Genomic DNA, 72,089 nt, shown 5'->3' with positions numbered 1-72,089 from the left:
GAATGCCAAAGAAGAGTAGCACTTTTTTTTTCTGGGAGTATTTCAGGTTAACCAGAAGTAATGTACAAAACTTGTTGTTGAGCAGTTGGTACCTCCTGAGGCCACACAATGAACACCTACAAGTATTTGAAAAAGTAGAACAGGCAGCAAAAATGTACAGCAATAAAGGCAAGCAAAAGTAGGCTAGAGCTGGTCTACCCATCAAAACAAGCAAACTACTATTTCAGAGACATTTGAATACATTTTGGAAGCAATGTATATATTTTCATTGCCATAATTGTATTAGTAGATTGAGCAGTTAATATTTAGATGTTCTCTCAAGTGATAATGCTCCATCAAATGTTTAAATAGTATTATAGTGAATATTAATTTATATATATATATCACAAATCAAATCAGAATCACAATATCTATCAAAAAATGAAAAGCATTAATAAAAGTCCAAAACAGATTGATTACAAATATGCATTCATTTCTATGAAATATGTATGCGTGAAAATAGTCAGGCAAAATTTGATTCTCAACTTCTCCACAGAATATATACAAAATGCATGTTTTCTGCAATTGTTTCTTTGCTTTGTGTCTTCAGGTATAGAAATCTTGTTTATCAAATCACCAAGGAGGGTAATCCATTTTTAGCCAGATAAAACAGTTTCACACATTTATTATTCATTGCATCATGGAGCAGGAAACAAGGCTGTTCTCTGGTTATGGGGATAAAATGAATAGGATTTTAACTCAGAGGTAGACACGCTGCATCAAATAGACGGCAATTAAACTTCTCCCACTTGGTCTGCTGTGATCTAACAGATTTGAAAATATTGTGTCATTTATATAACAGCTTCTGGAAAAGTGAATGAAAGTATCTTGTAGAACTTGGGAAAAACAAAAGTTTTCTCGTACTGAGTGCATATCAGTGCAGCCTCCAGATATCATTTGAATTCAACCAGCTTCCTTGTTTCTGTGAAGAAAAGACATAGCTTTTATAGAGCACTGTCGAATTTTATCTTCCTGTCTATGGAGTTCAGTTTGCAGCTTTTACACCTATAACCAGCCTACACAAGGACATCAAGGGTGTATCTGAAACACTTTTCCTCTGTGGTCCTACCTCTGCCCGTTGATGATGTCACGACGGTGGACGCAGCCACCTCTGAGATCCACAGCTCTGGAGGTCGCCTGCCCTCCGTCCGCACCATTTGTCACGTGGCGGTGTCAGCAGAAGGAGGAGAGCGGCAGATTAATGTGCGACACAGCTCTGATGGATCTCTCCTACGTCCTTCCCAGATGACTGGGATGACTCCATTTCTGTTCAAATGTGGGACTTTTTTAGATGACATTCTGCAGTGTTCTCTGAGGGTGGATGGAAAGAAATGAGACACTGTCATGTATCCTTGATCTCTAACAAAAAGGAAAGGTGCATGGATTATTCTGACAAGCTTTGAATTGACAATTTGTGAATGTTCTGTTGCTGAGAGAGGGTTATGATTTATTTACAGGTACCCTATCTGATGGATCATAATTCCATGGTTTGATTAAAATTTAAATGAGTATTTTCCATGATACTCTTTCACACTGGAACTCTCCCCTAGGAACAGCTATATATAAATGACGCAATATAACATTTAAATGAGTATTTTCCATGATACTCTTTCACACTGGAACTCTCCCTTAGTAACAGCCCTCTCCATAATTTATCACCACTCCTTATATAAAAAAAAACATATACTTCACACGTGTCATCTAAAGCATAGCACTCATATATACATTTGTCCTCACGTGATAGACTTGCATACATCAGTCTTGCCTACCCATCAGCTTTTGGGGACAGAGTAAGCAATGCGTTTCTGGCTGCATCAAACCCCATTCTGCGAGTGGACCCAAATCCTTAAGCACAAAACACAGGCTTTCCTCTTTGCTCCCGGTAGAGTCTCAGCGCGAACGCTTATGCAACGCCGGGAGTCTGCGAGAGCATTCATCACTGTGACAGCAAACATGACACTGGCAAGCAAAGCACCTCGAGCCCGCAGCATCAGAGGCAGCTGAAGTGAAGCGCCCGACAGCAAAGCCCTGCAATCACAGGGAGCTGGTTCCCATCAGTGCTGCGGTAACAGTATTTTTTTCTTTGAAGGGCACTGTATGGAAAGCACAGTGGAGAGAGAAATTCTACAAGCAGCCTTTTCTAAACAGCCACTGAACAAGACGAGGGAAAAAAAAGTTGTATGAGATAAAAACCCAGCATCATTTAAAACTGACTAATGACTAATGAGGCATGTGTTAATGAGGCATTTGCTAACATAGATAAGGGTGCGGGACAATCAATTACTCCACCAATAACTGTCACTCAACTAGTAAGGACAACAAATGCCTTAGCATGCTGAGACAATAAAAAATTATGTGCATTTGAAAACTGCACACGGTGCCCATATAAAACAGCCTTTCTGTGTCCATGGAAGGAAAAGCCATGCCTAATTGGTTTGCTGTGAAAGGACATTGGTAGGTAGAATGTCGATTTGGGTATGTATGATTAGGAACTAGTGTACCAACTTATTGTAGGTGCATGACCAGAGACCCTGGACTGCAGGGGCCTGCTCCAATGAGACCAATGAAAATATACAGTGACACTTGTGCATAGAGTGAAAAGTATGTTGGAAAACAGTGAAAAGGTCAGATCAACAAACGTTTTAATTGTTTTAACATTACACTGAATACAAAATTAAATTTATCAAACAGAAATCAACACAAGCAAACAATGTGCATTTCTTTTTGAACATTGTACTCCAGGCAAAATGATGACATCTTCAATTCATACTGACTTGCTGTTTTATGCTGGAGTCCTTTGGGTGTTTCGTTGTTGCAACTTCTGTGTGCAATGACAGGGACCTGAGTCAAAGATAAATGAGATGAAAAAAATCCACTCCTGATCCAAAAGGTCAAGGACAAAAGGTGCTCTCATTTCAAAACACTCTTTTTAAACCATTACTGTCAGTCTGATGGGAACACAAAATAAAAAAACATAATGAAGGACACTTAATATCACTGAGTCATGGACTTTCAAAACTATTTTGAAATGGAGAGAAATGGGAAAACTAATTTATTTTTTAATCCCTTAAAAGCATCTACAATATAAGCTCAATGTTTTTGTCTTGGATATCAGTAGTCATTATGGAGTCAGAGAACATTTACTTTTCACCTCAATTAAAGTAGTTCCTCCGCATTTTCATGCACAGTGCAGCTGCATTCACATGTGCTGCCTCGTGACATGTCGGTGTGAAAAATACATCCAGCAGGACGCTACCCATACACACACATGGCCTGATTGGAAACACTGTTTCATAGCAATGACTCATCATATACCGCGCCAATTGAGCAATGTGGCGGCGTAACATTGTTTTTCGCTGGTCCAATAAGTTCTGGCAAATATTTACCTAGATGTTCTGCATGGATCAGTGACAAATCAGCGAGTTGCCTTTTGGCTGCCTTGTCAATTTCTTTGTGTTGCACAGTGCTAGGGATGGCTTTTGTTTCATCCCTGAAATAATGTTTATCCCACAGGACTGATGTCACAGTGGTGTTCAAAAATAGATGTGGGATGTGGCTGTGAGCAGATCAGAAAGACTAATGGGGACTGCCAGACTCACTTCCTGTCGGAATACACACTCTTCCTATCCAGCAGTGCTGCAAGCTAATCTCTCGACAACTGTACCCTCTTGCGAGAACCTCTGGGCCAAAAGAACCTGAACGTTCTGTCTGACAAAATTTCTCAGATTTTACATGTCCCTTAATATATATATTTTCAAAGCTGCTTCAATTACATTGGCACGAAGGCTCATGAGGAATGATATTGCACCCTGCTCTGGAATCTGCTTGACATTATTTATGGCAGATGGATGTTTATATTGCCAGGAGCATAATATCCATTTCATCTTTGCTGGCTTATGCAGAGTGTCTCTAGTACAAACCGAGGGGCATAAAAAGAGTTTTCCATAACAGAATGCTGGCAGACAGACTCTGCCCCTGATAACTCAACGTGACTAATTCTCCAAATCCATCCATTCTCCAGTCTGGCTGTTATTGTGTTATTTCCCACACTCTGTTCTCAGCTGGATCATATTTCCTATATGCGGACCAAATGGATTAGATTGATGGTTTAAACATAACCCTCAACCTTGTCTGGTACTTTCTTGTATTTAGCTCTATAAACATGGCTTCATCATTGAGCCTAGCACTGCAAACGTGTGGGAAACACAGAGTTGTTATTCACTAAAGTGGCTCATTTTACAAACATGTTGTTCTTCAAAACTCATTCCAAAGTCAAGAGGACATCAAGGTACATTCAAACATTACAGAGGCTCTTGCCAAAGATCAGGAGTCTACTGAATGACCAGAGTTTAACACATAAAGTTGTCAAAAGCCTACAAGAATGAACAACTTAATTTAACGCCTCTGTGCAAACTGAAATGACTGGGATACAGTGGATGTACTGTAAGAAATAGATGTCTGAACATATCAACTCAATTCAATTCAACAAAGTTAGATAAATTGGCAAAAATGCTCAAATACAGTAGGGATTAAAGAGACTGTGAACAAAAATGGTGCCTTATTTTTTTATTACTAGCCAAGAGATTAAGGTGCTTAAAACAAATTATTAGTTGTGTTTTACTGAGAAACACTAGCACACTTTAATCTTTCAAAGAATGTGACATGGATCAGGTGTCCTTCCAACTCCAATCACAAACTGTTAAACGCTTGAGTCTGCTTGATTGGGACTGTTGAGCAACAGTGCTTTCTCATATGCTTCAGGCCATCGCTAGGCCTCTACCCACCCACAGTCTGAGGGACAGGCAACTGCTATTCCAACAGTGCCCTGCCTTTGCCCCAAGTCCCCGAGAGGCTGACTAAAGCCCTGGTCTCCTTTAGGGAACCATGCCTGAGGCAAATCAAAGACGTGGGCAGTATGAGAGTCAGTCAGTGGAAGACCTGTCCAGTTAACTATGCATCAGGGCCAGCTGTTTGAGCTATTGGAGCTAAATTTAGAGCATGATGCTTATAATGGCAGGTTAGTGGAGTTTGAGCAAAATCAAAACTTATTGTTTGTTAAAGCACATACATATGTTTATTCAGTAATAAAGATAATATCCTCATGATAATATAAGATTCAGATTTTGTAACAAACATTTCTATAACATTAATCACAACATGTACTCATATTAAAATATATGAGGTGTACAGTATACCACCCAATAAACTGGTTTAGTTAATGATGAGACTTGGATTCACAAATTGAACATTGGAACAGCAGAGCTAACCCTGAGCTAACAAACAGGCTCGGGTACAGGCCAGATCAGAGATGCTTCCTTCCATTCTCTTTGAAAGTACATGTAGGTGTGATTCTGCTCAATAACACCCAAAAGTTTTTTTTTTCTACGCCCCAGGCTAAAAGCATCTTTTAAAAATGCAGTGCATTGCTGGTAGACAAGCCTTCACTCTGCGCTGTCCCATTTGAAGACATCTCACTTTTGTAGGATGCCGATAGCTTAGAGGTCAGAGAAGGCAACATCCAAGAGAATGGAAGAGAGAATGCCAAGGAAACCAAAAAATGAGACTCAACAGAGGCAAGCGGAGAAAAAAGACAGGAGAGGGAATTGATGGTATTTTCCAAAGACATGAGTCAGTGATATTTTACAGGATTGAGGCATTCATGTTCTCCATTATGCATGCTTTAGTGCAGATTCTGAATTATTAACACATTCACTGATTTCATTGCTAATTAATTGAGTTAGGTCTCCACTGATATATTATGCATATTTTTAAAAACTCTTATGATACTCCATGTTCACACCCACTCCCTTTCACTCATACAGACACATGCAAAGACACAGAGAGAGAGAGAGAGAGAGAGAGAGAGAGAGAGAGAGAGAGAGACACACCAATTTAATATGCACCAAATAAGTAAGCAGCACAAGTAAAAGTAAGCACAAGTAAAAGTAAGCAAAAGAAAGGCGTTTCAATAGCCTAGAAATCTAGACGCACCCGGTCTGGCACGCCAGGCTAGCATTTCAAATTAATGCTTCTAAAACTGCCATACATATTAGTACTGAAGAATTTACTCATCAGGCACTTTTAGGCAGAGACAGGGATTTTGGTGAAGACGTTAGCAGGAATCTTTGGAGCATAAACTCCCTCTGCTGGTGAGACAGAGGCCCCCTCTCTGGCTCCTCTCAGTGTCAGTCAAAGCCCGCTGCACAGGACCAAAGACACACCTCAACAATCTACTAAAAAACACATTTCTGACTGACTGAGGCTTCAAGCAAACATTCAATATTTTTATACTTTTTTTTTTGCATTAACTTAATTTTTGAATTAACTTAACATAAAGGTGATATACAGGAGTCCTGACGGTACGGGTGCAGTCTTTGGCCATGTGATGTGACTGTGTGGCTCTCGCACGGGGCTGTCCGCTGTCCCCTGTCCACTGCCCTGGCAGCTCAGCGAAGGGTGCAGTCCCCCCGCCGTCTCATGTGCTGCTTACACTCGGAGTGTGATTTTATTAGCACATGCAGAGCCATCGAAAGGTCATCCTCGTTCAGACACACCCTGGCTCTGATTATGAAATCTATTAAAAGAATGGGGCCCCGCAGTCACCCTGACTTACAGTTTGTCTGCAGTCTCGAGACTATCAATGTCCTAGGGCGGGCAGACGCAGACAGCAGATAGCCACACTTCTGAAGACACACATACATACGCACACACTCACGCACACACACAGTCATACACACACACACACACATGCACACATGCACACATGCAGCCGTAGGTACATGCTTGTGCATTGTATATAGCAGCACACAGACAGACACTAGAGGAAAAAAAAATAAACAAATATTAGGAACTGCAAACTGTCACATGGACAGTGAGACAACGTCCAGAGATCACTGGACAACAGGAAATGATGATGGCGTTGGAGCTGAGGATGCTGATTGGTGTGGACAGGCTTTAGTCTAGCCTATAAAACGGCTCCGGTGAAGCGGACATGAACATAGAGAGGGAAAGAACAACACTCACAATTTCAAACAACTGGAATTCCATCAGCTGAGATTGTCCGGAAGAGAAGGTACGCTGTGTTTGAGGTTTTGGTGCATGTTTCTGTATGTTTCTCTGTGTGTCTATGCTTCTGTGTGTGTGTGTGTGTGTATGTGTGTGTGTGTGTGTATCTGTATCTTTGTGAGATATATGAAATAAATTAGTATTTGAAAAGATCTATTAATATAGGATATATATGTGTTTCTGTTAGATGCAGTATGAATTTTGGATGTATATTTTGCTTTCATTAACTGCACCCAGTGAATTATTACTCTGTGACAGTTTCACTGAGATATCATGTGTGGAGTTTATGTAGGTGAGAAGTCATGTGTGAAAACCAAAAAGTTAATTCAAAGGACATGGTGAGGACTTTTCCAGCATATGATCCATGTGGTCAGAAAGGCCAAATTGTTCATTTAACAAATCTTATGGATCCAACTATGTTATCTTTGAATGCACTTTACATTGTAGAAGCCGAGATGAGAGAAAAACTGAAAAAATAAATAAAACTAAACTACTAAACTAAAAAAAAATATGATGCCCAGTACATATAAACAAACTCTACCTTGTGTCCTCTATCAACAAACCGCCAGGGGTTTCCCACCATGTAGTGGCTGCCCTTTTGCTCTGCTTGTGATGCTACAGATGAGTAGCCCAGAAAGAGATGGAGAGAGTGCACACAGGCAGCCATCAGTGTGACGTGTCCCTTTAAGCCATCTCTGGTGATTGTCAATCAGTGTTTAGTTCATTAACACCGTCTGCTTGGACAGCCGACCAGTGTTTGACATGCCCAGTCCTAATGTACTGATGATTGGGGTGATCTGTGTGCTAAGAGCGTCCCTGCTCACATGAGGACGCTCCTGGGAACTGGAGGGTCACTCTGGTCAAAAATAGCCGCATTATTTCCATCAGTTTGACCTTTTTAATGAAGAAGGGACGTCAGAGCCGGGCGCATGTCACTGCCAAAGGGGTGGGGGCAAGCCAGGGCCAGGGAGATAGTTCAAAGCACATCCTCCACGTCGCTGACACGTAAGAGCAACAGTACAGGTGATGTGTTGACATGCAGATTTAAGCCCCCTATGTATCCAACTTCCTTTGTGTTTGTGTGTGTGTGTGTGTGTGTGTGTGTGTGTGTGTGTGTGTACGATATGTCAGAACGTACACTGTTTTAGAAGTGAGACATATGACATATGCTATAAGCTACATATGACATATGCTACTTTCCTGTATATTTCCTGTAATTGTCCCCAAGTGTACATGTCTCGGTGGCCAGTGCATGTAAATGTGCATATCTTGTAGATGCTGCGCTGGAATTGGCTGTTCCTCTGCTGTCTGCCTGTGGTCGCTCTTCCTCTCCAAGAGGACCAGCCAGACACCCCCCCACAGGTACAGTCACACCCAGACAGCCACATGCAACTCTCAGCTAGGGCAACACGTACTGACCTGACTGGGGATGGCAAGGTCATGTCATTAGTTTACAAAGCTAATGAGCATCAAACAGACCATCTAGCTTGTAGCTTGTATCATGTAAAACAAACAAACAAAAACATAGTTTGTGTGGGTAAAGGTAGCTTTCCAATCAAATGCCTAACTGTTGAAACAGTGCCTAAGGAGTAGGTGTGTTTATTTCTGTAATTTTACTTATCAAACAAATAAATCCACTGTTATAACAGAGGGGGTACAAACACAGATGCACCCCAGCAGATCTTAATGAACTCTCATGATACCTTAGATTCATGAAGATCTGCTGCCCTCTGTGATCTTGTCTTAATGATGGATCATAATAGGCATTGGACTTTCAATGGTGGCTCACGTGTGGAGCTGGGTGGACATTATGGTAATGTAATTACACCAGGATAACTGATGGCTCTGATGGTGTTTTATACCTATTGCATGTTAAAAGGGAGTCTGTTACATGGTTGGTGAATTTGACATACAATTTATCATAATGTATTCTGTCTGCAGAGCCAGTCGGAGTCCCATGCTTGGCCCAGTAAGCCCATTATGCCGGGTGACACTGCACCACAGCAAAGTCATTCAGGGGACGTTGTGGCCCCCCGGAGGACAGAGAGCTTCCCTGGAAGTAACACGCCACTAGACCGCTTATCCATCAGCCCTGTGGACCCCAACAGAAGCCGACAAAGGTAACCAACCCAACTGTTGTTTCATAGGAGACAGGGGCAAATTATAGATATTAATGTCCACTGTTTATGGTGGAGCCTCGGATACTCAAAACAATTCCCTACCCGATAAAACCTCCACACGGAACATCTGTTGGTCCCTATGAATAGAATGGCCATCATGGAATTTTAGCACCGTGTAGAAGGGTTGCGCTGTCCTTCCAGGTCTATGAATAAAACAATGGGCCTGTTTCATGTAATCCAATTAGCCAAAGATGGGGGGTTACAGCTCAGTGTGTTAAGCCTTACAATGGAAACAAAACAACAAACCAGAGACATTCTAGTTGAGTCCACTGACAATCGCAAAGCCATGAGATATAATAGATGAAACCAGATCTCTCTGTGGGTTTTTATTAGCTGAAGCATCTCTCTTACACAGGAGGATAAAAGGAGGCCAGAAGAGAAGGAATGGTCAAGTTGATCAAGCGAAGACCACTGTCACCCAGGTCAGGAGCAGACACACCAGTCAGGCCGACCTGGCCAGGATTACTGAAAGTGACCCTGTTGACCAAACAAAGACTGGGAGCAGCACCTCAACTGACCAGCCCAGTATCAGAGATAGTCTGCCAGGAGACTCTGCTAAGACTGGAGTTAACACCCCCAGGAGCAGAATCCACACTGGATTTGGTAGTCCCATTGACCGAATTGGAATCAGCCGGTTCCCAAGCAAAAAGGGTTAAATATTGATGTCACTAGGGACTAATTTGTCAACTGTACACAAGCGTTTATAGCTTTTCTTCACCTAAAATCTTCTTAACCCATCAACTTCAAATAAATATATAGGCATAACTGGAGAGATTATCGAGTTCTGTTTTTCATGGAATTTCATAGTGAATAGCTTTTAGGGCCTGTTTCATGTATAACAAAAACACCAATTTTCTTTTTTTTAGCATTTAGTGTTTATAAAAACGTTGTATTTGCTGGTTTGCCGTTTTAGAGTGTAAGTAAAAGCACTGGTTTATACTGATTAATGTGACACTTAATACAATTAAAACCAAAACACAATTTTAAGATTTTGAAGTTTTCATTTCATTATATGGCAATACAAACCATTAATATTATTTGCAGCTTGCCCATGACTTCCAGTAGAACACAAATCGACATCCTTTCTTATCGAATTTCCTTTTGCTCTCCTCCTTTGTCATGTCCGAATCTTCCCGCCTCATCAGCGCCCTCTTGCCTTCCTCACTCTTTTGGACTACATTTTCACTCGCCCGCGTTCCGCTGTCTGGCTTGAAGATAATCATGAACATTTCCAGAGTGCTGAATGTAGTGGATACCTAGAGAAAGAAATGCAGTTAGAACTGTTACTGCCTCTGTAAATTCTTTCCATTAGGCTACAATGGAAGGTTGATTGATCCATCAATAAACTCTTCAAACGCCAAAACTTGCAAGATCTGCTATTAACAGGTTATATTATCGTAAGATGTTAACACTTATGTAATAACATGGAAACAACCCGATATGCACGTGCCATATTTAGTAAAATAAGCGAAATATGACTAAAACAAATGCCCATTGATCTGTTTTGCCATTACTATTTAAGAATCCAGATCCTTTCAAAGTTAAACAACTCGCAAAAAAGAATGAACCTGATCAGCACCCTGGAGAGCTCCATATGGGGATTCCAGGAAGTTGGTGATCCCTTCTACAAATAACGTACAAGGCGACACTACTTAATAAAATGTATTTTAAATAGCTTACCTCTTTGTTTCTATGACCAGGAAGGGATTCCCTGCCAAATGATTTTGACAGCATCTGTGAACGACCGAAGGACGTTCCGTCAACAATCAAAGACAGACAGACCATGATAGCAGCGCAAAGAATCTTAGAAGTATGCATCCTTGTGGTATCTAAGGCGAAATGGGGATTGCAGTGGAAAGTTTGGTTCATTTGGTGATGCTACATGTGGCCTTGCAGCTGGCTTTATACAGGTGTCATGACGTCATAGTAAAATTCAAGTTAGTTGTAAAACACAATTACATGGTTCAGTGCCATCCCATGAGAACAAACGCAACCAAACATAAAAAGTAATGCCATCCACGAGGAGCTGTCGGTAAATTGGTATGGTAAACTGTACGATATTTTCCATTATGCTTTCCCTAATTTGACAAGGTTCGCCGACGATGGGAGTGTGGCACTGGCGTTCTGCCTCATGGAGACATCACAACATACCGACGCCCAATGATGCCAGAAGTCTACAAATATTAGTGCTACACTACGTCCCCAGAGACTCCCCTGTGTGCAGTCACCTTGCATAAGCTAATTAGCGTTAATGGCACACGGGTAATTTTTCTGTGACCTCATGGAAGAAATGCCTTGGTCATAAAATCTGTGTGGATGCACATAGCACGGGTAAATGTTTCTTGGAAATATGTCTTAGTCACAGAAATGGCCCTTTCATCATGGCTCAACAATGGAATGTGCTTCCAGTTTGTGATTTTTATTACAATTAAACTGGGACTACATGTTTTCCAGGAAATGCCAACAGTAATGCATGTGTGACCACAAAGAAAAAAATCTGGTAGCACAATGTGTGGCTAAGTAGCAGATATATTTTGAAATATATAAATCTTATATGATTGGTAACATTCATATATTATGGTAATTTGTAACTGATGCCATAAAAAATACTTTTTGCATTCTATTACATGCACTTACATGACATTCTTTCCAGACATAATAGACAAAAGACTGTCACTAGTAACTTCCCCATGGAATATTCAAGTGAAAGCATAATTCAAAACACTTTGAACGTCAACATACAAATGTTAATCTCACTAGGACAAGCAGCTGCAAGTCGGAGCGCATCTATGCTATTCCACTATTAAAAAAAAGTCTTAGCCAGACAAGCGCTTGGCGGACCATAAATACTGAACTTTTGCATGTGCCGAGAGGTTTGCACACCATAGAGGAGATGCTTTTCTGAATCAGGCGCTTGTACTATGACATTCCAATGGGCACACTTCCCATTGCTCCGTGTCAGTGCTGTGGGGAGATTGATAACTGGGAATAAGCAAGTGGCACGAGGTTACTGCGCCTCTGGGGCCAATTGGCCTTGTGATTATCACCATCCAGCCAACGGGAATGGAGACATTATGAGCTTTCTCAGTGACAGGGAGAGTAAAGAGGACATGGCATCCTCTCACCCTTCACCCAAGCCCCTCTATTAAATGGAACCTAACAATGAAATACAATACGTTACACAGCACTTTCACTATAAAATGACACATCAGAGCACTGAATATACTGTACACTATACACAAGATTAAAGAGTGATCAACAGGTGTGAATGGAACTGACTTGAATCATGAATCAACATGTAGTTTGAAGTGGAATTTATTCTTTAAAACCTTTTTTGCACATTTTAGAAGAAATTTTCTGAAGGCGGTATAATACTGTAGATATAAAACAGGATGTGAGAAAGCAGTGTGGTGTCTCGTTAAGCAACATGTCTAGCAACATTCTCGATATCTATAATGAAGACATTGATAATGGTCACATGCCTGAGATGGCCCAATCACAACTTTTTAAGCTTCAAAGTCAAAGACTTTAGTCCCAAACATGACAGCAATTTTATTTACAAGTACAATAATAATAATAATAATAATAAGCTTTATTTGTATAGCACCTTTCATACACAGAATGCAGCTCAAAGTGCTTTACATTTGAAGCATGTAACAAAATAATAGTCAGTCAGTCATTATCAATCACATTTCTTCATTGCTGGGGCCGTTTATGATCCACTCAGCAACATATCAAAAATATAGAAAATGACATGTCATAAGACTGGCAGCCTTAACCCTCTTACCCCCCACAAGCACGCCATATGGCAACTGTGGCAAGGAAAAACTCCCATATTCCAGGAAGAAACCTTGAGCAGAACCTGACTTAATAGGGGGAGCCCATCTGCTTCTGGCTGGCTGCGCCCTCCAATAGCAGCAGATGTAGAATAATCTGAAAAAGTAGTCTACAGGATAAGACGAGTTAACTAAAAGCTTTCCTGTACAGGTATGTTTTCAGATCTTTTTTAAAAATATTTACTGAACTCGCCTGCTTGATGTACAGAGGCAGGGTGTTCCATAGTTTGGGGGCATAATGGATAAAAGCAGCTTCTCCACTTTGTTTGTGGAGCACTTTGGGTACGATTAAAAGATTAGAATTGGATGATCTAAGTTTCCTTTGTGGTTGATAAGATATTAAAAGCTCAGAGATATATGAAGGTGCTGTGCCATTCAGAGCTTTGTAAGTAATTAACATAACCTTAAAATCAATTCTATAGGAAATAGGGAGCCAGTGCAGTTCAGCCAACACAGGGGTGATGTGTTCTCTCTTCTTAGTCTTAGTTAAAAGTCTAGCCGCAGAGTTCTGTATGAGTGCCAATTTCTTTAGATGTTTTTTGGATAGACCAGTGAAAAGTGCATTGCAGTAGTCTAACCTGCTAGTGATAAAGACAATACTGCTTTACACCTAATACAGAATGAAAAGATTCATGTGGACATAACAAAGACAAAGAAATCCTCATAAAATTTAAAGCAAATGTATACATGTTAGTTATAATGACCATACAACTAAGAAAGGCTTACAGTAACAAATCCATGACAGAAATTCACTGAAACTCATTATTGACTATCTGATTTCCAAATCTGACCATGACTTCATAAAAACATTTGTCTTCACAATATGTGTGTGTGTGTGTGTGTGTGTGTGTGTGTGTGTGTGTGTGTGTGTGTTTGTGTGTGTGTGTGTTATGTCTCATTTTAGCTTCATACAGACATTGCAGCGACACTCTTCAGCCATTCACCCTTGTGTGTGTGTGTGTCTGTGTTAAAAACAGTTGTCTTTACAATGTGTGTGTGTGTGTGTGTGTGTGTGTGTCTATGCGAGTGCGTTTGTGTACTTGTTTGTGTGTGTGTGTGTGTATGTGTGTGTGTGTAATGTCTCATTTTAGCTTCATGCAGACATTGCAGCGACTGATGACACTCTTCAGCCATTCACCCTTCACAGTCTTGGCCACTGGTTTACTGTGAAAGCACATAGACAACAAAAACAAACTCATGTTGCATGTTGACAAGGCACCTTAATATTGAACTGGGAGGCAGCTGTGCTAGCTACTGATGCACATGCAGCGTATGCTCACTTGAACATGCGTCGGGGGTCCAGGGTGGCCAGCCAGTAGCTGTAGGCATCCTGGAAGTAGTTACAGGTGCCTTTCTCATGGCACTCGATGAAGGGCACCTGGCGGAAGTGCTCCAGACACGAGCCAGGAGAGATCAGGGCTTGGCCAGAGCCCTCAGCCCTGTCACCCGTTTGCTGTGAGGAGTGTGTGAGAGAGAGAGAGTGAGAGAGAGAGAGAGAGATGGAATGGAGAAGAGGAGGAATGAGGACCAGACAAAAGAGAAGAGCAGGTAAATAGATAGGGAAAAAGATACAGGGGAGGATATGTATTATAAGATAAGAGGAGGACATGTGCTTGTGTGTGTGTGTGTGTGTAAGCGGGGACAAAATAGATGGTGATGGCTGTGTCATCCTGTGTATGAAGTTGAAAAAAATGGCCACGGTGACCTAACAGCTTTCTTACCATGACGAAGGAGTAGCCAATCCATAGCGAACGCCAGCCCAGGGGACAGACAGGCACGTCAGCGGACTGGCTGTGGACGGCGATCACGTTAGATGTAGTCTCACACACAGAGCACCTGAGGGAGTGGACCAAAGAGAGAGCATGAGGGTGTAAAAGTTCTCTTTTGTCATGATCATGCTTTCTTTGCTTAAAAATAAAATAAAATCATGACTTTGTGCATAATCAAATGTATGTAAAGAAGTGTGTGTGTGTGTGTGTGTTCTGTGAGATGCTGTTGGAGACCTGCTGATGTATTCCGACAGAATGCTTCCACTGACAGCGTCCATGCTCATTGGCATGGGTTTGTCTGTGGACAGCCAGTAGGAGCTGTAACTGCGATCAGCATAGTGGCAGGTGGAGTCTGGCTCACAGAAGAGGAAAGGTATGGGAGAGAACCGGGGCAAACAGCTACCCATGGCACCTGACAAGAAGAAAATTACACACAGATAAGTATACTAGAGGTGTGTGTGTGTGTGTGTGTGTGTGTGTGTGTGTGTGTGTGTGTGTGCGTGTGCGTGTGCGTGTGCGTGTGTGTGGACATGCATGTATTGGCCCGCGTCTTACCCAGGTCTTGCCCATGACCTCTCTTTCCTGCGAGGACGAAGAGCAGGGAGTACCCGCTGCGCAGAAGGGTTGTGCCATAGGGGCAGTCAGGGACACGGGCACTCTGGCTATGTCGAGCCAGGAAGAAGACATTAGGGATCGCCGAGCGTCCAGTGCCGGCTGGACCTCGCTGGCCTTTCCGACCAGGGGGGCCTGCATAGCCAATAGGGCCTGAGGGGAGACACACAGGCAGACATGCTGCACATCAATAGGCAGGGCATATGCATATCAACTGCAAGACACTCAACAAATATTACATACACACCTGTCCTGTGTTCACATGATCATAGAAAATCGGCTATAGCATATGACAACATATTTTCTGCATCTAAACATATATTATTACCCTGCATTATAGCCCATGTCAGCGTACGTGTGCTTCATACCTGGGGTGCCAGGAGGTCCTTTGTCTCCTTTTTTCCCTGGGAAACCTTGAGGTCCTGGGCGCACATAGCCAGGCAAGCCCTTTGGCCCTGCAGGACCTGTCAGCCAGAAGGACATTCAGGTTATCTAAATTCATGCCATTCCAATGTCGTGTCAGGAACCACTCAGAACCGCCTTCAATCGGTCAAACTCAACAACATCTAGGAGGATTAGGGCTCAGCTGGGTGCACTTGAGAACACACAAGCTGATTTGCTTTCAGTCAGATGCTGTATTAGCTTAATGAGCTGGAGCCCCTTTGGGATTGCTCTCACTCGCTCACCTTAAGTGTGCGCTGCACTGCAGCATGGCAAACAACTTGCTGCGAGTGGACTGTCAAGGTGCCTCACCTGTCCGTCCTGGACTCCCGGGCGGTCCCTCGTAGCCGGGTGGTCCGGCCGGGCCAGGCCCGCCTGGAGGGCCCATGTCGCCAGGCCTGAGTTTGTACTGTATGATCGACGACGGGGGCCGAAGGCCTGGAGGTCCAGGTGGTCCTTGACTGCCAGGAGGACCTCTAACACCAGGAATCACACCGGACGGTCCAGGAGAACCTATGAAATGGCAACTCAGGATTAAGGATTGAGACCTCATTCAATAATATTGTACACATAAATTACAGTACAGCCTTAATGTACAGCCAGGTGAAATTACAACAGATCTCACTTCTACATTGTTCATTGATGGATGATTAGACGCTCACACCCACAAATCTTAGGTTGGCCTCAGCAGTTCTGTTCTTTAGAATTAAATGAGTGATGACCCTGTGACCTATGGACATTACCTGGAAGTCCTGGGGACCCGGGCCGTCCGGGATCACCCCTAGGCCCAGGGGGACCCTGGAGACCTTCTGACCCCTGTGAAACACACAACGTCATCAGCCAATCAGAGCTCAAACGATGACTCACTCTACCCCAAAAGTAACTATCCATATTACCAGGGACGGATTAAACAGATATTGCCCCCTGTTCACAATATCAAAAAAGGTCCCCCCTCCCCCTGACGGCGACGCACGTGATGTGCGTGTGCAGCCAGCGCGTCTCTCTTTGCTTTTTCTGTGCAGGCTGGTGCACAATTTCGCACAATGAAAATGTAGTACATTATGTCATATATTATAACTCAGGCCCACACAGAAATAAATTCCAGCAGCTGTTTTTATTATTAGGCTGTAATCTCCCAGTGTGCTTTGCTGTCTAAACAGTCTACAGCAGGGGTTCCCAACCTTTTTCATTAAATGGACCGACAGAGCAAGCAGGGCCCTTTTTCTGTCTGACTCAGGTGACGTGAACATTGGCTACCTGCATGATAAGGTTTTCACTTCACTGCTGCTTGACACTACCTTGCATGGAGACATTTTTCACGTTAACAGTGAAGATGTTAGCAAAACTGTAGCGTTTGGTAAATGGAGATGCAGATCATCTCCCTAATTAATTTCTTTGTGCAACAGCCCACATTATACGCTCACTCCAGCAAGACGAGTGAAATAAATGTAGGCCTATTTTAAATTTGTCATCGGCATCACCATAGGCTATTTGCTACGATATAAGCTACTGTTAGGCCTACAACAAGTCGCGATTTATTAGGCTATCCAATCGCTATGCTGTTTTCATGAACATTGCAGGAATCCACTTCATTCACCTACCCACGAGTGGTTCAGTTTGTGCCGCAAATTAACAGACAGAAGCACCGGGCATAATCTAGCCTAAATTCATGGCAATATTTTATTTTTTTTAATCCGAGGGCCCCCATTGGCTCAGGGCCCCTGTTCACGTGAACACTTGGCACAAGCCATGATCCGTCCCTGCATATTACACAGTGAGGAAGACATTATGGATTACATAGAAAGGAATACATGACAATTTGTCATCTGGAAGAACTATGAACATACTGTAAGAAATACACACAAGCCTGAATTGACACCATGCAACAGACGAAAGACATTTGACTTCAATGAAATCAAGTGAAGAAGACTTGTGCTATCATTTTAAACACTATTTCCTACATTCTGTTCATATTAGGGAAACTGACCGGTATTCCGTGTGCACCAAAGCTCCCTGGAGCCCCTTTATGCCCTGGAGGTCCTGGATATCCCACGTCTCCCTTCTGTCCTTGAGTTCCTGGACCTGGAGGCCCAGCAGCCCCTTTAGGGCCAGGATACCCTGCGGTGTGGAGGACATTTAGTCATGAATGGGGGGAAACTAAACACAGAGCAGATCAGCTTGCATAACAATTTGTATTCAAGTACCATCCATTACCTGTTTTAGATATTTTTTTCATGTACCATCCCCTACCTATTTTAGATTTTATTTTCTGTCAAATAATAATAAAAAAAAAAAAAAAAAAAAAAAAAAATCATGATGTTGTCATGTGGGGTTCTGCTCATAGGATTGCTTTGAAAAGGTTGTGTTCACTAAGCTCAAAGCACCATAAGGATTATTTGCTGTGATGATTACGGTGAAGAGATCAAGGTGTTTTTCATAGCAACGGAACCTGATGAGTTAAATGAATTTCCCTCTCACCTTGTGGTCCACGTGGCCCAGGGTAGCCTGGGTGTCCTTTCTCGCCATCCCTACAGCATTTACTGTCTCCTTTTAGCCCTGGTGGCCCTGGCGGTCCTGGAAGTCCTGGTAACCCGGTATCACCCGAGGGTCCAGGGGGTCCACTTTGTGAATAGCCATGAGGGCCTGGATCACCCTTGGGTCCTGAGGAAAGAGATAATGGAAAGGCTGAGGTTATTTTTACTATTACTAACACACCAATTTCTACATTTCATCTGTCTGTACTTGCCAACTTTATTTTTTCTAATAAGTGAGTGATGATCAAAAAGCTCATTGTTGGGGCAGACACAACACAATGTAATAATTAGTCTTCCATGAGTATAAACATTGTAGGAACTATTCTAATAGTTGTAGGAGCTACCTTTATTGGGGTAATTAAGGTGAAGTCAAGAAGCAGTGTGCACATGTTACCCACCTCGACTGCCCTTCGGTCCTCTTGGGCCATGCGGGTATGGTCCAGATCCTTGTGAAAAAAGACAAGGCAGTATATACCCTTATTCCATCATGCGTGGAGAGAGCATGGTCCACTGCTGGGCATTAATGTCAAGCCTACATTTTAGTTTCCTGTAGCTCTGCCCACTTCAGCCCAGCTAAATTCTGCAGTTTTGGTAATACCACAGCACAGAACGTTTTGGTGAATAAAAGGCATTATGAACCTTATGAACCTTATGCTATCATGTGTGTGCCTGACTGTGGCGAAACATGACTTCCTTTCACTGCACATGTAAAGCATACAGCACATGAGAAAGTGAAAGGCTGGAAGTGTGTTACCTGACTCTCCTTTGGGCCCTGGCCACCCCGGGATGCCATCGCGCCCAGGATCTCCCTTCATGCCCTTGGGACCACCGAGTCCGGGAGGGCCGGGCACTCCTGTGGGTACAAAGACAGTGATGTGTGTCTGGGTGGACAATAACTGTTTACAAAAATCACAGGAATTCATTACCAAAGCCTCTGTTGAAACCTTACTATGGTAAAATAAGAGTGAAAAAGCTTTGGTGTAAAAGTATCTTTGATATGGAAGTATACTGCACTCAGGGGTTCAAATAGATGCTTGTTTGCTCTTCGTATAATATATATTTATAACATGGTCTATTTCATGTTTAGATCACAAGACTGTTGTCAGTAAGAAAGAAGTCTATGAGGTCATCTGATCTCACTTTCCTTCCTGTCCAACCATATGAACAACCTACCAACTTGTCCAGGTGGTCCACTGTTCCCTGGCCTGCCAGGTCTTCCTGATGTCCCTGGCTGTCCAGGTGGGCCAGAGGGTCCTAGAGAAGGACACACATGAAGGTCAGAATGAGTAGAGTGTCCCAAGCTGATCTCTCACCATTCAGGCAAGAGTATACTGATGTCCAGTTGGTTAGTTGCCATTGTTTTCTCCTTCTGCTCAACAAACCAGCTGTTTGGATTATGATTTGGTTATATCCTTCTTTAATTGGTAACCAGAGGGTTTACAAAAGTATATGTTCAGAGAAGATGCTTTGTGTATGTCCCAACAACTCCCAATTAGCCTGGGTGAACCCAGACAAATCTGTTAACAATTTTGAATTCGCTCTGCAGGTCCGTCTGGAGAGGATCCCATTGATGCTCACTTTTTTATATGCAGCTATCAAATTAGTCTTCCTAAATCTTTAACTGGTAACGTAACATGGAAGGGGGCAGTGGTTAGGGGGATGGTTTGTATCACAGTCTGTATTTGCATCACAGTCTGTCTTTGTTCAAATTCGCTCATTTTAGTGGTCATTTCAAAGTCTGATATTTGGGAATCATCAACCGTGTTTCCAGTTCTAGCTTAGTAACTTAGTAGCTTTGTGGCCATGCACAAACCCCTTCTTATTCAACACAACAAAGGTAAAACGGTTTTCCATTCTATATCATCTTTAAAGAAGTTATGGCTCAACTCTTATTTTGTTATCTTATCTGAGCCCAGGTACATAACTGCTAGAACCGTCATGGAATATTTGTCAAACTAAATTATTTTGCTTTTGGAAACAATGTCACAAGTCAACGCTCAATAAGTCACCTCTACAGACACTTTCCCAATTCCAAAACTGCATAACTGTGAAACACTGTTCCATTTTCTGTCTGTCACGGCAGACTCAGGGGTTTCGTACCATTTCCCTATATTGAAATGCTGTATTATTTAGTTTACATGTGTGCCAGTAGGGTAAGTGGCAAGTCACACAATGTTGTGTAATGGAAAGACAAAGGACACGCATGTCGGTGGCTGGAATCACAGTGCAGTGAGGAACAGAGCAGTGGGAAAATGGCCTCATATTGTTACAGCATTACCCATGAGATGTTACCTGGTTACTGAATGTATTTCAAGACTGGCACTATTCTGGAGCCCTCAGGGGACAAGAGGAAGAAGACACTCCAGACACAGTCAGAGAGGGTTAGTGGACCAACAATGACAAGAACCAAACCAATCCTGGTGCTCAGAAGCAGGGGATTTGTGGTCATTTTGTGGACATCCTAAACTTTGATTGGGAGCCAGGGGCAACCTATAGATTACTCTTATGTGCTATACATGTTGCTTTCATGATTAATCTCTCTACTTCATATTGTATCTTTGTGCTATTATGTGTGTTGTGAAAGGTGGACTATGAACTACAGCCTGTGAACTATGAAGTCTTTACTAAGCTGTATTATAAATATACATTCTGTGTGCCACATTTTTCACTGTTAGAACTCAAGGAACACTGTTCTGTCCACCTGTACACAAGTATGCATAGCTGAGATGACAATAAAATGGTCTTTTATTTGACTTGTAATTTTTGTTTGACACTGAAAGTCATTTCTTACCTTGGGACCCAGGCTCTCCAGAATATCCTTTCAATCCGGGTAGTCCATATGATCCAGGAGCCCCCTTGTCTCCTTTCGAACCTTTCATGCCTAAACCAGCGCAGCCAGATCCAGGCTCCCCCTACACATGGACACAAAGGCTTTTCTTCAAGTAGTATTATATTCGAGACATTTCAATGGAGAGTGGGAAGCTGAGCCATAAATAGCTGATACCTTTTCCAATGATGAAAAGGAATTGGTCAAACTGAGTTGTTTGCCAAAAAACTTGTAAACCTATTTTTTGGTATCCTCTTATCTGTGTCTGATACCCAGTAAATATGATATTATGGACTGAAAGTCAACTGAATTAAAGTCATATGTCTTGAGCCTTTGTTTGTCCTGCTCAATAGACAAACAAACAGACACTTTTAAGTTCAACAGAGGTGCTTTCACTAAACGTTTAGTGAACGTTGTTTTTCTAAACAGTTAAATTTGAACGATTTGGTGGTAACATTCCATTGTAACTGTAATTGCATTGTTACCTTCTTCAAGCTCACGTCTACTGTATGTTCGCGGAGAACTACCTCCTCAGACTGTTTGCGAGTGTTTGCAAATGTTCGCCAAAAACTCAAGACAAACAGAAACCTGTGTACAAACGTTCGAACGTTTGCGAATTTGAACGCACCTCAGGTCTTTCTACACATAGGCATAAAGCAGCTGCACGTAGACATATGCATACACATTCAAACACACCACATGCTCTCTGTCCTTCAGAGAGCGCTCACCTTTGGGCCCTTTGGTCCAGGAGGGCCATAAGTTCCTCTGGCCTCTCCCGGTTCCCCCTTCCGTCCAGCATAACCTGGAGTGCCACTGGGTCCAGGTGGGCCAGGTAGGCCTGGGATCCCTTTCATGCCTGTTATACCTGAGATCAAGAGCCCACATGGGGATTTTATCTCAACAGCAGCAAAGAACACACTCAAGAAACAAAGCAGCGGTGCTTATTATATTGATGTGCACGTATATTGGTGTACACTTACAGGTGCACCTCAAAAATTTAAATATCATTATCAAAATCAAAGAGCTCTAATCAGCTAATAAAGTCAAAACACTGGCAATGGTTTCCTGAGCATTTAATCTCCTAGTCTGGGAAGGGCAATTGATTTTTCCACTATATTCACATTTTTTGAGAAGCACCTTTATATTGGTGTTGCTGTTCACTGTGTGTGCATGCCTACATGGTTATACTGTATGTGCGTAAGAGTGAGAGAGAGTAAGTGAGTGAGTGAGTGAGTGAGTGAGTGAGTGAGTGAGTGAGTGAGTGAGTAAGTAAGTGAGTCGGCGAATTAGTAAATGAATGAGTCAGTGACAGAATTACATAGTGTGTGAGAGTGAGACAGAAAAAAAGAGAGACTGAGATAAAGGGAGAGAGAGAGAGAGAGAGAGAGAGAGAGAGAGAGAGAGAGAGAGAGAGAAAGAGAGAGAGAGAGGATCTCACCAGAAAAGCCGATGAGCCCTGGTTGTCCTTTGGGCCCAGGTGGTCCAGGGTGTCCAATCCCACCGCTGCCAGGATCACCAGGAGGCCCTGATCACATGATGACACACACGGATCACACCAGCAATAAGGAGTGGTGCTATACAACTCGTGCACTAACTACCTACAAAGCACACAGAGGGCTTGCTAACATGCCAACTGGTCCATCCCCAACCACAAAACTATAGAGCGTGTAGCCTGGGCAGGTAGTGGGAACCACAGGTGTATTTACCCCATTAGTCAAATTATCATATATCATTACACACATCTGAAGCATGCTTCATAGTGCTACATACTTTAAGGCTTTAGAGCCACGCTTACTGACCAGCAGGCCCTGGGGGCCCTGGGCGTCCATCTCGTCCATCATTGCCAGGTCCTCCAGGGTGTCCTTTGTCACCTTTGGCACCTGGTAAGCCAGGGTGACCTATGCCACACCACAGCATCCAAGACACAGCCAAGCATACACCATGTGACAGTTCAGAGACTTACAGTAATGAGACCACATTGGGCTTCCTATGCATGGACTGATCCCAAATATGGGTCTAAATGGGATCTTCAGTGGAGATTTCCATTGAGAAAAAGCATTTGATTCATGTATAGAAAACCAGCCCAATTGTATTTAGCTTTTCAAGTTCTCACCTGGTGGACCAGTGTCTCCTTTCTGAGGCTGTATTGAACTTATGGGGCCTGGGGAACCATCTGGACCTGGTTCCCCTTGCATGCCATCAAACCTGGCACCTTTAGAACCAGGTGCCCCTGGAGAACCTGAAAGAGAACGTCAAAAAGGAATGTTGGACGAGTTTGTGGCAGCAACCTTCATATATATATATTCAATATATACTAGAGATACTGTACTGGGCCTTACCCCACTTATAAGATCATATTTTTAATTTACTTCCCAAGACATAGACAGCATTTGCATCATATAAGATCAAATCTGACCTCTAGGACCTGGTGGTCCTGGTGGGCCCGGAATGCCATCCTGCCCCGGAAATCCTATCCCTGGTAGACCCGGATCTCCAGTCAGCCCTGTCATTTGGGGACACACGGTCAGCAGAAATACCATAATGCCATGTAAAATACAGCACTCAAGTGAACTGAATGGAAGCATTGCACTAGATGTAGATGTACTGTAAGTGCTAGAAGCTTTCACAAATAAAAGCATGTAAATACAAAGTTTCTGTTCTCACTGTAAAGACAGTAGCTATGTTAAGCATTGCAAAATCAACACCTTTGGCACCAGGAATCCCCTCTCTCCCTGGACGTCCTTTGGATCCGACGTAGCCGGGCGATCCTGGTAGAGTGATGCCCGGCGGGCCAGGGAGTCCAGGGACACCTGGCAAACCAAACCCAGGACGACCTGCGGCTCCCCAAGACCCCTTCTCACCCGTGGGCCCTGAGAACACAAAGGTGTGTGTATGTATATGTTTGTGTCAAGGGTCAAGGTCAAGGTTCTGAACCAGCAGTTCAGACACATTGGAATTCTTATGCGGTGCTCTCAGAGTCAACACTATGGGGTAAAAACACTATATAAAGAAGATAAATACAATAATAAATATATAGAAAAAAACATTTACACAATAAATACAAGTACTAATAATCCTGTTTCACAGATGTCACATATTGCACATGTCAGTTTGAGTGAGGTAGTGTGAGTTATTTTAACATGTTCAGTAGTTTTGTTTCGCCATCAGTCTGACTGTGGCAGGGAAGAAGCTATTGAAAAAACGTGTTCTGTGGGTGATGATGCTATCCGCTCTGCTGTGTCTCAGGTTGTATGTGCAGTGTTTGTGTCTGAACAGAGAGTGAGTGAGAGAGAGTCCTCTGTAGGCCTGGGTAGAGAGCATTGTGTGTGTGCTCACGTTATTTGACTGTGCATCCATTGTCAGACAGAACATTCTGGTAGCACTGAGTACCAGAGCAATAAAAGAACAGAGACACAGGGCACTGGACCTCAGTGGAACATAACAAAAGCTCTGCTTGAAAGACTATGTAGATGGCTACATTATCATGTGTGAATGAACACAGTCAGTCACCTGGGAGGCCGTGGGGCCCAGGAGGTCCGGGTGGGCCAGGTGGCCCCTGCTGTCCACGTCCAGAGCAGTCTCCAGGGAACCCTTCCTCACCAGGAGCACCCCTAACACCTTTATCCCCTGGGTTAGAGACAGACCAATGGGGGAGGATGAGAGAGAATGAGAGAGAGATCGAGAAAAGGAAATAATAGGAAATAAATAATCTAACTTCCCTCAGATGCTGACGTCCATAATTGGACCTGGGAAAAACCTGGCTCAAGGCGTGTCTGTTTGGGATAAAAATGGCCTCTGTTCTGCAGTCTAGTGAGAGGAGATCACTTTGAGCTGTGATGTTTTCTGAGTGTTGTGAAATAAATGTGCTACTTTGTTTCTAAACCGTCCAACTTTTTTTCTCTTCTTTGTTACAATATCGACCCTATTGTGACATTGAGGGCCAGATGTACTAATGCTTTTGCGCGTTCAGGCGTATTTGTTTCGCAACGTGCGTGTAAAATCATTGCGAGGTATGTACAAACAGGCCGCAATGATGTAAAAGCGCAAACTGCCTGACGTGGGAGCTGAAAGTGGCAGATTGCGTTGTTCATGTCATACATATGCATTCATGGGAGGATCCAGGGGAAAGTGGGAGCTTAGCGTAAAAAGATGGGAGGGGAAGATAAAGAGCGCCTAATTATGTATTCCACGGTATGTACAAAGACTGCTCCTGAAAGCGCACGTCTATTCTGCGCCTAAATACTTCCGCCTTGCAAAAGCAGGTGTTAATCCAAATTGCAGTTCAATGCGTCAATAAGAGAACCTTTCAAAGACAACAGAATCGCTATTTAGAGCATCAGTTTTGTAAGTCTTTGTACTATCAAAAGCAATGTCTTACTTTCACTTTCACGTCATTCACTTAAACTTTCCTACTTGCTAGATTTGACCAATCTTCCATAGCACAAGTAGTCCGAGTAGAACTACTGATCTTCATTATCTCCCTGTTTGTTGACATCTTATCATATATGGTATTATTTCATGATCGCTAAACGTTTGATTCTTTTTAATGTTTTCATCAGTTAACTTCATTCAACTGCGCTTGTATGTAGGCGCTGGCATTCAGTTGTGGACGTTCGTAAATTACGTTTATGGGCGGAGAAAGGCGCAATTTACACTAAGGATTGAACGATTGATAAATACGACGGAAACTTGGGTCTGACAGCTTTCACAATCTGCGGTTTGTCCATGACGCTAATAACGATACGTTCGCAAATGTACGTACATCTGGCCCTGAGTGTGACAGAGAGAAAGAGAGAGAGAGAGAGAGAGAGAGAGAGAGAGAGAGAGAGAGTGTGTGGGCCTTAAGTAAAGTTGTCCTCTGCATTTTACCCATCCAGGGGTAGTGTACACACACACACACACACACACACACACACACACACACACACTCTCTCTCTCTCTCTATCTTACACACACACACACACACATGCAGTTGGAGGAGTGAGCTTACTAGAAGCGCACACACACACGGAGCAGTTGGCATCATGGCATGTGTGTGTTTGTGTGTGTTAGCTTGGTGGTTGCATTGGTTTGTGTGTGGCCATGCTGCTGGGGGGGCACAGGTGTACCTTTTGTTCCAGGTCCTCCAGGATAGCCGGGGGTTCCCAGATCTCCTGGCCTGCCTGGTGGCCCACTGTCTCCATGTGGCCCTGGGTCCCCAGCTATCCCTGTGGGGCCTGGAGGCCCAGCTGGTCCTGGGCCCCCATATCCTGCATCTCCCTGTGGATGTAATAATAGAGTCATAATAAAGAGGACTACCATGCTATTTCATCCCATTCTATATGAGCATACATGTACAACCAGTCACAATCAGGGACTGAAAACAGAATGATTTTCATTTCGGGTTCGTTCTGAGCAAAAACATTATTTTTTCATTCCTGTTCCAGTGTTCCAAGGCCTCTCCTCTAAATGGTAGCTGTTTTCTAATCCCTGGTCACAATACACAAAACATTGTCTACCTGTCCATTGTCAGGATTCATTGTCTACAGTCCAGGATGGACTGTTGTTTTTGTCTCCCCCTACCTGTTGGAGTGTGATAATTCTAAAATAAAAAATGACGTTAGTCCGCACACTGAGAACTCCTTTTTTAAAAAGGAGTTCTCAGTGTGCGGACTAACGTCATTTTTTATTTCTGAAGTATTCTGGTGCAGCACCTGTTTGAATCTGGATGTGCGCGTTCTTTTTTGTACTTAGTGTGATAATTCTAGACTTTATTTTTGTAGCCATGTGTTGGGTTATGTTCCCGGAGTCACACCCATGTCCTATTTGGGCAACTTCCTGCCTTTGTTCCCTCCAATTTCTCTGTTCACCTGTCTCTCATTTTGTGTTGATTTGTGGAGTATTTAAACACTGCCCTTTTAGTTCACTTTGTCAGATCGTCATGGTATGTACTGTTTGCTACCTGACTGCCACGTGAGTGAGACTAGCGTGAAGCTCTTTAAAGTAGGGCTGTCAAAATAACTGATTAATTTCGATTAATTAATTTGAGAAATAATAACTGATTAAAAAAATTAGTGCAGATTAATCGATTCCGTATGACCTTTGACCCCGAGCCGTTCTAGTCAGTAAAAATTAGACTGTAAAATGAAGGAGAGAGAAGAAAACGTCTGCCTGGATCATTGATTGGAACATTTACTTTTAAAAAACGGCCTGATGGTGTTGATAAAAAATAAAGTGTTGAAAATAAAGTCCTCTGCAATGTCTGCAGCACGGATTTGCATATCACCGGAGTTAATCAACTCTGTAGTCGCATATCAATGCAAAGAAATAAGTGTTGACATTGAGGGGAGTGTTAATTTATTTTCATTGTGACCCCTAGGTTATATCTGTGATTCATTTGAATTTAAATATTTAAAATACTTTCACAGCAAAAATTATATATGCAATTAATTTAGATTCATTAATCACAGAGTATGTAATTAATTAGATACATTTTTTTAATCGATTGACAGCCCTACTTTAAAGAGAAATTATAGTTTCTTCCCGGTTTTGAACCCTGCCTGTTTTTGACGAAGTCTTCTGCCTGTTGGTTTTGGATCACTTGCCTGTACTTGTCCGTCCATCTGTCTGCCTGCCTGCCTGTTTACGAAACCTGCCTGTACCTGGACTCTGATTTGCCTGCTGGACTGTTTGTGAATAAATCCTTTTGATCTGCAATTGATTCCGTTCCCGAGTCGTGACAGTACGATCTGACCAAGATGGAATCGGCAGTTCAAAGGTCTCTGGAGGCCCTCACAACCAACATCACAGACATGTCTGCCCAGCTGCAGCAGCTCCAACTGGCCCTGGTGCCGCCACCCCACCCTCAACTGCCGACACCGCCCGACCCACCCGGCCCGTCTGGTAACCCGTTCTGAGAGCCCTGACTGCCAGCTCCTGCACTTTATGCTGGGGAACCAGGAACCTGCAGATCTTTCCTTTCGCAATGTTCGTTGGTGTTCCAGCTGCAGCCCGCCACCTTTCCGTTGTATCAGTCCCGGGTTGCATATGTAATAACTCTCTTGACGGGCCGTGCAAGAGAGTGGGGAACTGCGGTTTGGGACTCCAACTCCCCAGTCTGTCTCAGCTATCAGGCATTCATAGATGAGATGAAGGTCTTCGATCGCTCCGTGCATGGGAGAGAGGCCGCCAGAATGATGTTGCAGATCCGTCAAGGCAAGAGGTCTGCTTCCGACTATGCTATAGACTTGCGCACCCTTGCCACCACCAGTGGCTGGAATCCAGATGCCCAGTATGATGCCTTCCTCTATGGACTCTCTGAGGCCATCAAGGATGAGATCGTCACCCATGAACTACCTTCCATCGAACTACCTTCGATGACCTCGTTGAGCTGGCCATCCGAGTGGACAAACGCCTGAAGCAGCGCACCGGGGAGCGAGAGTTCCGCCCTCCTCTGAGGTCACCCTCCTCAGAGGTCCCTCGCCCATCCCTGCCAGTGCCACAGACCCCAGCGTACCAGAGCCCATGCAGGTGGACCGTACCCATCTGTCCCCAGCCGAGAGACACCAATTCTTGGATGTATTGTGGTAAGCCTGGCCATTACTCCGCCCAATGCCCAGCAAAAGGCAACGCTCACCCATAGAGGGGGGATTACTGGTGAGCGTCACTCCTCTTCATCCCTCTTCTACCGTCCGTACCCTTGTCCCTGCCACGCTCATTACAGGAGCTCATTCCCACCTCGTGTCTGCACTTATTGACTCGGGAGCTGATGGCAATTTCATGGACACCTCTCTGGCTTCTGAGCTACACCTCGTCTCAGCCAAACTGAAGACACCCCTGTAGGCAAGAGCACTAACCGGAGTAAGGTTCTTCCAGATAACCCATGTCACACCCCCGGTGAGTCTACTCATTTCCGGCAATCAAGAGAACCTAGTGTTCCATATGTTAGACTCACCGACTGCTCCCATTGCCCTTGGCCGACCCTGGCTGGTAAAGCACAATCCACATATTGATTGGGCTAATAACACCATCCTAGGCTGGAGCCCATTTTGTCTTAAGAATGCTTTTACCCCCTGTCTGCAGTCTCACCAGTCACAGATGATTCCATGGATAAGTCTAATGTTCCACCTGAGTACCTGGATCTCAAGGCCGTGTTCAGTAAAGCCCGTGCAACCTTCCTGCCACCACACCGACCCTATGACCTTGCCATCGATCTTCTACCTGGGACGTCACCTCCTAAGGGCCGTCTTTATTCCTTGTCTCCTCCCGAAACCGAGGCTATGAACAAATACATCAGTGAATCACTAGCTGCCGGTATCATCCGCCCCTCTTCCTCGCCTGCTGGTGCCGGGTTTTTCTTCGTAGGGAAGGACGGCGCCCTGCGTCCTTGTATAGACTATAGGGGCCTAAACAACATCACGGTGAAGAACCACTACCCTCTGCCCTCTGCCTCTGATGTCCTCAGCGTTTGAGCTGTTGCAGGGGGCCAAGATTTTCAGCAAGTTGGATCTCTGCAGTGCTTACCATCTGGTCCGAGTAAGGGAGGGGGATGAATGGAAGACTGTCCTGTCCTTGTACTGTACCTAGTCATGCCATTTGGTCTCACCAACTGCCCAGCTGTTTTCCAGGGTCTGATTAATGATGTCCTGAGGGATATGCTTAACAAATTTGTTTTTGTTTATCTAGATGACATTTTAATTTTTTCCCCGTCTGTTTACCAGCACTCCCAGTATGTCCGTAGGGTCCTGCAGCCTCTTTTGGAGAACCAACTGTTCGTTAAAGTGGTGAAATGTGAATTTCACAAAGAGACTGTTTCCTTCCTGGGGTATGTCATCACAGCAGGAGGGGTACAGATGGATGGTCCGAAAGTAAAAGCAGTCACCGACTGGGAGCGCCGAACATCTAGGCGGGAGCTACAAAGATTCCTGGGGTTTGTTAACTTCTACCGGCGTTTCATCCGCAACTATGGTTCGTGGTATGTGGCTGCTCCCCTAACCGCTCTAACCTCCTCCAGGGTGAAATTCTCTTGGTCACCAGCTGCCGAAGCAGCGTTCAATGACCTGAAGAGTTGTTTCACATCGGCCCCGATCTTGAGCCAACCTGACCCTGACCGTCAGTTTATCGTTGAGGTGGATGCCTCAGATGTTGGGGTGGGTGCTATTCTTTCTCAGAAGTCTGGGGCAGATCAGAAGATCCATCCCTGTGCATTTTACTCCCACAAACTCACTCCCACTGAGCGTAACTACGACATTGGAGACAGAGAGCTATTGGCAGTAAAGTTAGCTTTAGAGGAGTGGCGTCATTGGCTGGAGGGAGCTAAGGAGTCATTTTTAGTTTGGACCGATCTTAAGAATCTCTACTATCTCCGTTCGGCTAAGCGTTTAAACCCCAGGCAATCTTGTTGGTCTCTGTTTTTCTCCCGGTTTAACTTTTGTCTGTCCTACCGACCAGGGTCCAAGAATGTTAAACCGGATGCCCTGTCGTCAGTTCCTGGATTCGGATCCTGCTCCTGCACCTAGCACCATCCTGTCTCCACAGTGCCTCATAGGAGCTGCTAGATGGGATATTGAGACCATTGTCCGCACAGCCCTGTCTGGTAAGTCTGGCCCCAGGGCTTGCCCTCCTAACTGTCTTTTTGTACCACAATCTGTGCGTCCCCAGGTCCTGCAATGGGGCCACTCATCCAAGCTGGCCTGTCACCCGGGTGTCAGACATACCACTGCGTTAATCAAGCAACGCTTCTGGTGGCCTGCTATGGAGGGGAGTGTGTGTGAGTTTGTGAAGGCCTGTTCTGTGTGTGCCCGGAATAAACCATCCAACCAACCACCAACCCTTACCAGTACCCAGAAGACCCTGGTCCCACATCGCCCTAGACTTTGTCACTGGTTTGCCACCTTCTCACGGTAACACAACAATCCTCCCCATTGTCGACCGCTTTTCCAAATCCGTGCACTTAGTCCCCTTACCCAAGCTACCCTCTGCGAAAGAGACCGCTGACTTACTCGTGCAGCATGTGTTCAGGCTACACGGGCTCCCAGTGGATGTGGTCTCAGACAGAGGTCCCCAGTTCACCTCTAATTTTTGGCGTGCTTTTTGCAACCTTCTCGGTGCTAAAGTCAGTCTGTCCTCAGGTTTTCATCCCCAGTCAAATGGCCAGTCGGATCGAGCCAACCAGCAGATGAAGACAGCGTTGCGGTGCCTGATGTCACAGGACCCTACAGCCTGGAGCCTTCAGCTGCCATGGGTGGAGTACTCTATGAACTCCTTGCCATCTGCTTCAACTGGCCTGTCACCGTTTCAGTGCTGCCTCGGCTACCAGCCTCCATTGTTCTCGGCCCAGGAGGAGGAGGTTGGGGTTCCATCAGCACAGACATTCATCCGACGCTATCGCAGAACGTGGAGGCGGACTCGGGCCGCCATTCTTCGCTCACAGACCAGAACGAAGAGTCAGGCAGACCGTCGCCGCATCAGGGCTCCCCACTACACCCAGGGGCAGCGGGTGTGGCTTTCCACGCGTGACCTTCCTCTGAAGGTGACGTCCCCCACATCTCCAAGGTGGTCAATCCCTCAGCGGTTCGCCTGAACCTACCTCCTGCCCTCCACCGCATCCACCCCTCCTTCCATGTGTCCCATGTCAAGCCCTTCCTGTGTAAGCGTCTGGGTCTCAACCCCGACCCCAAACCCCCGCCACCCCCCAGACTCGTTGATGGGTCTGAGGTTTACACAGTCCGCCGCCTGCTCGACGTCCGCCGTCGGGGTCGGGGCCACCAGTACCTGGTGCCTGGACTTGGAGGGCTACGGTCCTGAACGGAGGAGCTGGGTCTCTGCCCGGAACATTGTTGACCCCTCGCTCATCAAAGACTTTCACCGTCAGCACCCTGCTCCTTCCATGGTTAACGCCAGGAGGCATTGGTAGAGGAGGGGGTACTGTCAGGATTCTTGTATGGACTGTTGTTTTTGTCTCCCCCTACCTGTTGGAGTGTGATAATTCTAGACTTTATTTTTGTAGCCATGTGTTGGGTCATGTGCCCGGAGTCACACCCATGTCCTTATTTGGGCAACTTCCTGCCTTTGTTCAATTCCCTCCAATTTCTCTGTTCACCTGTCTCTCATTTTGTGTTGATTTGTGGAGTATTTAAACACTGCCCTTTTAGTTCACTTTGTCAGATCGTCATGGTATGTACTGTTTGCTACCTGACTGCCACGTGAGTGAGACTAGCATAAAGAGAAATTATAGTTTACTGTTCTTCCCGGTTTTGAACCCTGCCTGTTTTTGACGGAAGTCTTCTGCCTGTTGGTTTTGGATCACTTGCCTGTACCTGTCCGTCTGTATCTGTCTGCCTACCTGCCTGTTTACGAAACCTGTCTGTACCTGGACTCTGATTTGCCTGCTGGACTGTTTGTGAATAAATCCTTCTGATCTGCAATTGATTCCCGTTCTGAGTTGTGACAGTACCATTCAAAACTCAATCATGGGACTCAGCATCTCTCCAATTTACACCAATGCCAATTTTATGCCAATGTACAGCATGAACCAATTGTGTTTAGTCCTCACTGACTCCCTCATATTTAATTGTCTCTGATCAATGCTCTGAGCCACATGAACTTCAGAAACAACCAAAGCATTTGGTACTGAAACATAGAGGTTGAACTAAAAAATGTGAGTGGTTTGCTGCAACATCTGATTCAACTTTTGAGAATGTTGTATGTTGAGATGTTCAAGTCATCTCCATTTGTTGCTGCATCTGGCTAGACCCCAAGACACTGCGTGGACCTATGTGAGGTGGTGCTCAGACCTTCGCTCCTTGTGCTCCAGGAGGCCCAGGAGTTCCTGATCGGCCGGAGGGTCCAGTCCTGTGGGGACCAGCCAGCCCCGGCTGGCCCTTGTTGCCCTTAGGTCCAGGTGGTCCTGGGTATGCTGACTGAAGGAGACCAGGCTCTCCCTTCTGCCCAGGAGGACCAGCTCCTCCTGCAGGGCCTCCTGGGCCTTGGTAACCTGTCATTAAAATACAAACATCACATAGACATGGATGACTATAAACTGTGAATAAAAATATGACTATATTGAACCAAATATGACCTTGTGCAAAATACCTTAAATCAATTTGTGAAGAATTTATCATCCTTAAGAAATTATTATCCTTATCCGGGAATAAGGAATCTCCCTACTCCCTATTCTATGCAATCTATGATGCCTTGCATTCTGACCTGGGGGCCCAGAGAGTCCTGGAGATCCTCTTCTTCCTGGCGGTCCGGGGTCTCCTACCACAGGAATCCATTTGGCAGAGTCCCCCTTCTGACCTGCATGGTAACAGGGCACTTACTATATAACCATAAATGGCCAGAACTATGCATATAAAATACTGTACTTTCTGTGCATCTGCATGTGAACATCTCATAAACAAATATGAGAGAAAAAAGGAGTTGTCCAATCCTGTAAAGTTAAACAGTGCATTAATTAACTGCATTTCAAACCTGATGCGCCTGCTTGATACATGCTACAATGGCGAAAATATTCATGTATGAAAACATACATAAAAAGCGGAATGTGTGTCTGTTCAAATAGTTAGGCATGTGTTAGTGAACATTTGTGTCCTCTGCTTGTACATGAGTGTACAGAAGCATTTGCTCTCCCAGTGTCCTAATGCCACCTTGCAGTTTTGTCCTGCAAGCCAGGAGAGGGTCAAAATGAGCATGGCACAGCGCAGTGCAGCACAGTCAAAGTTAGAATAGAAATGCAAATTGGTTTGGCACACCTTGGCTTGGCACAGCCGCATGTGCTAAAAACGCTGTGTGTGTGTGTGTTGTTCTTAGGTGTGAGTGTGCATCTAGCAGCCCTTTCTCACCTGGGCTCCCTGGAGGTCCTCGCAAACCCTGCACACCGATGTTGCCCTTTGACCCAGTATAGCCAGGTGCTCCGTACCCAAGTGGGCCTGCAGGTCCAGTCAGTCCCGGAGGTCCTGCTGGCCCCGGGAACCCGCTCGGGCCCCGATCTCCTCTCAGATTCACACAAGACTGCAGTGGACACAAAGACAAAGATCCAGTTTTGATCATTTGGCTTTAAAACGCATCTCGAGAGGACTAATCATAAAAGGTCAGCCCTAATAAACACATATGTAAACATCCACAAAGATGTATGGTGATTCAACCAATCAAATCACTGACAGGTGGTCTGGGAAGCATTTGTCCACATATGTATTGTAGTATAAACACACATTTCTTCTGATGCAGTTATAGAATCTACTGGTAAACACAATTGGTCAGCAACATCTCTGGCTGTACACCTTGGATACACCTTGTGTGTCAGCTGTCCACTTGTGATCAATCACCCGAGACACATGTAAAAAACAAGCCTAAACTGTTCACCCCACCAGGCACATTCAATGTGTAAAAGTTATAGAGGTTGTAAAAGAATACAAACAGCTCTATAGTACCGGTACTTGTGCAACTGGTGCAACAACACGTGGCATGGTTTGCCGGCACTTACGAATCCAGAGTCACCCTTTGGGCCTGGTGGGCCTTTGCGGCCTGGACGTCCTGGGGGACCAAACAACCCAATCCTCCCGGGGGGACCTGGAGAGCCAGGGAAGCCTCTGTCCCCCTTTATCCCCGCAAAGCCATAACCTCCTCCATCGCCTTTGGACCCAGGGATCCCTGGGTTGCCTTGTGGACCAGGTGGACCCTGAAATCAGCCAAGAAACTCAAGGTCATTTCAACATATCTTATTTCATTGTGGAACTCGGCACATTAGACAAAATGACCGAAACAAACACAAGACTGAAACAAACTGAGCTGAAGTGAAGAGAGCTGAACTGGAAAGGAATGTTCTGCTTCATCGGATTTTCTTACTATACCTGTAAGCCAGGGGGACCTGGAGGGCCTCTAAAACCATAGTCTCCCTTGACTCCAGGTAACCCTGGCACACCTGGAAACACAGTGGTCACCAGTACACAAATGGTTCTGTATATGAAAATCATTACAATTAAAAGCTGTTACAATGTATGTTGGTCAAGATAAAGTGCCATTACAGATTTTTTTCCTCCATAACTGGCGAACTGAAAACAACCAACTGACTTCGGCAGATGAGTTTATCCCTCATAAGACCATGTATCATCTACCATCTACATGGGAAAATATTATAACCTGCTTTCCACAAAACATCCCTACTACTAAGCAACCCATGGTAATTTAGTTTTGTCTATGTATTGTTGCTTTACTGTATCTGACTTTAATCAGGAGAGTGTGATTATATCCTAAAATGAAAGGGCTCTTCTGATAAACATTACCATGGGGACCAGGCGGTCCAGGAGGTCCTACAGATCCTGGTGGTCCAACATCGTCGCAGGGTCTTCGATCTTGACACCTGCAAGGGTCACCCTTATCACCTGTGGTGTGGCGCACAAAAAATAAACATTCTCAAAGCCCATTATGAGGTTGTTTAAAAAGCTAAAGCCGCTACATTTCTGTCTAAGCAAAATCGAATTATAGTCTTTTAAGGCTGGGAAGGGCTTGTCACAACCCTTGATAGGTTAGATTTTAAGGCTGGGAAGGGCTTGTCACAACCCTTGATAGGTTAGATTTTCAAGGAATCACTTAAAATGATGTATACAGTGCATGGTCTCATTTCTAAGTAGGGTCCTAGATGCAGCTAGTCAATTCCGTATTACATGTAGAAAATTAACATGTAGCTGTGTAGCTTCTTTTGTGAGGCACGTCGAGCTAGGTGGCATCTTAACCTTGTGATCCTGAGAGGCCATCAGGTCCAGGAGGACCAGTTAAGCCTTTATGTCCAGGGAAGCCAGGGATACCCACACGATGACAAGTGTGACCTGAGATAGGAGAAGGTACTGTATGTTAGACACGTTGAATGAATAGTATTTCTGTGCATATTTTGTCTGTATGTTTTGTTTGTTTGTTGTTTGCATACATTACTTGAGCTTAAATTGCTTTCTATTCTATTTATTACACGGCTCTTCAGAGTGGTGCAAAATGCTCCATTCACTTGAATGGGCCTTCCTAACGTTCGGTGGTCTGCTAATTCTCAATAACAGACCGCTGCTAAGTACTGTATACCAGACCGCTGTCAAGGAAAATGGGCTTCGTGCTTCTAATTCACGTCTTTCATATTACTTACTTTCTTAATAAAGGAAAATTCCAGTTTTTAGCACTTTAAGGCCCTTTTCTGGTTTGTTTTGAATGAACTAGAGTGGTGGACACCGAAATTTTGACGATTGGTCCTGTCTCGACTTTTCTGACTCGTTTTGAATCGCCTTTGACTGCTCAGGGTGGCTACCAACAGGCATACTGTAGGCTACTCAAACATGTCCTAAACAACCCTTAACGTTCGTTTTAAAAACTGTGCAACTCACCGAGTGGTTAGTGTTGTTCGTTGACTATTAAAAGCAAATATATCGGCGCAATGTATGATTTCCAGCCGTCTTATTTGCTAGGCCTATTGTGTAACTATTTATTCAGACACCTTACAACTGTGTATAAACTTCCACTCAATATTTGAACCTGAAGCATAGACGGTGGCGCAGTAATATCAACATGCAATGAGTCTTCCAACAGAAACACCACTAACCACTCAGTAAGTTGCACAGTTTTTTCACGAACGTTAAGGGTTGTTTTAGGACATGTTTGAGTAGCCTACTACAGTATGCCTGTTGGCAGCCACCCTGAGCAGTCAAAGGCGATTCAAAACGAGTCAGAAAAGTCGAGACAGGACCAATCGTCAAATTTTCGGTGTCCACCACTCTAGTTCATCCAAAACAAACCAGAAAAGGGCCTTAAAGTGCTAAAAACCGGAATTTTCCTTTAAGGACTGGAACTTCATTCAAAAGTGAAAGCAGACTGTTGATCAGCTGTGTTCTAAAGAATGTTTGATTCAAGTTCAGCGTGTGCTGTTGCGAAGTATTTGTTTCTCACCAAAAGACACGATGAAACGGTAGGCTAACAAATAGGCTATAGCCTAGGCTATGTGGGCTAAAGAGTCATATCGTGGGGTGTGTATTGTTTCGTTTTGGCAAGTAGCTGTGTAATAAGCGGGATAATGTATAGAACGGCGGTCATTATCGGGAAATAGGTCCCTTCAGAGTGGAACAAGACCCCTCCGCTGCGCTGGGACCTATTGTCGGGACCTATTTCCTATAATGACCGGCGTTCTATACATTATCCCTTACTTAACAGAGGCTCTGAGCTTGGTACAGAGCTACATCAGACCTGGAACAAGTGGCCCGGGAGGGCCTGGGTCACCAGGAGGTCCCGGAGGTCCTGGAGAGCCAGGACAGCCCTCTTTTCCATAGTGGGTGTGTCCAGGATCACCCCTTTCTCCCTTAATTCCTGGGTCACCTTTGGGCCCGTCAGGTCCTTGACCATGGATGAAAGATGCCCCACCTACAGATTACAGGTGCACAGTCAGTCACAGTAAGTGTGCATGTTTGTGTGTGTGTGCGTGCGTGTATGTGTTTGTGTGAATATATTGAAGGTAAAAGTTCCTATGAATACATGGGCAGCAAACATGAAATTCTCTTCAGCAATCTATCAGTTTGTAGTTACCCGGTAGTCCTGGTGGTCCAGGAAAACCATCCACACCTAAAGAAGAAACAGCACATAGCTTTATTTGAATCAAATGAAAAGAAGATTAAAGAACACTACTGGCTGCAGGCTGATCCATTTTGTGCTGAAGTCAGTGCCTAGAAATCTAGACGCACCCTAGCAGCAGCAAATGGGTAGTCTAGCAACTCTCCGTTGGCTTGCGAGCTGGTAAAATTAAACTTTGATCAGGCCAATTACATTGTGTATAGAGTCTGTAGGCGGGCTTAACATAATGATGGCAGAGTTGCGACGGTTTGGCTCCCTGCTAGAACTTGAAAACAAAGAAGATGGATGTTGCTGTTGGGGAACAGCGTGACACGAGTTAAGCTTTTTTTAAGTTGGCAAAAGTTTGAACAACTAGCCAACTAGCTCTACTGGTGGGAAAACGCATGGGAGGAGTTGTAGCGCTATCCTATTGCGTGCAGAGGGAATTTGAAAGACAACCATTTATCCCGCCCCTCGGACTGAGCACTGCGAATGGTGAGTCCCCAGATCCTACATCTTGATGTGGGTCTGGCTCGTCAGGCTATATGCCTCTGTACCAGGTAGGTTTTGTTAAAGCACTCTGTGCTCTGTGAACATTTCTGACGTGTACAGATGTCCATTTTATTTAAGTGTTTGTTGTCTAAATGTTCTACAAGATGTTCACAGAGATTGGTTTCTGTGGAGGATGTCTAGTCTGTATCCTTTGCTAAGCTAACACTACCCGTTCTACTGCTGCTCTGCTAGTTTAAGTAGTCCACTTATCAAGACTTTTTAGATCCCTGAGTCCCTAGATATTTTTTCTCCTTTTAAATAAACTTAACAAGTGCCGTTTTCTTGCTGCACTGGCAGATACATTTGCTTAAAATAAGTCCCTCTTTCCCAAAATTGTATTTTTTTTTTCTTATTTTTGGAAAGGCATTTTTTGCAGTGCATTTGAACACTTTTTGGATGCGGGATCCTCATGAATTCCTCACAATTTCATCATTTAGCTGAGAAAGTTCAACGCCTATACACATTTTTGTCAGACAAATACTACACAAAGTGAGAAAATAAATGAAATAGTCATAGTGGACATGGGTGTTCACTTGACGGTATATGGATGTACAGTACAGTAATCACTGAGAAACTTGACTTTAAACCTTGAGGTCCAGGTAATCCAGGCTGTCCAGGGTAACCAGGGATTCCAGTCCGACCTTTGATGGAGGTATAATCTGCACCCACCAACTGTGGAGATTAGGAGCAAGTGTATTGTGGATTGGGAGCACTGTGCTACTCATTTAAATTGTACCAACACCTAATTCAATAATCATGTCCACATCTAGTAAATTAAGCTTTCATAGATACTTCAGTTTTGTTATACCGAGTCGACGTAAAAAGAAAAAAAATCATCCACATGCACTCAGTGACACAATAAATGTTCTTTGGTACAGACTACATCATCATACCATTACCAGCACAGGCACATTGCATAATCAAAACTGCTATGGCCAGCCTGATCTGATCCGGCATCTTTATCAGTGAGCTACTCACGTCACCAGGAGCCCCAATCAGACCACGGTCGCCCTTTTGTCCCTAGAGAAAAATGGCATGACATAAATAATATTTCTTTTCAATACAGACTCATACATGCCCACACTGGATTGACATTACAGGCACAAATATGCATAGTCATGGAGTACAAATACGCAGTCATGCCACCACTGGACCACTGACCTTAGGCCCATCGTATCCCTTTAATCCAAAGGGGCCTGGTTCTCCTTTCAGTCCCTATAAAATTACAGTTTGAAATGAATCAAAAGTATTGCATTGTATGCAGTATCTATCGACAAACTCCATGGCACGTAACAGTAAATTACAGCACAACCCCACATGATAAACTTAGACAGCCCATTAAGTTATTACAGTAAGAGATGTCTGATCTCGACACAAGATTGGGTCTATTATCCAACGAAATGACAAGTTGCCAGCAGAAGTGTGTGTTTGGAGAGATCCCTGGCCAGGGTCCTGAAATGCCTTGCCAGAATTGTGCAAGAGTCAAGCAGGATCTGTGTGCATACCAACCTATCCCCTAACAGAGGAGGAGGAGGGGTGAGGTTAAGGGAGGAGGTGGGCCGCCAAGGCCAGCAGGTACCACAGCTGGAGCGGTGAAACTGTAGACTCAGGTTATGTGTGGTGAAGTGAGCTTCATATTCTGCTGATCTCTATTTTGGAATGGCATTCATGTCCAATTATATTGTGGGGAGGGCAGGTTCAAAAATAAGGCATAAGCCTACTCAACAATTTACCCATGTTCCAAGTTGTCCAATGTCACCATCTTTTCCTGGTTTTCCCTACACCAGCAGAAACAAAATATTTTTTATTGAAACAGCACACATCGACATTACATGGGTAGTGTAGTAATGCACTACTTGTAAGGCACATGCTTGTACTACTACCCTACTCATTACTTATTAATGAGTTTGAGTTTAATAAGTATTAACTCATTACTATGTTTTTGAGCCATTTATCTACTGTTTACTCAGCAACATTTTCCATATACCTGAGATACCCTAGATTTGCTCTAAATCAGAAGGTTACATTAACGGGATATTCCACCATTTGGAGAATTACACTCATTTCCACCTCCCCTTGAGTTAAACAATTGATTTTTACATTTCTCCAGTTCATCCAGCCGTTCTCTGAGTCTGGCGATACCACTTTTAGCTCCAGTCTAGCATTGAATCGGATGAGACGATTAGCATCTCACTTGCTAGCATAACATTTAAAAGTTACTAAGATTTTTGGTAATTTTTCTATTTAAAACTTGTCTTCTCTCAAGTTAGAAAGTGTAATTCTTCACACTAAAATGAGTGTAATTCCCCAAATGGTGGAATATCCCTTTAAGGTGGGCTAATTTAATTTTTCCACTCTGAGATAGATAGGGGAATGGAGAGAAAATAATATAGATGGAGAGAGGGGTAAATAGTGGGAGTAGCCTAATCAACCCTAGGCAATTCTTTGTTAAGGCAATGTTTGATTGGCCCACTGAACCGGCTTTATCTAATGAAATAAGGATATTAATAATGCTTTATACTTTTATATGAGTATAGATGTTCAGTGTCCACCACTGTACCCTAGGTACTAGTACCTTCACAATCTAACATAGCAATGGTTATATAGCTTGGTATCTCAGCTGCGTAACCCAAAGGTAAAGGCATAGAATGAAAAGATACATACATCAGGTCCAATTTCACCTTTCTGCCCTTTGTAACCCTTCAGCGAAGAGGACCCTGGCAACCCCTGTGGAGTCCAAAACAAGCACTTGGTCAACCTCTATAACCCTTCTCATTCAAACATTCACAGTTAGCCTACAAATGAACAGTCCTCTCTACACTACTATACATTTATGTGAAGTAGAGGTAGTTAGCATTAAGACAAAGTACTCACGGGGTCCCCAGGACAACCATGGTCACCTATATCTCCAGTGTCACCCTGTTAAAGCAAAGAGATTTAGATGGTCTACAGTTCCAGTCACACTACAGTCATGGTTACGCTCATACAGGCGTGGACTATGGCAGTCTGACAACAGGTTGCCCTATTCATGACATGACAATATTTCATCACAATACAGATCACCTACACAGAATGTGTAGTCAGATAAAGATATTGCAATGGAATGCTGTATGCATGTAATTTATACCTGTCAAGAAATACTGAAATACTGTTTTAATATTCCAAGATCCAGTGACAAAAGTGTAGTACTCGCTCTTACAGTACACTAGTGATTCCAATATTATCAATATAGCAAAAATGTTTTACAACTTACTCTTAACTGTGAATAACATCACAACATTTAACATGTAACAACTTTTTTTTTCTAGGGGAGGAACTGCACCCTCATAATAACATATCTTAACTGAAGTCAATCATTTTATTGGATATTTATTCCCTGAGTGGAGCGTTGGTTCACTGAGAAAGAGAGGTCTCTGTTACCTTCACATCCGGTGGTTTTCTGACAAACTGAATGGAGCCCTTGGGTCCAGGAGCGCCCTGAGGCCCTTTGCGTCCCTAACACACAAGAGCAGCATACAGCAAAGAGCAGTGAAGATCTGGCAGTCAACACAATATACTGTAACAGAGCAATCAGCAATAGACTATAACAAAGCAATATACCACAGCCAAACCACACACAAATGAATGTACATTCTAATGTACAGTTAATGATTTCACGAATGTGACAGTGACAACACATATGTTATTATGGTGTGTGGGTTCAGTATGTCAATGGAAAGTGTCTTTGTAATTGTCTAGCATGTGCATGCCAAATCGCTGCCCCCTACTGTTTACTTTAACAAAGTACACACTACACAACATCTGTTTCCTGGGAACTGGGGTGGTTGTGAGAGCACTAGCTTTGAGACTGGGGAAACACAGAGACCCGACCTTTTTTCCAGGAGGTCCAGCAAGACTTGGACTACTTCCCTCAGCACCCTGTTCACACACACACACACACACACACACACAAAGGTGCCCACTTAAAAAAGAAGATAGGAACACACTCCCTGCATATACATGTATATGCCACTACAGTGTTCATCATCATCATCATCATCATCATTATTATTATTATTATTATCAATTGATTGCATAATCTTGCATTTACTGCACTTTTACCTTCTGTCCTGGTCTGCCAGAGAACCCTGGTTGTCCCTATGGCAAGAGAGGGTGAGACCTTTAAGATTACATATTCACATGGCCCAGTTTTTTTAATGAAAAAAATATAGTCATATAATCAGGTCATACATGCTGTCAAACAGTTTAGGGATGAAGTCCATTTTACATTGAATGAAATGTAAAATTGGTTTGTAAACCACACAATGAAATTGGCTCAGTAACAGACAATTGGTAAATCCAGATGAATCTATGAGCAGATTTGAATTTGCTCTGCAGGTCTGTCAGGCGATCTCTCCATTCAAGATGATTTCTCAATCACCAAAAAACCCAGAAACCAATCACAACCACTTATTTGGCATGGGCCAGGCTTATATGCTGTCAGACAGAGGAGTACGGTTAGTAGTGTTGAGTGCTACCAATGGCTGCGCTGATGGCATCAGTATTACAGTTTTGGTTTTGGTGCATTTTTCAGATTAGAATTAACATTCTCAAAGTTTAACCTCTATATCATCTAGTCACTTGTTCACAACATAAAAGCGATTTCTCATTACTTTTAAACAAACAGCAAATGCTTTAGCAAATCCATGTAATTGCTTAAGGATAACTGTCTTTTTGTCTGTTTTTTTTATCAGTTGCTAATGTCATGTCATATAATGTAGGTATTATACACGTTTTCTGTTGAATAGATATTCCCTTCAAAACATTTAGGTATTACTTCATTGCTTGAGTCATATGAAAAAGTGTTAAACCAGTCATGCAATCTGTCAAATATCATTGTGCCATTTTTCTATTACACTTTTGGGAAAGAACTGCTTTACTGTAAAAAAGACAGTTATTTTTTTTCCGGTATGACATATGAAATTGATATATGCCCAAAAGAAAAACGTCAGTCTTGGGCATTTTCATAAGAAAATGCTTCCAAAGTAAACTGTTACAGTATATTGACAACATGGCTCAGCATTTTCACTGTGTTGTTCATAACAGTGAGACAGAAACTTTTCATTCTGTAAGTTATGTTCTTGTCCAAAAACACTCTGTAAGTGTTTAATGTACCAATTAGAGTTTAATTTTGCTTCTAGTTGCACTGCTTGGAAATCGGAAATGAGCGAAGTGTCTCCAGATCAATTCCTATTCTCAATTGAGTCTTAGCTACTGTAGGCTTAACAATTCTCAAAACTACTTGTTCAACCTCCACATGATTTAGTCACTTATGCATCACATCATAAAAACCAAATCTCATTATTCCTGCAATTTCACCACATTCATGCAATTGATTGTGTACAATTGTTTTTACATTATAAATTGCTCCTGTCATGTTAGTCCAAGTGCATGCTGGTTACTTGACTTGTTGTATACTGTACTCCTTTCCAGTTTTTCACAATTGCTAAAACACTAAACCCCATTCTCTGAGCCAAATGCTCAGTTACCTCACTCTTCAATGACTCTTTTGGAAAAACCATAAACAGTTTTCACAAATAAAACACAATTTGCTCCTGGAGCTATATGCCCTGCCCTGAACACTATATTTTTTAAGTAGTGTGTAGTGACTGCTCAGTAGTGTCTTCATTTTGACTGATTTGTTTGACTGCTCAAAACCATTGTTTGGTTTTGAGCACAGGTACAGTACAACTGTTGTGAGGCAATTGTTCAGTTTTGCAGTTGTCAGAGGTTTCATGAATGTAGTTTGAGATATGGGGTTTGTCTTTAAAGTTTTGAGAAAAGAGTGGAAGGTTTCAATTTTTTTTTCTAGCAATTGTGAAAAACTGTATTGCATAATGGATCAAATGGAGAGCAGACAATGGATGGATGTAAACTGATAGCTATTTAGTGAGTGAGTGAGTGAGTGAGAGAGTGAGTGAGAGAGTGAGTGAGTGAATGAGGGCCAGATGTACGTACATTTGCGAACGTAGCGTTATCAGCGCCAGGGACAAACCGCAGATACGTTGTGATATGTGTATGTGGTATTTATCAAACTTTCACTTCATCGAGTAATCTGCGCCTTTCTCCGCCCCCTACCGCAATATACGAATGTCCACAACTGAATGGCATAGCCTACATACAAGCGCAATTGAATGAAGTTAACTGATGACAACATTAAAAAGAATCGTTTTTAACGTTTAGCGATCATGAAATGATACAATACATACTAAGATGTCAACAAGCAGGGAGATAATGAAGATCAGTAGTTCTACTCAAACTACTTGTGCACGTAGGCTATGGAAGATTGCTGTTTGTACATACCTCACCATGATTTTACGTGCACATTGCAAAACAAATACGCCTGAAGGTGGGCGTTAGTACATCTGGCCCTGAGTGTGACTGAGTGAGTATATAGTAGATAAAGTATACCCAAACCCAGTACATCTGGCCCTGAGTGTGACTGAATGAGTATATAGTAGATAAAGTATACCCAAACACAGGTCAAACACGGCTGGCTCACTCACTTTCAATCCTGGAGGTCCAGGATCCCCAGGGTCACCGTCGTCCCCTGGCTGACCAGGAGTGCTCTATAAGAGGAGGACAAGAGGGAGACATGACTACATGATAAAACACAGACAAAAAGAACATCACGCTCACACGACACACACAATCTCTGTACGTTTTTATGCCTGATATGCATTTCTAGAAAATGAGAAAAATGTGTGTGAGAAAGAGAGAGGGAGAGAGAGAGAGAGATTTACCAATCCATCAGGTCCTGGAAGCCCTCTCTGTCCTTTACGACCTGTCGATAAATTCGGCTGAGATTCACCCTGTTGGCAAAAACAGATACATTTGACAGTGAATCCACAAAGTCATTGAAATATTCATGTTCATGTTTACATTAGACATGTTCTAAATCTGAGATGGTAAGAGCCATACCTTTAGGCCAGCTGATCCAGGTGCTCCCTGTGAGACAAGTATAGATTAGAGTGGCCATCCACAGTAACTATAAATAAGAAACGAATGAATGTCACAATGAGCAAGAAAACAGAAAATCCCTACAGGATTTCCTGGGGGGCCTTGCAGTCCTGGGGTACCCGGATGTCCATTTTCACCCTGCAGAAACATCATGGTGAGTTACCATATTCCCCATCTGACACAGGGAATGTCCGCAATCCTCTGCTTTCTTTGTCCACTTCAGTAATCCCACTGACAGGCTAACAAATTGACAAATCTGGAAATGTGTCTAGACATGTTAAGATAATTAATCTAGGGATAGTGTTTGTGTGTGTGTGTGTGTGTGTGAGAGAGAGAGAGAGAGAGAGAGAGAGAGAGAGAGAGAGAGAGAGAGAAAGGGACTCTTTCTGTGCTCTTTCAATAACAGATGTCACACCTCTGTCCCGTTGCAGCCTGGCTTCCCTGGAGGTCCCAGTGGTCCCTGAACTCCTGGTATACCCTAGAGCCCAATGCAACATACAAAGAGGGGTGGAAGTAGGAAGACGGGAAGGGAGAAACATACAAGTCTCTCTCGAGACAGAGTGAGGACATGAAACACACACGTGGAGAGCTATGTTGAGAAAGAGGGAGAGACAAAAGATTCAGGCGTCTTACCGGCGTCCCTGGAACCCCGTGGAAACCCTCTGGTCCGAGCACACCCTGTGAGAATAGGTACGTCAATATCTCATCTCAGTTAGGGGAGTGGCACTGACACATTAAAATACACTGAAATGCAATGTCAAGTGTTCGCCAACTTTCTGAATGACATAAAAAAGTGCAACTGTAAGAATATGTCTGAATGACATATAAAAGAGTCACCTGGTCTCCTTTTTCTCCAGCTCTCCCAGGAAGGCCGTGGGATCCCTGAGGCAAGAGAAGAGGGTGATGGATTAAGAGGGTTGCAGGCATTGGTATTCTTCAGGACACATGGCTGGTGGTCAGGTCAGTCTCATGCTGCATTCTAGATCACTCAAAAGCTGGAGGTCAGACTTCAGTTCCGACTCTAAAGTCAGGCTAGATCGAAGTGGGAATCCCAACTTTTTCCCCAACTGGAGATCAGAATTCTTGTCTTCCGAGTTTTCCTAGAACGAAATTGGGAGATTCCAACTTGGAAAAATCTGGCTTCTTAGTTGTCTGAAATGCAGCATTAGCTCATAGATAGAAGGTTTGACCCTGAATGAGACTGAGGATTGTATGTGTGTGTGTGTGTGTGTGTGTGTGTGTGTGTGTGTGTTGGGTGTATGAGTTACCTTCGGACCGACTGGTCCTGGATTGCCTTCGCGGCCAGTTAGGCCGCCCTCGCCAGGTTTCCCTGGTTGACCCTTGAACCCCTTTTCCCCCTAGGAAGAAAGAGAAAGACAAGGAGGTCTTTGTATGTATGCATTTGATTTTTGAAAATGTATATTTGTATGTTCCTAATTTCACTGCATTAAAGGAACCATATGTAAGATTGTGGCCAAAACTGGTACTGCAATCACTTTCAAATTACTGTAGAGAGGTGTATCCCCTCCCCCTCCCCCCTGACTTGAGGTTGCCAACCCAGATACCGAAACACTACTGACTTTGCGATTAGTAGATAGGTGGAGGGTGGCGCATCAGGCCAAAACACAACATGATATGACAAAACACAACATCAACATCAGTTGAGGGCAGCAACTTCACTTTTTAAATGACAATATCCTGGCCGGATTACTGTTGTCAGTGATATAAGTATTTGAAATGAACATGATATCTTGTCTATGTCTAGTGTCTAGTGACATATCAGGGCCATTTTATGATTAATTGAGATACATTTCTTACATATGGTTCCTTTAATTATATTGAATGTGTTGTTGTATCTATCTCCTTACCATCTTGTCATTTTTACTTAATTCTGAATCTCTGATTACATGCTGATTATTCTCTGATTACTCTGATTATTTATTGTTTTGTTTGTTTGTATTATTACATTTTTTATTTATTATTGTGTTAAATGTTCCAACTGTATAGCACTTTGAGCTGCATTCTGTGTATGAAAGTATTATTATTATTATTATTATTATTATTATACATTGATATCTGCAAAATCACTTACAATAATACCGGTAATAGCCACTCAATCCCACTGCCGGCGGTTACTGCTGCCACCACATGGAGGTATCGTGTACAGTAGGTCACATCCCATCCTTGTCCATGTTTTTACAAAGACAGACCACTAGGCGGCCGCAATGGTGCACACACTCAATAGAGCTGAAATGTGAACCTGTGGAAACGCTCCCTCCTCCAGCCCCTCCCAGGCTGGGGCTCAGCTCAGTTTGTAGTGGGGGACTGACTGGGAACCACCTGGTGAGAAGACCCTGCAGCCCCACACTCTCAGGCTGGCCTGTTAAGGAGTCGAAGTCGGTTGCTAACAACCTCCTAACCATTCTCTTTGAACAGCCAGTGGCACTGTGGTAACAGTAAGGCAGGCAACAGAACCTCATGTGTACTACACTTAACAAAATATCCCAATACTGCAGAATGGAGAGCTTTCAAACCAGGTGACACTAGCTATGCAATGCCAGACTCACATTATGCCTTCACTATAAGATGGCCACTGAACCCAATGAACCATTTATTGTAATCAGGGATGGGCACAAATACATCAAAATGTATTTCCAAATAAAATACCAAATACCCACCTTAAAAATTTATCAAAATAAGCTACAAAATACAGCAGCCAAAAAAAAATTATCAAAATAAAATACTGTATTTTTGTATTTTCAAAATACTACAAAATACTTCTTTCTAAAAGCCTTTTTCGTCTATCCCTTTACTTGTAGACTACCTGGAAAAACATCTGAAAGCAAGAGACTCCTTCCATAATCAGTCAACAGATTAGATATGCTGACCCCTAATGTTAGACATCCCAATATAAACTTCTGCCAGGGTCGGCGCCAGAGAGCAACAGGTGAGGGGGGGGGGGGGGGGGGACCTCACCTCACTTTTATTAGTTATTTTTCCAAAATTGCCATAATAAAGAGCATCCTTCGAGCCTTTTGGATAACTGAAACAATATGATCATGGTGGAAAATAGGGCAAGAATAGCGGTCATAGCCTATAGTGTTTACTGTAAAGCACACAGCGTTTAATAGAATAGGTGCATAGGCTACAATAAAAGTAAATAGACTATAACAGACTCACTACTAGCAGGCCTAGGCTACAGCTGAGTGCAAAATTTCATCATCACTGTGTCTTTCCATTCATTTTGAAATGTTCTTGTAAGATCCTGCTCAAAAGCAAATTGCACATAGGGCCTTCTGATAATATTGCAACATTGAACGTAGGCTATGTGATCGCTCGAAATGTTCAGAACTAATTCTAACACATTTACGAAGTGGCTATGCAGAGGCACCAAATGTGATTTTGTGCTGCTCTGACAGTCCACTTTTATTGACTGTTAGCAAAGTCCTTTTAGGCAAGTCCCTCCAATCGGCGGCCATATTGCAACACTTTTTTGGGGACTTATCGGGCGTCTATTTCGGCAGAAATGTGCGTGCGCAAGGCTTCACATGATGGCACAACACATGATTGGCAAAATGTCTTCACAACACACCACATGACTGGCTCAATGTATTTCAAACACACCACAAGATGGGCTCAATGTATTCACATGTCACGTTTTGCTGCGGAAGGGGTGGGATATGTGTAGACAACGGCCATATTGGCATTGCAAACTAACCCCATGCATTTATATAGAGGATTTTTTGAGTGCTGTGTCTCATTTGAGTGCCGTGTCATTAGAACTTTTCTGCTGTTAGTCTACTGTTTTTGAGTTTGGAGATGTACCGACTCCACAACTGTTGCACTTCCCAGCCAGTTGGTGTAATAGATTGGCCACTATGAATCAGTGACAATAACTCAAAGACAAACAATCCAAATGGATGGCTTATTTAGAAATTTAAACTAGGTAGCATTTTACCCTTTTAAGTTATTTGACACCATCACAACCACACTTATGGTGAGTTTCATCACAGTTGAATAATTTTGTATACACCTGACACTGGTGTGTGCACAACCTCTACCAATGTAAATACAAAAAATAAATAAAATAAAAAAAATAAAAAATCAGGTTGTCACATTAATACCATCCAATCAGTTAAGCCAATTAGAAGCCAATAATGATTACATTATCAATAATTTCTTATTTAAAATGTGCAAAATTGGAAATGTCCTTGTTTGAGGTATCTTGTCAGGTTACCATAGCACTGAAATATTTCACAGGTCAGAGAACATAGACAAATTTAAAGTCTAGAAAAAAACTGTAAAACAGAAAAAAGAAAGGAAAATAGCAAACTCAAGTGTTGCAATATAAGCTTGTGAACTCAAGTCCTTGTGCTGTCCTTGTGTGAGCAAAGGAGTGTGTGTAATCTTAGCTAGTGGTGTCTCCTCAGTTGATGCCTTTAAGCACAACTAACTTAAGCACAACTAACTCAAAACAGTGTTGCATTCAGACGACGCCTGTTAATCAGTCCAGTAAAGGAAAATAAACGCTCTACTGGAGCAGAGGAACTTGACCATGTGAGGGTGCCACAGACAGACAGAGACAGAGATTTTGTGCTTTATAGATAGTTAGGTGCATGCAATCACAGTGTTTCACAGAAAGTATTTTACAGTATTTTGAAAATACAGAAATACACAACACTGAAGTATTTTAATACAAAATACGAAGGCATTTTCATCATCTCAATAAAATACAAATTACAAAATAGTATTTTGTATTTGAAATACGTATTTTAAATACATGTAATAATACTGCCCATCCCTGGGTGAGATGCATGCTATTACCTTCCTTGTTGTGTGGGTGCAGTCCTAACCATTCTAAATCAATGCTTTCAACCACACTAAATAAAATTATTTTCACACTTTTTCTTTGTGAAATACTTGAGTGAGGTTTGGCAAACACACTTGAACATATGTGCACATGGTACCTCCTACAATGAATACTAGAAGAACAATCTCTTGAATAAGTTCTTGCACTTTCAATTGCACACAACACTGAATAGACAAATGTACCCCTGAATATTGTATGCCTTACATTCCATTCCATGTACGATCATACCTACAACTAGATGCCAACTGTTCCCTTGTAGATCTTAAAGATCTTAAAAAATCTGAAACATAAAAAACTGGTAGACACGTATTTTCAGAAATACTCTCAGTGACACTAAAATGAAGACAGCAACATCTATGCATCAGGTATCTGCTCCTCCCATGCAGGGTGTTTAATGCAGTTCAGAAGTGCTTCACTCGAAGGCCTAAACACTTAATGCAAGGTTTGAACACAAGCTTGATGAAGTCTGATCTCTCATGTCTGTATACAAACATTTGCTTTGAACGTTTGAACGAAGAGGATAAGAGATAAACATTGCCTGTTGTAAATCTCTTTACATGCTCAACGCGTTCTTGTGGGAGAGTTTGTTGGATAAAGGAACCCTTTTTTTTCTTTTTTTGGTGACATTGATATTTTGGTGATTACAATAAATGCACACATACTGTACACACTTACACACATGCAAGCATACAAACGAACAAACACACACACACACACACACACACACACACACACGTACAGTGGTGCTACACTGGACTGCCTATCATGCACCCCCTGGTGGTAATGGCATGCAGCTGTCCACGAGCACAGTGTTGTGTTCATGGAATAACTGCTGAAACAATTACTGTATTAATTAGACAACTGTTTTGTCCCTATCTGGACACTGAAATGTGTTAAAAACAATGCATGTTGAAAGTTGTTTTCAACTCAAGTTGTGTTATTTTCAACACATATTGTGTAACGAATAACAAAAGCAATGTGTTGGAAACAACACAAACTGTGTTGTCCCACACATTCGTTTTAAGAGTGTGAGATGAAATTCATAATGGTTTCCTCCAGGTCCAAGAACTGTTCTGATCAATGCCTTTGTTTATAATTTAATAATATTTACAAATTATATTTTATGCCAATTTGTTTGACTTTGGTTTTGTAGACACATTGTTAGCTCAAACATCTGAAACACAGCAAACAAAACCAACAATTTGAAATGTTTTTGCTGAATTACATTCCAAATATTCAGTGACTCCCAGACATTTGACTGCTATCAAAATTTGACATTTGACAATCAGGTAAACTACATCATTATGTCAACAATGCTTTGTGTTCATTACAGTATTGGAAGATATTGTACAGGTTTTAACATCACTTACCCTGCTGCCTTTGACTCGACAGTCACACTTTGACCTTCCACTGCACTGGCCTGCACACTGTAAAACAGATGAGAGATCTCTAGACATTAAATGTCTGAGAAAAGCTGTTATCTGTCACTATGTCCGGCACTTTCAAAAACAAAGGGATTTATCTGTCTGGGAAAGTATGCCTTTGGAACAAAACAATAAGGGCTTCCCATAGGAAAGATGGTCTGATTAAAACTGACAGATTAAAAGATTATATTGAGTTTAAGATTATTAAATGTCCATCTTGGATAAAATATAATTTGTTTTAACTAAATGATACAGCCTCAAATATGTCTTCCTGCTCAAGACTTAAGCTCAAACACTTGTAACACTTTGTGCATGTGGACTGATCAGACTAAACACAGGATGTATACCATGCACTCCTCTAGAACAAACATCTCTGACAGCATGGGTCGTAATGTTGTTGTAGGCCTACATACAATACATCCGAACACTACCACCACCAAACTCATGTACACATGAAACCATGAAAGGTTGTTAAAGCAATACAGTAAAACATCTAAAGTCCTGCTTCCCATCTTAGCGCAGGCGCAGCAACTGAAATGAGTTGAAGATAACAGCTGAGCTGTGCTAAATCAATAGTAGGCTTGGGCTTTGGACGTGCCCGTTTAATAAAAAACCCAACGTTAACCCAACGATATTAATGTGTAACACATCAAGATTGCATTCAATGTTTTTTTCAATTGTCACTTGAACGCATTAAGTCAACAAGGCACAAAATTCTACCCTTTAAAATATAATGTGAGAAGTGTTGCCTTCTTTAGAAGACATCCTGTAGCACACAGGAGTATTTGGTAGAAGCGGTCTTACCTTATTTGCCTCACTTCGCCAGAGCATCACGATGCTCAGCAGCACAAACAGCACCAACGCAGGCTTCATATTCTAAATCCTGCGCGGGATTTTACTGGTCCACTTTACACATTCTCTTCTCTGCAATTACAACGATATGTCTAAACTTGAAGGCATTGGTTTAGGATCTCAGCGATGACAGTTCTCATTTGTCGTGTAGATCAGTAATCTTAGCAGAATAGACGAAGGCAGGTGTTTGAGAAGCCTCAGAGTCTGAACATAACCTAGTTGCGTGCGTTAACCTTGGGCCTGCTGTTAAAAAAATAGCACCACCCTATGCAAAGACATCTGCGGCAGACATAAACAGAGGCTGGGCCAAACTTGTCTCTAATAATCATTGACTTCCCACTAGTAAGGCTGCTGTCCTCAAAGAGACAGAGGGTCTAATCATTAGCATTCGCTAGGATTTTGAGAGACTTGAAGACGATGAATGTGAAGTTAAAGATGAATTAAGGTAAGATTGATTTCCTCTTTTGACCTGCGGTTGACCGGAGTAATAGCATTCAGACTGAAACACAAAGTAACTCAGTTGCCAACAGATTCCACTTCATGCCTTTAACATTCTGTTTCTTTTGATGTCCATAGCAGCATATCGTTTCATATCGTTTAGCATTAGGCTGTCAATTATAGTCGACAACTTCACCACAGTTTTTTTTTAAACCTTAGTTGTAATGCATGTGTAATTCCCTGCACATCTCTCTATCCAGTTTACTACCAGATGTCACATCATTCTTTAGGTGTTTCTTTGGTTGCTTCAACCCATTTAGTTAGCCAATCTCTTCTAAACAATCATGCCACATTGCACTCATGTGGTGCACACACACACACACACACACACACACACACACCAATGAAGGTGGAAGTGTGTTAATTAAGCCCTTTATTACAGAGTTTATATCTGGCTTCAAGACTGGTCCATGTTAAAGTGGAACACACGCAGGAGGCAGCAGCATTGGAGTCCTTCAGCCCTGCATCACTATGACTCATCTCTATCAGTGGATCACATGGGGAACGTGAGTCTTCATTTAAGGACTGGTTCTTACAAACATGCAGACATGTCTTGTAATCAGATAGGCTTATATTTGCGGAGCTAAGCGGAACGACATTCATCTGGCTAGGGCCAGGTTAGTATTTCACCTACATTTTGACATTTTTATTAAATTGATGGACTCCATCTCAGACCCCCCCCCCCCCCCCCCCCCATGCATACATGAGGAATGTAATACCCAAAATAGTTTTCAGATCCAGTTTTTTAAATATTAGCACCACCTGCCCAACCTTTCTAATCTTAAATGATTTTGACTTTGAGACTTTTTTTTTATTTTTATGGAATGTTTGACATGTTTCCTTCCCCACACACTGGAACATGCATCGATGCTTTTACAAGGCTTTACTGGTATTTGTTTATTCTTGATGTGAAAGTACATGACCATCATCTGGGCAGCCGTGGCCCACTGGTTAGCACTCTGGACCTGTAACCGGAGGGTTGCCGGTTTGAGCCCTGACCAGTGGGCCACGGCTGAAGTGCCCTTGAGCAAGGCACCTTACCCCTCACTGCTCCCCGAGCGCCGCTGTTGTTGCAGGCAGCTCACTGCGCCGGGATTAGTGTGTGCTTCACCTCACTGTGTGTTCACTGTGTGCTGAGTGTGTTTCACTAATTCACAGATTGGGTTAAATGCAGAGACCAAATTTCCCTCACGGGATCAAAAGAGTATATATACTTATACTTATATCATATCAGAGTCTTATCTTGTCAGATATCGGAATTCATGAGTTCCCGTTCCAAATTTGCCTTAATGGAAGTAGGCAGAAAGTATGTTTGGCTGGGGTCATGAATTACTATCCAGGGATTGTGCAGGATTCGACTGTGTAGGCAGGATTCAAGCAGAACCCATGCACACACCCCTGATGTATTCCTAACCAGGCAAGATGGGAGATGTGAGGGAGGGTGGTGGGTTGATACAGAGTGCCCAAACAAATGCCATGGCTTGTAGGTAGTCTAGGAATTAGTTATCTGACAGAGTTTGATGAGGTGTGGCAAATTTCATCACGCTCTTCACAAATGTCCTTTTTAGAACACCATTTAGTGCACACAGTGGCCTTTGTTGAATGCAACATACTGTTAGTACAGGATTCCACCGCATGTGTACCTCTACTGAGACACTTGGAGATATTCCCTGAATGTATCAACTGGGAGTCCACTTGCAATGACCTGCTGTGTGATATCTCTCATAGCAATATAGTTAGTCAGATGTACAGTAGCACCTGTAGCATGGTCAAGGTTGGTAGAGTAGGTGGTATTGCATTTTCAGTAAGGGTAGCAGGTGTGCTTGAGAGCAGTGAAAGATAGTTTGGACTTGCTTGTCACAGTACACAGGAGGACACACAAAACAAGTAGGTGTTAAGCAAAAGTGAGATGTAGCCTATTTACAGAGGTGTAATAGTGTCTCTTCAGAAAGTAAAAGTCCAGTGTTTCCCACATACATTGACTTATTTGTGGCGGCCCACCACAATATCAACATTGACCACCACACATTGATTTCCCATGTTGTACTAAATTGTGATTAAATCTGGTTAGCATCATAACCACGCTGTGCTAATTTGTTAAAAAACTGTTGTATTCAAGTTAATTCTGCGAACCAACCACCACAAATGGAATTCAATTCTGTGGGAAACAAGTCCCACCGTGAAGGTGGTTGGTTGTACCTGTGCACTTAACACAGGTGATTTCACTAATTAGCTCATCTATCTGGCTGAGGAGTTGTGCCAATTACAATCAGCTGATTCAGGTTCAAAATTTTTTTTGAGCAAGAATCTTGTTTACACCTATATGACACCTAACACCCAATTGTCTTACAGTGAAAGCATAAACACACATAAAAAACGAACTATTTTACACCCCTGACAATGTTCAAAATAGAATGACACTTCTGTGGTAGCAGTGTTTCCCACAGAATTGAATTAAATTTCTCGTGGTACTGTAGGTGATGGATGGGGGGGGGGATTGCAGAGTTAACTTGAATGGAACAGTTTTGTACAAATCCGCGTGCAGCATGGCTACAGTATGATGACAACAACAATTGTTAATGTTTTCTTTAAACATGCATGCAGGTTCGTTGAGAGACAGTCAGACAAGGAGAGATTGCACTAAGGTGCACATACCCACTGAGCAAGCAATGTCTATGGACGTCCAAGACAAGTTGATATCACGTCGGTCCGTCCAGGCTATGATCTGGACGTCTATTTGACAGCCAGAATTAGTTGATAAATGACATTGAGACAATAGTCCAGGCTGACCCGGTTTTGAACGTCAATAGACAACCAAAATTAGTTGCAAGTAGACGTTCTGCCTGACCATAATCTAGACGTGTATTTGACAGCCAGAATTAGTTGATAAATGACAACATAGAAATTTTAAATTTTCATTTTGTGGTGGTCAATGTTGATATTGTGGTGGGCCGGCCGCCACAAATAAGTCAATGTATGGGAAACACTGGGTAGTGTGGTGAGGTTGTGTACAGTCAAATAAAAGTATTGTAATCAACATGCGAATCAAAGTGTTTCGAAAGGTTATAAAAAATTTATTTTATGAAGGGTGTGATTTTAGCCTACCTTTGCTGTCTTCCTGTCGTGGCCACCTTGAAGGAAGGCTTGACAAGTCGATTAATGAATGCAGCGCAAAACACAGTCAATAAATGCGAGAGGAGAGTCGGCTACTCTCCTTTCTCATTCATTGACTGTGATTCGCGCAGCGTTCTTTAATCCACTTGTTAGAGAAGAGTAGCCGACTCTCCTCTGACTCAGTCAGGACGATGGAAAAACAGGATACAGGCTTTTATTCTTTTCAATAGGTCCCCCCAGCAAGGGTTTCACCAGTATTCTCTGACTAAAACAAATCTTACCCTTAAGTAAGTTACACACAAAGAGAAGGAGTGACATGCAATGTAAAGATGTGGTGGGACCGTGGGAAGGGATGTGGCCTCTTGGTGCCATCAAGTTTGGTCAGCTTCTATTGTCTTTTAATTACAACTACCCCCTTTCCTGGGAAGTTCTTCAGAGGCCTGGCCACATATTGTTTTTACAAACATTGATGTTTCACACCTGGTGATAGGCAAAAGGCCTCTAGACAGGCTTTCATTGAATTCAAGGATAAACAAAGGATACTCTGAATACAGACACATGGATACAAAAATCACAAATGATCATAAGAAGTACACAGTATGTACATTTACAGAAAGGATTCTGATTCACAACACTTTCACTTCTCACGTTCATTGACTGCAAATGCAATATTATACTGCTTTAATCGCCCCTATCTTTAGTTGAGATGTTCTGAACTGCACCAAATGTCATGTGTATGAATAACCTGACATCCTCTGGGGGTATGCCAAGTTGCATTTAGTGACTGTACACCCATGTAGGTGGTGGTGTTGAGCTAAGGATAGGAACTACAAGGCAGGACTGTCTCACAGACACACATTTATGCACACACACACACACACACCAGAGCCGGACAGTAACAGAGTACATTTACTTGAGTACAGTACTTGAGTACAATTTTGAGGGATCTGTACTTTACTCGAGTATCATTTTTGGGGAGTACTCATGACTTTACTCAAGTACATTTGACAGGCAAATATTGTACTTTTTACTCTGCTACATTTCTATCCATAACCGTGAGTACCCGTTACTTCTTCTAAAAAAAGAAATCTCGGAAACCCTCAATTTGTTGTTTCCCTCTCAAATGTGATTGGATTGTGCAGACACTACTGATTGGGACAGCCTATCAGCAATCACCTTCAGCTTTCCGCCAAAGTCAACTCCATGGTCAAATTTAGATAAGAGACGAAACCATGTACGAAACAATGGATGAAGACGCAGCAGGTCCATCCCAGGAATGTGCCAATCTTAATCTCGCCAGACTATTTCAATTTTCTGAACAAGTAATGATAGTTTTCGCTTCGAGTGTTTCAATTACAAAATAGTATTTTGTATTTGAAATACATATTATAAATACATGTATTAGAAATACTGCCCATCCCTGGCAACATGTAAAAAGATGAAAATGACTTGACTTTACTTTCAATTCCTTCTACATTCTCCAAGGTATTACCATTAACATTTTTCATAACTCCATGTACTGTAGGACGTTTCTGTACATAAATGTAAGCACTGTGGCAGTAGTAATACAATATTTAGAATTATACCATGGTCTAGGTTGAAAAGGGTGTCGTTTAAAAAAAGTGATATACTACACCTATGAAGTAGATCTGGTAAAAAAGAGTTTAATCGCCGTACCATGCTTATGAATGGTAACTATAACAACGATAGTAGGACGACGGTTGAGCCTGGAGGCAGGCTTCGCAACAATGGAATCAACTGTAAACAGCTGAAAAAACGATTTTAGCTCTAAAACTAATTTAGTATTAATGATTGATTTCATATTTATTTATTTCGTAAGTGACCATGGTATAAACGGGATAATGCCCTTCGATGCGTCCATTATCAGAAATAAATGGACTTCGCGTCGGACGGTTCTCACCTCCGCGTCGTCCATTTATTTCTGATAATGGACACCTCGTCGGGCATTATCCCTTACATATAGGCTACTCTTGTACTCTTGATACTCAAGTACTTTTAAAAACAAGTACTTCAGTACTTTTACTTAAGTAGACATCTGACTGTTCTTTTACTTGTAGTAAAATGTAGTAAAATTTAGCAAGGGGTATCTGTACTTTTACTCAAGTAATGAAGCTGTGTACTCTGTCCGCCTCTGACACACACACATCCACACACACAGATCCCCACATACACAAACACACACATAAACACTCACACTCACACGCACGCATGCACACATACACACAGACACACACACACAAGCACACACATACAAGCATACACAAAAGTGGCAAGAGTAGGGGACTGAGTAGGGAGATGGAGACAAATTGACAAGAGTGATTTATTTTTGCGGAGAGGATGTACAGGACTGAGCGGCAGTCATATTTTGTACCACTATGTGGTACATCTAGTTGTTTTTATGCTTACAGTTTTTTACAATTGTTTACACACGTTTTCAAAACTCTGTGTCTATTTTTCAAAACTCCACACACAAAACCCACAATTGCTCACACAAAATGCAAAATGCCTCAAATCTCCAGCAAAATGACACACTACATTCAAAATGTCAAAAACACATGTTTAAATCAAACATTCGCCTCACATTACAAACACTTTTGTCATATTATGACATTTTGGATACATCATATACACACTGTTGCTCAAAACCTAACGCTCTTCTGTCTTTCATAGGCTTTATGTATTTCCATACAAGAGTGAAAGTTACGGTACAGAGAGAAGTTGAAATACACAGAATTATTGAAATATTTTGCTGTTGCAAATACAGTATTTTACAGCAACAAGAACAAAGCAAAGCAAAATACAATGACCACCAGATGTACATGGAGTTCTGAAAAAGCTGATCTTGCCTAAGACGGAAATGACTGACTACTATCAAATTACTTTGCTTTTTCCAAAGAAAAGTGTGTGTGTGTGTTTACTGCATGTGTGCGGGGGGGGGGGGGGGGTAACTTGGGGAGACACAAAAATATAGTAATGAGTGTTTGCACATGTGAAGAGAAAGAGTGAAGCACTGGTGATTTAGTGTGGCATTTTGATGGTTTGTGTTTGAAGAACGAAATCAAGTTACTTCCTGTTAGATTTTTGTGTCTTAGGTAGAAAATTGTGTTTGGTGTTTTGCAAAATGTGTTTTAGTCAATTGAAAACTGAGTCAAACACTGAGAATTAGTGTATGGTTTTGCAGATTTGGTGTCGGGTTCTGATGTTTGGAGGACATGTTTAGAAAATTGTGTAACAAGCAAAGATTTAGTGTGTAAGCAGTTGAAAAAAACTGTAAGTTTAAAGAGCACCCATTAGACTGAAATGTGTGCAGTGCACTGTGGCCTACAGCTGCTATTCTCAACACAGAATACTTACTGATTATGTTGTGTGTGTGGTAGCTTTTACAATATATTATACAGTATACTGTATGTCCTGTTTTACCGCACCCTAACTTTTCTTTCTATCAAAAGAGTAGCTTCTTTTTCAAGAGCACTGCATAAATCAACTGAATAAACTTGGTAGTCTATTGAATGAGGGTATGGCTATGCCAGAATGAAGACTAGATCAGACCAGTTTATTGGTCATTTTTCCCCAGTTAATTTTATTTCACCAAATTGCACTTGCACTGTTGTCACTGGCTGCAAGTTACTATGCTGCAGACTGAGCAGCACATCTGGACATGGGTCAGCCATTCAGGCCTGATAGCAGCATTCCTTTAGGTGGAGGTGACGGATGCTTGTGCCAGGAGGAACTGCTGGATTTTTACAGTGTATGTCATTCCAGGTGCATCATACTGCTCTTCGCCCCCAGCCTGGAAGTCAAGGCGGTAAGCTGCTGTTTGCTTGTCTCTAACAACTTGCCAAGGGCATTAATTTGTAGTGTGTGTGTGTAAACACTCTGGTTTGTTTGTATGAGCATGTTATAGTCTTCTGAAGCTGGGGACATGACTTTACCTCACCTGCATGTTGCAGTGGGATAACTATATGTGTTAAATACTTGTACACTTAGCTTAGAACTCAGACATGTGGAGAATTTGAATCTCAAAGCACCCAGGTCTGTATCTTTGTAGGGAAAGGAGCTTGAACCTGGGTCTATACCTACCTGGCAAAGATATCTGTAACATTAATATATTTGCATGTGGTATGTTACAAATAGGAAGATAAACAATTAATCGTATTGCCATATTAAACAGTAACATAAAAAAGTATAGTATTTTATATGTTTTTTCAGGTTAAGAAATGTACTGCTCTGAGGAGTTTTTGGTCAGTTTGAAGTAGCTTCACAGCCCAGATCCCAAGATTCAGATTTCTTGAAAATTGAAAAAAGTTTTACTTTTTGAGGTATGCTTTTATTAACAAACTAAATATGTTATAATCGTCATATTTATTTGGATGGTATATGGTCAGTTGACGGACAAATAAACATGTCTGTCATTCTCACCATACATCCAGGATATGCACTATGCAGTTCTGTGTCACCAGTTGGCTTGTTGGAAAGTTGGCAGTGTTAATGGTATTTGCAAGGTTTTGCGTTGCATGGTGTTGCTTTTATTGGGCCTAACGTACATTCGTAACCTAGGTGAAGATGCCTCAGTATGTTAAAGCAGAGAACGAGTGTTATCTTTTTGCCTTACTGTCAGCTATAATTATGGGGCTGAATGAAATAGGTCTGTTCATTGTGTTTTATTTTCCAAATATTATTCCAGGTGTCGGTTCACAGATTATTCCATTAAATATTATTCTTAGGTGTATATACAGTAGGAATTTGTAGGTTCTTAAATACTCTTAGGTGTATATATGAATTTGTAGGTTCTTAAATACTCTTAGGTGTATATATGAATGTTAATTGTCATGAACATATTTATCTCCATCTGCAATATTATTAACACAACTATAAGATTATGAAATCTTGCCCAAATAGAATGCTTGTGTAAAATGTCTGTGCCTGCAATGTACAGTGACCCTCCTTACAAATATTTACAGATGAATGGATGTTTGGGTGCATGTTGTTTCTTGAATAAAAGAACTCATTTGACCTCACTGATAGAGTCCACCTGAGGTTATGGCCTTAAGGCTGTGCAGAAAGAGGAGTCTTACCCAAACAGTCAAGACAGATAAGATACTGTTTAGGCCTGGCCAGCATAGCAAAGGCCCACAAAATTACTGTTTAGCCCCTTACTGTTTATCCTGTGATCTTGACATCAACTATGCAAATGTTTATGCTAACATGAAATCGACCTGCACTGGTTTGACCATACACTATGCATCTTTCTTATGTCTTCCTTTCAGCAAGGAGAAGCATACAATGTGTTAATGTTTCCATGTGTAATAACTTAAATTATCTTATTAATACTGTATACTTTCTGCATCATGTTATTGGACTCCAAGGAGCTCTCAAAATGTTCTGTTATCCAACTCAGAACTTCTCTGCATTGCAAACCATATTACTTAAATTAGCAGGAAAGCAGGACACTGCTGCATAGAATTTGAATAATCACCCAGTTCCTTTTTTCATGTTCATGTTTTCTTCATGTTCTTTTTTTATGCGTTCTTTAAAACAACAGTCGACATTTTTCACAGACAGGTAGTAACATAAAGATAAGTGTATATTCTCTTCACAGCAGGACACTTTGAGTGAAAGCATACCTACTGTAGAGCTTCTTGGAAGGTGATGCCAATGCACTTTCTCACCTCTGTATCTTTCACAACTGACCTAATTTTGGGAGGCAATGCCTATGAAAGGAAGAAAGTTCTCATGGTAGCAGAGTGTGAGTCTGAAGAATTGAAAGTAAAGCTATTTGCAGGTGGCCCAAGGCAGGGGTAGGATGACCTCCAGAGTGGAGATGTTTAGTAAACCATAGCACAGTGTTTATCACGCCTACGCAGGACCACGGTGACCAGAGGCCAGGGAATGTGGCTGGGCACTGTCAAGGGTTCATCTTCCTCCATGCATGCGCACACACACCATTCTAATACACCAAGGTCAAGCTCACACTCAGACTGTCATACAAATACACATTTACAGTACAAACACACACAAAAGACATTTAACATTTATAAACAAGTCCATTATTTCTACACATTGTTTCTCCTGTCCACACAATGACACTGTTATCTGGTCTGTATGCTGTAACAGTTACCAGTGTATCCATCCTCTAGTTACACTTTCTGTTTTGCAGGGAGAGTTATCAGGACCGTGCGAAGGTAGAGACTGTTCTGTCTGCAAATGCCTGCCTGTGAAAGGAGCAAGGGTGAGACTCTGTTTCTCAAATTCGGTTGCATGCAGCTGTGGGACTTCTGCTCGGCTTTACTGGCAGACGACTCAGTCACAAAAAGCAACTCTAGAGTGGTGTTCATGACAACATTTGTTTAGTTAGCTAAATAATGAATAATAACAGTGTATGCCTGTTAACCAAATTCCCCTCAATATCCACATATTTGTATTTAATTTGAGAAACCTGTCATCCACATTCCACTCTGTTTAAAGTTTTTGATAATCTAACACTGGGCAACTATTTCAAAACTCTACATTATTTGGTTTACAAGCACACACACCTGAGCACATCAGTTAACCCATCATGTAAAATGCTCTTCATACTTCACCCAAAAAGCTGCCATAACCGTAGTACAGTTGCCCCTAGAATTATTGGCACCTCTGCTAAAGTTGACTAAAAAGAGGAATATAAAGTCATCTTTTAGAAATGTATCTTAATGTCTTAAGTAACAAAACATGAGGAAATATCCAACCTTTAAGGATACCAATTTTCTTTGTGAATGAATAATGTATCATAAATAAATAAATTCTTCCTTAAAATACAGGGGTCATATACCGAGCCCTGGAGGTGACATAAGTATTGGCACCCCTATGTTAAATTCCCATAGAGGCAGGCAGATTTTTATTTTTAAAGGCCAGTTATTTCATGGATTCAGGATACTATGCATCCTGATAAAGTTCCCTTGGCCTTTGGAATTGAAATAGCCCCATATCATCACATACCCTTCACCATACCTAGAGATTGGCATGGTGTTATTTCAGTTAGCCTATTAGTTGGTTTGATGCTCATTGAGCTCAATGCAAATCAAACCAGCTAATAGGCTAACTGAAATAAAAAACCTGCTAATTTTGAGCTACATTTAAGCCTGGAACACAGTGTGGTGATGCTTGTCCTGTGTCTGCAGGGAGTCCATGGAGCCCACGGAGCGCAGGGGCCACGCGGGCCTAACGGGCCAGTCGGAGCGATCGGACGTCCCGGCCACAAGGGCAAAAGAGGATACGAGGGCCTGCCTGGGCCAGAGGGACTCAAGGGGGACAGGGTAATCATTGGTATTTTGTTCATGAGGGCAGCTTGCATGCACACAGCAGCCTTACTGGCTGACAATACATTGCATTTCATGGTTTACTTGAATGTAATGTTGATGTAATGGTGTTGAAGTTTAACTGTCTGTAAGTTTTAACTGAAGCTTGTGTGTATACAGTATATGCAAGTCTGTGCGTGCCTGCATGCGTGCGTGTGCAGGTGTGTGTGTGTGTGTAATGAGGGTATGATTGATATAAGGTCCTCTACAGTGTAAAACAGTGAATGTCTGTGGGGTTATTTCATGTGTGCAGATAATAATATATGTATATTTTTAGGGAGAGACCGGACCACCAGGTTTTGGCGGGCTAAAAGGATTAGAAGTAAGTCTTGTTCTTTATTTAGGTTTTGGGTTTATTATTTTCATAAATTCAGAATACCTCAGATGAGAAATATGAAAGTAAGCAATACAGTGCAGGGGGAGGCAGAAAGCTCAACAGGCTTATTTGGAGCCTCCACCAATAATAACATTATATAATATTATGCAAAATTTTAATTAATCAAACAGCTGGCACATTCTCCTCTCCTCCTCAAGAGGAACATAGTCTAGATCAGTGTTTCTTAACTGGTGGGTCGGGACCAAAACCGTCTTCTTATGTGTTCCTTTCAGCAAGGAGAAGCATAAAATGTGTTAATGTTTCCATGTGTAATAACTTAAATTATCTTATATATACTATATACTTTCTGCATCATGTTATTGGACTCTAAGGAGTTCTCAAAATTCTCTGTTATCCAACTCAGAACTTCTCTGCATTGCAAACCATATTACTTAAATTAGCAGGAAAGCAGGACACTGCTGCATAGAATTTGAATAATCACCCAGTTCCTTTTTTCATGTTCATGTTTTCTTCATGTTCTTTTTTTATGTGTTCTTTTAAACAACAGTCGACATTTTTCACAGACAGGTAGTAACATAAAGATAAGTGTATATTCTCTTCACAGCAGGACACAAAACCGTTCTGGGTGAGTCGCAGAGCTTGTGGTTTAAAAAAAAACACATATTTAAAATGCTTATCAGATCTAATATCAGAATTTACTTTAAAGCGCTTCTGCTTGTTTATAAATCACTAAATGGAACGGGACCAAATTACCTAGCAGACATGCTTCAGCAATACACACCTTCCAGACCTCCCAGATCTCAGGAGAAATACTTGTTAGTAAAACCTACTGTTAGAACTAAACGAGGTAAAGCAGCGTTTAGTTGCTATGCAGTTCAGCTCTGGAACCAGCTTTCAGATGAGATCAAAGTTGCCCCAACTGTAGCCAGTTTCAAATCTAGACTTAAGACCAAACTTTTCTCAGATGCTTTCTGCTAACTGATCACTTATTTTTTACATTCTAAATCTAAATCTAAATCTGGGAAAGTCTTTTAGCTAAAATTGTAATAGTTTCTAAGTTGTTTTTTATGTTTTAATTATTACTTTTTAAACACTTTTAAATGATTGCCCTTTTATGCTTTTATGTACTATCAACTTGTGTTTTATGTTTTCTTCTTCTTATTATTATTTTATTATTACTTTTTAGTTTTTAAACTGTTCTTTGACTATAGCCCTTCTATGCTTTTATCAGCTATTCCTGTTTTTGTGTGGCGTGCAGTGAATTGCTTGCACAATGAGAGCATGAAACCATCAAAACTAAAATGACAAAGCACCCTTGTCAAAAACAAACATATTGAGTGTTTCGAAAGGTGCCATCAGGAGTTAAAGCTTCACAAATGTAATGGTAAACATTACCATGTTCCAAACAAGTAGGCCTACAGGAATTTTGTGTGCCTTACCATGTAGCTCACCATATCCGTTGACTTGAACACTAAAAAAAACATATGGGTCGCGACTTCATGAACATGGGAAATATTGGGTCCCAAAGCCAGACCAGTTACGAACCACTGGTCTAGATCAGGGGTGCCCAAATTGTTCCCCATCAAGGGCCAAAAATTAAACAGGGTGGAGTGCTGCCGGCCAAAGTCGTGGACCATTAAATTTAAATGTATTGCATATTTGTGCAAAACTAACATTCTATAACAGCCAGACTCATTTTTAAGGAATAAAAATCATTACTCTTTACTACACTTTGTCTTTGAAGTGTGTTTACAGTACTTTTATTAATATCAATGATTGGCATCCATATGGTTATATGGCTGTTTTAAGGAGTAGAATACTGTGTATCTGAAGCAATCAAAATCTTTGAAGAAAAGCATTCAATTCTATGTATTGGAAGAAGTTATTTGCATCAATATGAATTAATAATTAATTTATCAATATGACAGTAGCGGGAGTGGTGATGTGCAAGGATATCTCCACTGTTGTAAATTGGTCATAGGTACATTACAATGTATCATTCACGGAATTCGCGGAATTAGCAGAAAAAAGTCTTGAGTGCTGTTGTGCTGGGATATTGCCACTCGTGATGACTGGCTTGCTGCGCCTTAGTGGTCGTGTGTAGATAATGCAAGCTTTTTGTTCATCTGTGTAAGGACTGCTGCAGATTCTAACTGCTACATACCTCACTGAACAGCATAAAAAAAGAGGATCAATGTTGAAATATGTGAATAATAATTGTTATTATTACTTTAACTACTAATAATTCAGAGTAAGTCATTCTGAATATCCATACAACATCAGCAAAATGATAAGGGAAACTACTGCATTTACTCCCTACAACTAAACAAAGATAAGAGGAAACTGGCTGAAACTGAAACTGGCTCTTAAATTCCAATTCAATTCTTGAATTTCACTTGCATTTCAATTGAGGTAGCAAACAGGAAGCAGAATTGCAATTGGAATTGTGCACAACCCTGCCATACACAACTGTAAACTAGAACAAAACTAAAGGTAATTTTAGGGGGTTGTTTAAAGTCCCAATTACAGTAAAGTCCCAATTAATATTGGCTGTTAGGTGTGAATGTTGTTGTATAGATCAGTGTTTCTCAAACTTTTTCAGACCAAGGACCACTTAACTAATAAAAAAAACCCTCATGGACCACTTAGCTAAAAAAAAGGAGAGTAGCCCTACTAGCTTGGGATAGCTTGTGGACCACCAGTGGTCCCCGGACCACACTTTGAGAAACACTGGTATAGATAGGCTGTTGTTAGTACTATGTAGGCTACTTTTTAACTGACCAAAGCACAAGCCTAAAATCAAAACCCTTCTTGAATTTCCTATGGGGATCAATAAAGTATCTATCTATCTATCTATCTATCTATATATATATATATATATATATATATATATATATATATATATATATATATATATATATATATATCTAAAATCAGGCTCTGATACAGAATAAGCTTTTGGCCCCCAAGGGCTATCCCTCCTCTGTGTTGCCAACCCCCCAGTTGTGTAAAATAATTTGTGCATGTGCAAAGAAATGTACTTGTAGAAATATTTTGTGCATCTGTGAAAAGGTTTTGTACATGCGCACATGCAAAAACTATTTGCAAATGCACAAAATGTCTTTGTGTACATGTAAATTTCATTGCTTCCTACTTTCTTGTGCAAGGCTGAAGTTACAAAAAGCAGGACCCAGGTGGCAAGACCCTAACAGGAGGAATGGCCACCTATAATCAGCCCTTCCAACAGTTCTGTTTCCGATAGGATAACTACATTAACACTAGGGATGTAACGATTACCGTTATAATGGTAAACCGCGATAAAAATGTTGACAATAACAATGACCGTTTTCTTTTGAAATATCATAATTATGACGGTTGATTACCTCGGTGTTGAAACCGTGTGTTTAATCATTCCCAGCTTCATCCGAGCCTGCCTTTGACATACAGTAGGCCTGGTACAATGAAACAAAACTGGTACCCTACTGATTCTGTTGTCTAATTGATGGTTTTAACTGCGATTCAGATTAGGCTACACCTGATTTTAAAAGGCAGAAAAAACATTTTCACCGCAAAACCTGCACTGTATCATTTAGCCACTCTGCGCCTTTTATGTTCGCGTCCACATTAAATCCATTCCACTCACGTTATTAGGAGAACACAGTAGCCTAAAGTTTTATTTTGAACACTTACTTTGGTCTTACTCATTGGATCCAAATAACAGAAAGCCAAGTAATGGTAGGGTAAGTTAAGCTATAAGCACATAGCCAATTAAACATGAAAAAGTGAAAGGGACACTTTTTGAAACTATTTCAGCTTGTGTAGGTCTATCAGTGCTTTCTGAACATGTCGCCAGTTTTGTGCTATGAAGCTGCGAATTTGATTAGCCTAGCTTAAAATAGTTTCCTGGCAGCAGCAGAGGGATAAATGAAGATACTAGCAGCCCCATATCTTCTTTAAGTAAACACTTTACTTATGTGAACATCTTTTCACAAGTTCAAAATATTAACAGCCTTGATTTGATACCAAAGGAAGTATACAGAAAAATATTTGGGAGTCACCAGAGTATAATTTGTTGTTGCATACTTATCTTAGTGAAGAAACACAGAAACACACACACGCGCGCGTGCGCTTACACAAATGCACACAGGTGCACAAAGGTATACGCACATGGAACACTATGGTAGAGATATAGCAGTATATTATAATGGCAGAAATATACTTAATACAATACATTTAATAAAAAGTCCTTTTTGTGTGGAATCGTCAAGAAAATGGTCGGTTGCAATTTTAAACTTGTATAAACTTGACTTGCAGTAAACACCCTAGCCTAGAAATCTAGACGCACCCTATGTAATTTGCAGCCAGGGTATAAATACCCAGCACCAGAATCAAAAGTGGTTGCTCTGAACACACAAGTCTGTTTTACATCAACGCCGTCATACTGCTAGTCACTGAACTCCATCAGCATAGGACAGAAATGTAATCTTTGAAAGTAAGTGTCTACCAAATACTACCTGGCTAATGTAATTTACAGCTCTTGTATAATATACCTCATAGGGTTTACCTGGAGAAGGAGGTCTACCTGGTGTGACAGGTGCGGATGGATGCAATGGGACAAGAGGACTGCCTGGTACCCCAGGACTCCCAGGAAGAGTTGGCTTCTTAGGCCCACGGGTAAGAAGAGAAGGAACAGACAAGTACCAGCCAGTGTAGAGATGCACCAGTTTGGCTTTTTCGGGCCCAATCAATAGCGATTCATGGCCGATTCTGAGTATCGATCCGATAGCAGTGTTTTATTAGTGTGTAACAAAAGTAGCCAACAAAGCCATATAACTGCTGTGCCACAGAATTGCAGCTGCTGGCTTGCAATACCTCAAAAACTGACCCATAGACTGTAGTTCCCTCGATGCCAAAATAGCTCTCCTTTTAGCAAAAGCATTGCTAATGCATGATATAGTATGTTCATATACTGTATCAACATAGAATAATATAGAATTGGGTTCAATGACAGTTTTTGCCTATTGCTTGAACACTTGAACACTTTTTTGCAAAACTTGGATCATTGTGTCAAAACTTTACACACAAGCACACAAGACACAACACTGGAAAATATACCATTGACATCTATGTCGAATTGAAACTCTATCCAAACCTAACAATCCTTTGTCAAAATGTCAGTCTGATGACAAAATGATACACACTTGCCTCATATTAATGTATGTACTAATACTGTAAAACACTGCAGTCTTTCATTTTCACTGCTTTTATTCAGTTTATCAGTTAGCATTCTGTGAAGCTCAATGTAACACTTACAGTTTTTTTTTTTTTAAACAAAGTTTTTGACAAAAAACAAAAATGAAAGTACTGAAAGGTTACAAATGACATCAACTCAATACTGTACATCACAGTACTATGCTTTACACTACAGTACAGCACAGTAAATGCAGTAACACAAAAATAAAACAAAAATAAAAACAAAAACACACTACTGTAAACAGGCTTAGATGTAGTGGACTCTCTGCCCAGCTTCCCTCATTGTCAGGCCATGATTTATCACATGATCCACCAAAGTTTCTCTAATTTCATCTGCAATATTGTTCCATGCATAGCCTCTTTGACCACTCCCTACTCCTCTCTCTCTTTGTCTTCCTCTTCCTCTATGTCTTGCTCTCCCTGCCTCCATGCTTGCAATGTTCTCAAAATGGCTGAACTGAGGCCTATTTGAGGCTGGCTGATTGGTGTTCAGTTTTGTAAGTACTGTAAGTATTTTCACATGTGTGTCTAAGTGTTTTCCATCACCCCATGTGTTTTGTATTTTGAATAGATGTGTTGTCCCAATGGTACCATTAGATTTAATATATGAACAAAGTGTCTTATGTCTGAAATAGTGTGTCGTGTGCAGGAGCAAGTGTGTTGCAGAAAGGTGCAAGTGTGTGGTTACAGTACACTGTGTTTAAGGTATAGTAACAAAAGCTTCATGTTGTGTTACTTTGGTCTAAGCATGTGTCTATAGTGTTCAAGCAATGGGCAAAAACTGTAATCGACCCTGTATATTGACCTCAATGTCTCTGATACTTTTAACCCAATTGTCACCGATTTCCGATCCCGCTATTTGAGTTGATAGTTGCAGTGTTTGCCTGTCTCAGCCTTTCTTTATGGCACTAAACCCACATGGTCAAGACTGTAATGCTTAGATTTAGGGAAGAAGTCATCCCTGTTAAAATCCACTCCCTGCTAATTGATTTATCAACTATGAAATGTGATATCTGTCTAAAAGTCAGCGGTTATTGTCTGTTATTACGTCTGTTGCTGTTTGCAGGGTCCTCCAGGAATAAAAGGAATGAAGGGAGAGCCCCAGCATGGTGGGACTGAACCAGGGCTTCCAGTATGTTCTCAACTCATAATCTACAAAAGTCCTATGGGTGCATGTGATTTCAGTTCTTCAAGGCATTTAAACCAATAGCAAGCATGGACCAGGAGATATGATTTTCTTTTCAAAACCTTTCTGATTGAAGTCTTTCAAAACTGTTCCATGCCTGGTCTAACATAGCTTCTGTTGAGACTTATTGTGCTCAAAGAGGGATTCCATTTTTTTAGTTTAATCTCTTTTTTGGAGGATTTATTTCTTCATCACTTCTCTTTTATTATCAGGGAGATCCTGGGCCCCCTGGTCTTCCTGGTTTACCTGTAAGTACACAACTACTGTGCAGAATAGTGCTCAGATGTGCATAATAGTACATAAGACTTCACCTTACAGTCACATAATATGACTGTTGATTAAAAACAGACTTAAACATGACATAGAATGGGTGAACAGAGTATTTTACCTTCTTTTCTGATTTTAACATAGATAAATGCAACTTGGGTCTGTCAAAAACATGTTCACGTGCTATTTCACAAACCTATTTACAACCCTATAATTAGGCTGGGGAATAAATTGCCCATTTACTGTAAGCAGATATCTAGCGCCCCCTCGTGGTTATCTGGCACCCAGACAAATATTTTGTGGCCTTTACACTAATTGGCTGTCTGTCAGCCAAAGACTGTAGGCTCTCTGGTCTGTCTTTGACCAGATTCGCTCGTTTTTAGTGGTCATTTTGAAGTTCGAGATTTACATATGAGGAAGGGAAACAACAGTGTTTTCCGTTTGTGGTAGTTTTGTGGCCAAGTCACAAACTCAGAAAACAGTTTTCCATTCTATGTCATCTTTAAGTCATGTGATCTTTGCACCTACTGTACATCATGTTGTGTGTTCATTACACCCATGCCGTGATTTCTGCACTCATGACTATTTTCTGCATTGTTTGTGTTCCACCAATATCTACAAAGGGACCCAAAGGATTTAAAGGTTCTAAAGGGCTCTGGGGTCAGCCTGGTCCAGACGGAGAAGGAGTGAGACTTGTTTTCTTTCATGCAAAATGTTATCTCTGACATTGATTTGTTGCTGACTGTATCCACTCCGTAGAGAATGGAGGTTTTAAATTAAGAGTAGGTTCAATCAGCTAAAGCACTCTGATACCAGTCTGTCATATGGATACTGTAACAGATAATATAGATCTTGATTTTGATTCGATTTTCAATTAAATTTTACCATTACCGTAGAATTAGTCAATGTCCTTTATATAATCAATCACCTCTATCTCACCATCTCTACAGGGTGTTAATGGTAAGGATGGGGCCAATGGTGTAAAAGTAAGTAGTTGTTTGTATGTGTAAACACAATGTGTTGGGGGCCCCTGTGGCACATCTGGCTACAGTCACATCCCACACCATTTCTCTCTCTCGCTTCCTCTCAGTCTCTTCACTGTCTTGTCATAGTAAAGCAAAAAGCCCACAATATATACTTAAACCACTGGTGTTGTGTTATGTTGTGTTGTGTTGTGTTGTGTTGTGTTGTGTTGTGTTGTGTTGTGTTGTGTAGTGTGAAATGATGACCCTCAGCCCCTCTGTCCTTAGTTTTAAAGTCAGCACACCAACCACAACAAAATTGTCTGAATATCTGTTTAAAACATATACATAGTAACCTCTCAGTCTCTTCACTGTCTTGTCATAGTAAAGCAAAAAGCCCACAATATATACTTAAGCCACTGGTGTTGTGTTATGTTGTGTTGTGTTGTGTTGTGTTGTGTTGTGTTGTGTTGTGTTGTGTTGTGTTGTGTGAAATGATGACCCTCAGCCCCTCTGTCCTTAGTTTTAAAGTCAGCACAACAACCACAACAAAATTG

At 42.0% G+C, this 72,089-nt stretch overlaps 1 protein-coding gene across 1 annotated transcript; it reads right to left on the bottom strand.

The window, feature by feature from the left end:
• Nucleotides 1-14,202: 14,202 nt before the first annotated feature.
• On the bottom strand, nt 14,203-47,837 carry LOC143133443 (uncharacterized). The gene is made up of 39 exons (XM_076293205.1): nt 47,745-47,837; nt 46,683-46,772; nt 46,252-46,296; nt 46,048-46,092; nt 45,830-45,892; nt 45,499-45,552; nt 44,961-45,023; nt 41,836-41,910; nt 38,974-39,087; nt 37,840-37,875; nt 37,504-37,677; nt 35,599-35,666; nt 35,197-35,206; nt 34,769-34,963; nt 34,128-34,296; nt 33,933-33,946; nt 33,490-33,543; nt 33,078-33,277; nt 31,871-32,062; nt 28,654-28,771; nt 26,412-26,562; nt 24,814-24,930; nt 24,058-24,173; nt 23,099-23,201; nt 22,742-22,828; nt 22,032-22,168; nt 19,650-19,730; nt 19,231-19,357; nt 18,875-18,894; nt 18,544-18,603; nt 17,930-18,060; nt 16,673-16,758; nt 16,255-16,455; nt 15,870-15,965; nt 15,445-15,654; nt 15,124-15,301; nt 14,842-14,956; nt 14,401-14,573; nt 14,203-14,284 (listed from the first exon to the last, which is right to left on the bottom strand). Exons 1-39 carry the CDS (start codon nt 47,835-47,837, stop codon nt 14,203-14,205), a joined length of 4,143 nt encoding a protein of 1,380 aa, XP_076149320.1.
• Nucleotides 47,838-72,089: the final 24,252 nt, after the last annotated feature.

Source organism: Alosa pseudoharengus, unplaced genomic scaffold (genome assembly GCF_046254945.1).
Source record: "Alosa pseudoharengus isolate Yale_2024_CS ecotype anadromous, Long Island Sound unplaced genomic scaffold, YU_APseudo_1.1 YU_APseudo_1.1_scf_2, whole genome shotgun sequence".
Classification (NCBI taxonomy): domain Eukaryota; kingdom Metazoa; phylum Chordata; class Actinopteri; order Clupeiformes; family Clupeidae; genus Alosa; species Alosa pseudoharengus.
The sequence above is the reverse complement of the archived record's forward strand: the minus strand, read 5'-3'. Positions and strand labels throughout refer to the sequence as shown.

Coding starts and splice junctions, on each gene's coding strand:
- LOC143133443 (XM_076293205.1), bottom strand. CDS start 47,837: ATGGTTAGGAGGTTGTTAGCAACCGACTTCGACTCCTTAACAGGCCAG. Junction 37,678..37,839: donor TGGACCACCAGGACTACCGG/GTAACTACAAAC, acceptor TGTAATCTGTAG/GTGGGGCATCTTTCATCCAT. Junction 28,772..31,870: donor GATGCGGTGGAGGGCAGGAG/GTAGGTTCAGGC, acceptor TGGCACTGGCAG/GGATGGGCGAGGGACCTCTG.